This window comes from Coregonus clupeaformis, chromosome 18 (assembly GCF_020615455.1).
Source record: "Coregonus clupeaformis isolate EN_2021a chromosome 18, ASM2061545v1, whole genome shotgun sequence".
In the NCBI taxonomy this organism is placed as follows: Eukaryota; Metazoa; Chordata; class Actinopteri; order Salmoniformes; family Salmonidae; genus Coregonus; species Coregonus clupeaformis.
Genome location: NC_059209.1, coordinates 27,586,008 through 27,658,096, shown reverse-complemented (window position 1 = coordinate 27,658,096; position 72,089 = coordinate 27,586,008). Strand labels below are relative to the sequence as shown.

The 72,089-nt window shown below is 43.3% G+C and overlaps 1 protein-coding gene across 1 annotated transcript; it reads right to left on the bottom strand.

The window, feature by feature from the left end:
• Nucleotides 1-33,233: 33,233 nt before the first annotated feature.
• npffr1l2 (neuropeptide FF receptor 1 like 2) lies at nucleotides 33,234-67,536 on the bottom strand. The gene is made up of 4 exons (XM_041904117.1): nucleotides 67,472-67,536; nucleotides 66,965-67,382; nucleotides 34,539-34,638; nucleotides 33,234-34,248 (listed from the first exon to the last, which is right to left on the bottom strand). The coding sequence occupies exons 2-4, from the start codon at nucleotides 67,341-67,343 to the stop codon at nucleotides 33,234-33,236; spliced, it is 1,494 nt and encodes a 497-aa protein (XP_041760051.1). The 5' UTR covers nucleotides 67,344-67,382; nucleotides 67,472-67,536.
• Between the last annotated feature and the right edge of the window lie 4,553 nt (nucleotides 67,537-72,089).

Sequence of the window (72,089 nt, the reverse complement as noted above, 5' to 3'; positions counted from 1 at the left end):
TGTCATTTCTTCAGTGTTGTCACTTGAAAAGATATACTCAAATATTTACAAAAATGTGAGGGGTGTACTCACTTTTGTGAGATACTGTATCCACATAATTTTCCTTCCTCATGACGCCATCTATTTTGTGAAGTGCACAAGTCCCTCCTGCAGCAAAGCACTATCTTGGCTGATTTCTTTTGATTTTCCAAATTCATCGAGATATTACTCTGTTGATGTGTATGGAGTGCAAAATTACTAGTTAGCTTGTATTTTCCGAACAATAACATCAGTGTTCCTGTAACAGAATGTGTATTCTGTAATGTAGGTTATAGCCAAGAGAGGAAAAAGTGGTGATGTTCATGAGGACCCCAATAACAATTTCAATGAAAGCTATAAGACTGCTAAATAGTTAAATAGTTAACCAATAGCTACCCGGAATATCTGTGTTGACCCTTTTAGAACTCTATTGACTCATCACATACGCTGCTGTTACTGTTTATTATCTATCCCGTTGCCTAGTTATTTTATCCCTACCTACAGTTGAAGTCGGAAGTTTACACACACCTTAGCCAAATACATTTAAACTCAGTTTTTCACAATTCCTGACATTTAATCCTAGTAAAAAGTCCCTATCTTAGGTCAGTTAGGATCACCACTTTATTTTAAGAATGTGAAATTTCAGAATAATAGTAGAGAGAATTATTTATTTCAGCTTTTATTTATTTGATCACATTCCCAGTGGGTCAGAAGTTTACATACACTCAATTAGTATTTGTTAGCATTGCCTTTAAATTGTTTTAACTTGGGTCAAACGTTTCGCGTAGTCTTCCACAATCTTCCCACAATTAGTTGGGTGGATTTTGGCCCATTCCTCCTGACAGAGCTGGTGTAACTGAGTCAGGTTTGTAGGCCTCCTTGCTCGCACACGCTTTTTCAGTTCTGCCCACAAATGTTCTATAAGATTGAGGTCAGAGTGATGGCCACTCCAATACCTTGACTTTGTTGTCCTTAAGCCATTTTGCCACAACTTTGGAAGTATGCTTGGGGTCATTGTCCATTTGGAAGACCCATTTGCGACCAAGCTTTAACTTCCTGACTGATGTCTTGAGATGTTGCTTCAATATATCCACATAATTCTCCTTCCTCATGATGCCATCTATTTTGTGAAGTGCACCAGTCCCTCCTGCAGCAAAGCACCCCCACAGCATGATGCTGCCACCCCTGTGTTTCACGGTTGGGATGGTGTTCTTCGGCTTGCAAGCCTTCCACCTTTTTCCTCCAAACATAACGATGGTCATTATGGCCAAACAGTTTTTGTTTCATCAGACCAGAGGACATTTCTCCAAAAAGTACGATCTTTGTCCCCATGTGCAGTTGCAAACCGTAGTCTGGCATTTTTATGGCAGTTTTGGAGCAGTGGCTTCTTCCTTGCTGAGCGGCCTTTCAGGTTATGTCGATATAGGACTCGTTTTACTGTGGATATAGATACTTTTGTACCTGTGTCCACCAGCATCTTCACAAGGTCCTTTGCTGTTGTTCTGGGTTTGATTTGCACTTTTCGCACCAAAGTACTTTCATCTCTAGGAGACAGAACGCGTCTCCTTCCTGAGCAGTATGATGGCTGCGTGGTTCCATGGTGTTTATACTTGCGTACTATTGTTTGTACAGATGAACGTGGTACCTTCAGGTGTTTGGAAATTGCTCCCAAGGATGAACCTGACTTGTGTAGGTCTACAATTTTCTTTCTAAGGTCTTGTCTGATTTCTTTTGATTTTCCCATGATGTCAAGCAAAGAGGCACTGAGTTTGAAGGAAGGCCTTGAAATACATCCACAGGTACACCTCTAATTGACAAATGATGTCCGTTAGCCTATCAGAAGTTTCTAAAGCCATGACATCATTTTCTAGAATTTTCCCAAGCTGTTTAAAGGCACAGTCAACTTGGTGTATGTAAATTCTGACCCACTGGAATTGTGATACAGTGAATTATAAGTGAAATAATCTGTCATGCACAAAGTAGATGTCCTAACTGACTTGCCAAAACTATAGTTTGTTAACAAGAAATGTGTGGAGTGGTTGAAAAACGAGTTTTAATGACTCCAACCTAAGTGTATGTAAACTTCCGACTTCAACTGTATATGTACATACAGTATTGTCACGCCCTGACCTAGAGAACTCTTGTTGGTTGGGTCAGGGTGTGAGTTCAGGTTGAGATCTATGTTATTAGATTCTATGTTTAGGTATGTGTATTTCTATGTTTGGCCGGGTGTGATTCCCAATCAGAGGCAGCTGTCGCTCGTTGTCTCTGATTGGGGATCATACTTATGTAGCCATGTTGCCTACCTTAGTTGTGGGATCTTGTTTATGACTCGTGTTTGTGGTCATGTTAGGCTTGTTGTGAGTATAGCCCATAGGACTTCACGTTACGTTGCTTTTGTTGTTTTGTTAAGTGTTTATCTTCGTTAATAAATATGTACGCATACCACGCTGTACCTTGGTCTGAACCGTCTCTCAACGATCGTGACAAGTATCTACCTCAATTACCTCTAACCCCTATCGACTCGGTACTGGTTCCCCATGTATATAGCCAAGTTATCATTACTCATTGTGTATTTATTCCTTATGTTATTAGCTTTCTATTTATTCCTTGTGGTGTTTTTCTATTTTTCTACTATTTCTATTTTCTTTCTGCATTGTTGGGAAGGGCCCGTAAGTAAGCATTTCACTGTTAGTCTACACCTGTTGTTTAACAAAGCATGTGACAAATAAAATGTGTCCCTCCTCAAACATAATTGTAACATTGGGAACCCACAGTAGTCAATGTGTGATAGGTACTGAGCAGTAGACTAAAGTGAACATGTGGCCTTTCTGTACATTATAATCATTTATTTTAATTCCATTGTTTATGTAAACATTATCAGAACAGGCTTCGAATGATAACCAGAAGAAAACAAGGACCCATACTGTGATATATATTTTTTAACAATTTCATCCACATCGTCCCTTCATGTCAATATTACAATATTGACGCTTGCTCAGCCTCTGTCCTTGGTCTGCATCACACAGACCGGGAGTCCTCAGTCCTGTAAGACACATGAAACACAGGTTTATTTGGATCACCATTAGCTTTTTCAGAAGCAGCAGCTTCTCTTCCTGGGGTCCACAAAAAACACAAAACATGACAAGTAACAAATCACTGATACACAAGGACAGTCACACAAATTAAAAATACAACGATATACAAACAATACAACAAAAAAACAATCCAAACAATACAATTACAAAAATAATTTGTGTTTGTGTGTGTGTCACCTCACAGTCCTCGTCATTCTATGAGGTATTGTTTAATCTGTTTTTTTAAAGGTAATTTTGCTGTTTGCTTAAGTAATTGGAGATGGAAGGGAGTTCCATGCGTTCATGGCTCTATATAAAACTGTGCGTTACCGTGAAATCATTTTGGACTTGGGGATGTGAAGAGACCCCTGGTAGCATGTCTTGTGGCGTATGTATGGGTGTCAATCTGCAGACAATCTGGAATTTCCGTCACAGTAATATTTCTCATAAAAACTAGAAGCAGTTAATCTCTCGTCAACCCTCAACTAGGAAAGACTGGCATGCATGTTGTTCTAATCAAATCAAATTGTATTTGTCACATGTGCCGAATACAACACGTGTAGACCTTACCGTGAAATCCTTACTTACAAGCCCTTAACCAACAATGCAGTTAAGAAAAATAAGATTTAAGAAAATATTTACGAAATAAACAAACAACAAAAAAAATAATTCTGAATATTAAATATGTTTTTCTACACACAATACCCCATAATGAAAAAGTTAAAATATGTTTTTAGACATTTTTGCAAATATATTGAAAATGAAATACAGAAATATCTCATTTACAAAAGTATTCACACCCCTGAGTCAATAAATGATAGAATCACCTTTGGTAGAGATTATCCTGAAAAACTCCCCAGTCCTTAACAATTACAAGCATACAAGCATGTGTGTATATACACTACCGGTCAAAGTTTTAGAACACCTACACATTGAAGGGTTTTTCTTTATTTTTACTATTTTCTACATAGTAGAATAACAGTGAAGACATTAAAACTATGAAATAACACATATGGAATCATGTAGTAACCAAAAAAGTGTTAAATAAATCAAAATATATTTTATAATTTAGATTCTTCAAATAGCCACCCTTTGTCTTTATGACAGCTTTGCAAACTCTTGGCATTCTCTCAACCAGCTTCACCTGGAATGCTTTTCCTTGAAGGAGTTCCCACATATGCTGAGCACTTGTTGGCTGCTTTTCCTTCACTCTGCGGTCCGACTCATCCCAAACCATCTCAATTTAGTTGAGGTCAGGGGATTGTGGAGGTCACGTCATCTGATTGTATTATGCAGCACTCCATCACTCTCCTTCTTGGTAAAATAGCCCTTACACAGCCTGGAGGTGTGTTGGGTCATTGTCCTGTTGAAAAACAAATGATAATCCCACTAAGCCCAAACCAGATGGGATGGCGTATCGCTGCAGAATGCTGTGGTAGCCATGCTGGTTAAGTGTGTCTTGAATTCTAAATAAATCACAGGCAGTGTCACCAGCAAAGCACCCCCACACCATAGCACCTCCTCCTCCATGCTTTACGGTGGGAAATACACATGCAGAGATCATCCGTTCATCCACACCGTGTCTCACAAAGACACGGCGGTGGGAACCCAAAATCTCAAATTTGGACTCCAGACCAAAATACACATTTCCACCGGTCTAATATCCATTGCTTGTATTTCTTGGCCCAAGCAAGTCTCTTCTTCTTATTGGTGCCCTTTAGTAGTGGTTTCTTTGCAGCAATTCGACCATGAAGGCCTGATTCACACAGTCTCCTCTGAACAGTTGATGTTGGGATGTGTCTGTGACTTGAACTCTGTGAAGCATTTATTTGGGCTGCAATTTCTGAGGCTAGTAACTCTAATGAACGTATCCTCTGCAGCAGAGGTAACTCTGGGTCTTCCTGTCCTGTGGCGGTCCTCATGAGAGCCAGTTTCATCATAGCACTTGATGGTTTTTGCGACTGCACAAAGTTCTTGAAATTTCCCAGATTGACTGACCTTCATGTCTTAAAGTAATAATGGACTGTCATTTCTCTTTACTTATTTGTGCTGTTCTTGCCATAATATGGACTTGGTATTTTACCAAATAGGGCTATCTTCTGTTTACCACCCATACCTTGTCACAACACAACTGATTGGCTCAAACGCATTAAGAAGGAAATAAATTCCACAAAGGAACTTTTACCAAGGCACACCCGTTAATTGAAATGCATTCCAGGTGACTACCTCATGAAGCTGGTTGAGAGAATGCCAAGAGTGTGCAAAGCTGTCGTCAAGGCAAAGGGTGGCTACTTTGAAGAATCTCAAATATAAAATATATTTTGATTTGTTTAACACTTCTTTGGTTACTACATGGTTCATATGTGTTATTTCATAGTTTTGATATCTTCACTATTATTCTACAATGTAGAAAATAGTAAAAATAAAGAAAAACCTTTGAATGAGTAGGTGTGCCCAAACTTTTGACCGGTACTGTATGTGTTATGGCTTTTCAACCATAGCGTGGATTCAGAGGGATCTATCTATTAGAACTCAAAGGGTTTTCTTTCAATGGAAGCTTCTCTAATGTCAAACATGTAAAGTGTGGTATATCGCAGGGCAGCTCTCTAGGCCCTCTACTCTTTTCTATTTTTACCAATGACCTACCACTGGCATTAAACAAAGCATGTGTGTCAATGTATGCTGATGATTCAACCATATACGCATCAGCAACCACAGCTAATGAAGTCACTGAAACCCTTAACAAAGAGTTGCAGTCTGTTTTGGAATGGGTGGCCAGCAATAAACCGGTCCTGAACATCTCTAAAACTAAGAGCATTGTATTTGGTACAAATAATTCCTTAAGTTCTAGACCTCAGCTGAATCTGGTAATGAATGGTGTGGCTCTGAACAAGTTGAGGAGACTAAATTACTTGCCGTTACCTTAGATTGTAAACTGTCATAGTCAAAACATATCGATTCAATGGTTGTAAGGATGGGGAGAGGTCTGTCCATAATAAAGAGATGCTCTGCTTTTTTGACACCACACTCCAAAAAGCAAGTCCTGCAGGCTCTAGTTTTGTCTTATCTTGATTATTGTCCAGTCGTGTGGTCGAGTGCTGCAAGGAAAGACCTAGTTAAGCTGCAGCTGGCCCATAACAGAGCGGCATATCTTGCTCTTCATCGTAATCAGAGGGCTAATATAAATACTATGCATGCCAGTCTCTCTTGGCTAAGAGTTGAGGAGAGACTGACTGCACCACTTCTTCTTTTTATAAGAAACATTAATGTGTTGAAAATCCCAAATAGTTTGCATAGTCAACTTACACACATCTCTGACACACACACTTACCCCACCAGACATGCCACCAGGGGTCTTTTCACAATCCCCAAATCCAGAACAAATTCAAGAAAGCATACAGTATTATATAGAGCCATTATTGCATGGAACTCCATTCCATCTCATATTGCTCAAGTGAACAGCAAACCTGGTTTCAAAAAAGAGATAAAGTAACACCTCATGGCCCAACACCTCTCCCCTATTTGACCTAGATAGTTTGTGTGTATGTATTGATATGTAGGCTACGTGTGCCTTTTGTAAAAAAAAATATTTATGTAGTTCTGTCCTGTTGTTGTCTATTGATGTTCTGTATTATGTCATGTTTCATGTTTTGTGTGGACCCCAGGAAGAGTTGCTGCTGCTTTTGAAACAGCTAAACGGGATCCTAATAAAATACCAATACCAACTTTGTTCTAAATGTCACGCTCTGGCTCCGGGACTTTGTATGTTGAGCCAGGGTGTGTTCGTTTCGTTGTGTTCTGTTTGGTTGGGTTGTTCTATGTGGTTGTATTTCTTTGTTTGGATGAGTGACTCCCAATCAGAGGTAACGAGTGTCAGCTGTTTGGCTCGTTGTCTCTGATTGGGAGCCATATTTATACTGTCTGTTTTCACCTTGTGTTTGTGTGTTTTTGTTCCTTGTCAGTCATTGTCTGAGGACGTTACGTATCGTTTATTGTTTTGTATTCGTGTGTGCACCTTACTATTAAAGTATGTTCGCTCAACACGCTGCGCCTTGGTCCTCTCTAACCAACGATCGTGACACTAAAGCTGTGTCCGTACCCATTGGATGCAGTGATCACAATATAGTGGCAATATCCAGGAAAGCCACATTTCCAAAAGCTGAGCCTAAAATAGTGTATGAGAATTAATACAAAATATTATTATGTGGATGATGTTTAAAATATTTGTTGGTCTGATGTAATTAATAAGGAACATCCAGATGCTGCACTTGATGAATTTATGAAATTGCTTCTTCCAGTTATTGATAAACATGCACCTGTTAAGAAACTGACTGTTAGAACTGTTCAGGCTCCATGGATTGATGAGGAATTTAAAAACTGTATGGTTGAAAGAGATGGGGCAAAAGGAGTGGCTAATAAGTCTGGCTGCACATCTGACTGGCTGACTTATTTCAAATTACGAAATGATGTGACTAAACTCAACAAAAATAAGAAGAAACTGTATTATGAAGCCAATATCAATGATATAAAGAATGATGGAAAAAAACTTTGGAGTACTTTAAATGAAATTATGGGCAAAAAGACAAATTAAACTCCATCTTAAATTGAATCAGATGGCTTATTCATCACAGAACCATTTGATGTTGCCAATTATTTGAATGATTATGAATGATGAGCTAAATGCCTTCTATACGCGCTTTGAGGAAAGCAACACTAAACCATGGATGGGAGCACCAGCTGTTCTGGACGATTGTGTGATCTCTCTCTCCGTAGCCGATTAAGTAAGACCTTTAAACAGGTTAACATTCACTAGGCCGCGAGGCCAGACGGAATACCAGGATGGGTACTCAGAACATGCGCTGACCAGCTTGCAAGAGTCTTCACTGATATTTTCAACATATCCCCTGACCCGGTCTGTAATACCAACTTGTTTCAAGCAGACCACCATAGTCCCCGTGCAAGGTAACCTGCCTAAATCACATCTATAGCCATGAAATGCTTTGAATAGCTGGTCATGGCTCACATCAGCACCATCATCCCAGACACGCTGGACCCTCTCAAATTTGCATACCGCCCCAACAGATCCACAGATGACACAATCTCTATTGTACTCCACACTGCCTTCACCCACCTGGACAAAAGGAATACCTATGTAAGAATGCTGTTCATTGACTATAGCTCAGCACTCAACACCATAGTTCCATCCAAGCTCATCACCAAGCTCAGGACCCTGGGACTGAACACCTCCCTCTGCAACTGGATTCTGGATTTCCTGACTGGCTGACCACAGGCGGTGAGGGTAGGCAACAACACATCCGCCACGCAACCATCAACACGAGGGCCCCTCAGGGGTTTGTTCTTGGTTCCCTCCTGTACTCCCTGTTCACACACGACTGTGTGGCCGTGCACGACTCCAACACCATCATCAAGTTTGCTGACGACACGGCGGTGGTACGACTGATCACCGGCGACGATGAGGCAGCCTATAGGGAGTAGGTCAGAGACCTGGCCGTGTGGTGCCAGGACAACAACCTCTCCCTCAACAAGACAAAGGAGCTGATTGTGGACTACGTCCACATCAATGAAGCTTCAAGTTCAAGCCGAGAGCTTCAAGTTCTGCGGTGTCCCCATCACTAAGGAATTAACATGGTCCACACACAAAGGACATGACAGCGCCTCTTCTCCCTCAAGAGGCTGAAAAGATTTGGCATGGGCCCTCAGATCCTAAAGAAGTTATACAGCTGCACCACATCTTGAGTGGCTGCATCATCGCTTGGTACGGCAACTGCCAGGCACCCGACCGCAAGGTGCTAGAGAGGATGATGAGTACGGCCCAGTACATCACTGAGGCCGAGCACCGTGCCATCCATCTATAGCAGATGGTGTCAGAGGAAGGCCCAAAACATTGTCAAAGACTCCAGCCACCCAAGCCATAGACTGTTCTCTCTGCTACCGCATGGCAAGTGGTACGAGTGCAACAAGTCTGGAACCAACATGACCCATAACAGCTTCTACCCCAAGCCATAAGACTGCTAAACATGACCGCTAAATAGCTAATGAAATGGCTACAGGACTACCTGCAATGGCCCTTTTTTGCACTAACTCTCTTGCACTGACTCTTATCACACACACTGGACTCTACCCACACACTAGCACATACTTACAATGACACCCCAACACACACATACACTTATTTGCACTAACTCTCCTGCACTGACTCTATGCACACACACTGGACTCTACCCACACACTCACCCATACTTACACTGACACCCCAAAACACACACCACTCGCACACATACTGACGCCACACACACACTCACACTTTCAGACTCACCACGTATGCTGCTTCTTCTACTGTCTATTATCTACAGTGCATTCGGAAAGTATTCAGACCCCTTGACTTTTTCCACATTTTGTTACGTTACAGCGTTATTCTATAATGGATTAAATAAAAACTTTTCCTCATCAATCTACACACAATACCCCATAATGACAAAGCGACAGCAGGTTTTTAGAAATGTTTGAACATTTATAAAAAATGTAAAACAGAAATACCTTATTTACATAAGTATTCAGCCCCTTTGCTATGAGACTTGAAATTGAGCTCAGGTGCATCCTGTTTCCATTGATCATCCTTGAGATGTTTCTACACCTTGATTGGACTCCACCTGTGGTAAATTAAATTGATTGGACATGATTTGGAAAGGCACACATCTGTCTATATAAGGTCCCACAGTTGACAGTGCATGTCAGAGCAAAAACCAAGCCATGAGGTCAAAGGAATTGTCCGTAGAGCTCTGGGACAGGATTGTGTCGAGGCACAGATCTGGGGAAGGGTACCAAAAAATGTTTTCAGCATTGAAGGTCCCCAAGAACACAGTGGCCTCCATCATTCTAAATGGAAGAAGTTTGGAACCACCAAGACTCTTCTTAGAGCTGGCCACCCGGCCAAACTGAAAAATCGGGGTAGAAGGGCCTTGGTCAGGGAAGTGACCAAGAGCCCGATGGTCACATTGAAAGAGCTCCAGAGTTCCTCTGTGGAGATGGGAGAACCTTCCAGAAGGACAGCCATCTCTGCAGCACTCCACCAATTAGGCCTTTGTGGTAGAGTGGCAAGATGGAAGCCACTCCTCAGTAAAAGGCACATGACAGCCCGCTTGGTGTTTGCCAAAAGGCACCTAAAGACTCTCAGACCATGAGAAACAAGATTCTCTGGTCTGATGAAACCAACATTGAACTCTTTGGTCTGAATACCAAGCGTCACGTCTGGAGGAAACCTGGCACCATCCCTACGGTGAAGCATGGTGGTGGCAGCATCATGCTGTGGGGATGTTTTTCAGCGGCAGGGACTGGGAGACTAGTCGGGATAGAGGGAAAGATGAACGGAGCAAAGTACACAGAGATCCTTGATGGAAACCTGCCCCAGAGCGCTCAGGACCTCAGACTGGGGCAAAGGTTCACCTTCCAACAGGACAACGACCCTAAGCACACAGCCAAGACAACGCAGGAGTGGCTTCGGGACAAGTCTCTGAATGTCCTTGAGTGGCCCAGCCAGAGCTCGGACTTGAACCCGATTTAACATCTCTGGAGAGACCTGAAAATAGCTGTGCAGCGACGCTCCCCATCCAACCTGACAGAGCTTGAGAGGATATGCAGAGAAGAATGGGAGAAACTCCCCAAATACAGGTGTGCCAAGCTTGTAGTGTCATACCCAAGAAGACTCAAGGCTGTAATCGCTGCCAAAGGTACTTCAACAAAGTACTGAGTAAAGGGTCTGAATTCTTATGTAAATGTGATATTTCAGTTGTTTATTTTTTGCAAAAATGTCTAAAAACCTGTTTTTGCTTTGTCATGATAGGGTATTGTGTTGATGAGGGGGGAAAACAATGAGGGGTAAAAACAATTTAATCCATTTTAGAATACGTCTGTAACGTACCAAAATGTGGAAAATGTCAAGGGGTCTGAATACTTTCCGAATGCACTACAGTGCCTTGCAAAAGTATTCATCCCCTTTGGTGTTTTTCCTACTTTGTTGCATTACAACCTGTAATTTAAATAGTTTTAATTTGGATTTCATGTAATGGACATACACAAAATAGTCCAAATTGATGAAGTGAAATGAAAAAAATAACTTGTTTCAAGAAATTCTAAAAAATAAATAACAGAAAAGTTGTGCATGCATATGTATTCACCCCCTTTGCTATGAAGTCCCTAAATAAGATCTGGTGCAACCAATTACCTTCAGAAGTCACATAATTACTTAAATAAAGTCCACCTATGTGCAATCTAAGTGTCTAAAATGTAAATATACACCAGTTCTGAAAGGCCCCAGAGTCTGCAACACCACTAAGCAAGGGGCAGAACCAAGCAAGCGGCACCATGAAGACCAATGAGCTCACCCTGAGAACACCATGATGTTTTTCATCGGCAGGGACTGGGAAACTGGTCAGAATTGAAGGAATGATGGATGGCGCTAAATACAGGGATATTCTCGAGGGAACCTGTTTCAGTCTTCCAGAGATTTGAGACGGAGTTTCACCTTCCAGCAAGACAATGACCCTAAGCATACTGCTAAAGCAAAACTCAAGTGGTTTAAGGGGAAACATTTAAATGTCTTGGAATGGCTTAGTCAAAGCCCAGACCTCAATCCAATTGAGAATCTGTGGTATGACTTAAAGATTGCTGTACACCAGCGGAACGCATCCAATTTGAAGGAGCTGGAGCAGTTTTGCCTTGAAGATGTGCCTTATAGAGACATACCCCAAAAGACTTGCAGCTGTAATTGCTGCAAAAGCTGTCTCTACAAAGTATTGACTTTGGGGGGGTGAATAGGTATGCACGCTCAAGTTTTCAGTTTTTTTGTCTTATTTCTTGTTTGTATCACCCAATAACAAAAAAATTTAATCTTCAAAGTGGTAGGCATGTTGTGTAAAGCAAATGATACAAACCCCCCAAAAAATCAATTTTAATTCCAGGTTGTAAGGCAACAAAATAGGAAAAATGCAAAGGGGGGTGAATACATACGCAAGCCACTGTATATCCTGTTGCCTAGTCACTTTATCCCTACCTACAGTGAGGGAAAAAAGTAATTGATCCCCTGCTGATTTTGTACGTTTGCCCACTGACAAAGAAATGATCAGTCTATAATTTTAATGGTAGGTTTATTTGAACACTGAGAGACAGAATAACAACAAAGAAATCCAGAAAAACGCATGTCAAAAATTTTATAAATTGATTTGCATTTTAATGAGGGAAATAAGTATTTTACCCCCTCTCAATCAGAAAGATTTCTGGCTCCCAGGTGTCTTTTATATAGGTAACGAGCTGAGATTAGGAGCACACTCTTAAAGGGAGTGCTCCTAATCTCAGCTTGTTACCTGTATAAAAGACACCTGTCCACAGAAGCAATCAATCAATCATTCCAAAATCTCCACCATGGCCAAGACCAACGGGCTCTCCAAGGATGTCAGGGACAAGATTCTAGACCTACACAAGGCTGGAATGGGCTACAAGACCATCGCCAAGCAGCTTGGTGAGAAGGTGACAACAGTTGGTGCAATTATTCGCAAATGGAAGAAACACAAAAGAACTGTCAATCTCCCTCGGCCTGGGGCTCCATGCAAGATCTCACCTCGTGGAGTTGCAATGATCATGAGAACAGTGAGGAATCAGCCCAGAACTACACGGGAGGATCTTGTCAATGATCTCAAGGCAGCTGGGACCATAGTCACCAAGAAAACAATTGGTAACACACTACGCCGTGAAAAACTGAAATCCTGCAGTGCCCGCAAGGTCCCCCTGCTCAAGAAAGCACATATACATGCCCGCCTGAAGTTTGCCAATGAACATCTGAATGATTCAGAGGAGAACTGGGTGAAAGTGTTGTGGTCAGATGAGACCAAAATGGAGCTCTTTGGCATCAACTCAACTCGCCGTGTTTGGAGGAGGAGGAATGCTGCCTATGACCCCAAGAACACCATCCCCACCGTCAAACATGGAGGTGGAAACATTATGCTTTGGGGCTGTTTTTCTGCTAAGGGGACAGTACAACTTCACCGCATCAAAGGGACGATGGACGGGGCCATGTACCATCAAATCTTGGGTGAGAACCTCCTTCCCTCAGCCAGGGCATATAAAATGGGTCGTGGATGGGTATTCCAGCATGACAATGACCCAAAACACACGGCCAAGGCAACAAAGGAGTGGCTCAAGAAGAAGCACATTAAGGTCCTGGAGTGGCCTAGCCAGTCTCCAGACCTTAATCCCATAGAAAATCTGTGGAGGGAGCTGAAGGTTCGAGTTGCCAAACGTCAGCCTCGAAACCTTAATGACTTGGAGAAGATCTGCAAAGAGGAGTGGGACAAAATCCCTAATGAGATGTGTGTAAACCTGGTGGCCAACTACAAGAAACATCTAACCTCTGTGATTGCCAACAAGGGTTTTGCCACCAAGTACTAAGTCATGTTTTGCATAGGGGTCAAAAACGTATTTCCCTCATTAAAATGCTAATCAATTTATAAAAATTTTGGCATGCGTTTTTCTGGATTTTGTTGTTGTTATTCTGTCTCTCACTGTTCAAATAAACCTACCATTAAAATTATAGACTGATCATTTATTTGTCAGTGGGCAAACGTACAAAATCAGCATGGGATCAAATACTTTTTTCCCTCACTGTATGCCTCTCTATTTATGCATGGGAATAATTGTGAACAGATTTCCTAAATTAGTTGATTTCCTGGTGATTTTACAGTGTTTTATGTCCAACAATTAAAATGCTTAAAAAGTAATTAATTTTTTGGCTCAGAAAATATTGGGGGCCAAATAAAATCACTTGCGGGCTGAATTTGGCCCGTGGGTCACATATTGGGGAACACTGTTGTCCAGAATGTCAAGGTGGCTGGGGATTTGGACCAACACAAAGGATTGTAAACAAATACAGACTGTGGACTTTCTGAAAGGGGAGGTGATGTGGCTGAGGACAAGCTTTGGCAGAGGCGTTGAGAGGGGTGGATTTCAAATTAGGCAAACAGTGCTAACTGATTTCCAGTAAGCAAATTATAATAGCGTGATAAAATTATTAAATCAACATGTAGCCTCTGTGTACCCTACCAAAGTAGCCGAGGATAAGATGTCCCTACCCCCAAAGAGGCTCTCAAAACTATAGACTGATTGGCAGAGTAGAAGCTATGCCGCCATTGTCCAATCAGTCTGGTTTGATTTGTGACAATCATTGTAATTAGGGCATTTGTTCGTGACAGGAGACTCAATCCATCAAGTCCATTGTCTTTGCTGCTGCTCTAATCTGTCCATTGAAAATGACTGAGGGAGGGAACTGGGTTTTCATTCATGTACTCCTATGGAGGACAAGGATAGAGCAAAGGAATGATTCTTTCTTTCATTCTTTCTTTCTACAGTGTTATTTTATTTGTTTAGCTGTATTTGTAGGTGTACTGGGGACGGCAGGTAGCGATTAAGAGTGTTGGGCCAGTAACCAAAAAGTCCCTGGTTTGAATCCCGAGCCAACTAGGTGAAACATCTGTTGGTGTGCCCTTGAGCAAGACATTTAACCCTAGTTGCTCTGGATAAGAGTGTCTGCTAAATGACTAAAATGTAAATGTACTACATTAGCCCAAAGGCCGGCAGATGGCGGTATGAATGCAGCCAGCAATACATTCGTATCCCTCGTGGACCAGTTCGTACCTAAAACATTCTCCATTCAGGCTGCATAGGCTTCGATTTCCTCCATAACTTTATTTAATGCAGAGAAGGCGAGAAAAAAATACTTTCCATATGAAATATCATTGTCCACCACCATGCTAGAACGGCTAAATACTAATCCCGGATGTTGTGTATCGCGTTCAGCGCAAAAATAATGAAGAATTAATGAAGAGTACTCTTATTAGAATTTTTACATAGCAAACAATCAAAGTCAGGCCATGAGAGGTCCTGGAACGAAACAGTCAAAAACAAAGAGGTGGAGAATCCTGTTCCGGCAGGATCCGGCTCAAATTAAGCACTGCTTTTCATCACTCTAAACTCCGACAAAACTCAAGGAACATTATTATTTTCTGTGAAATAATCTCTCCTGTCTTATATTTTACAAGGTTGAAGTACTTCTGACACAATGTTATGATCTTAGTCAAATATGACTGTAGCCTACTGCGCAGCAGAGCACAAGCAAATGGCTCAGCTTCAAAATGTTTGTGATCAATTTAGTGATACCCAAACCCTGCCCGTACCCTAGTAAATGATGAAAAAAAAGGCCCTACCCGGCCCTAACCAGATGTATAATGAATGTCTGGGCCTGTCGGGCTTGGCTGGGTAGTAGAGCTTTATTACTTAGCCAGCTAGAAGGATGATGTAAGAAGCTAACGTTAAACGGAGCCTACCTCAGCTGCTCAGCAGGAGCAAGAAATAGGCTACTAAATTCTCATAATAACTTTGCTTTACAGAGAGTAGGCTACTGAGACAGACAGTGATGTGGTGCACTGGCGCTCGGTGGTAAGGCTGAGGCAGGGAGAGAGGAATCAAGCAGAGAGAGGTTAGTACAGGGGTTCCCAAACGTGGGGTCGGGGCCCATTGTGGGGTCCCTTTAGAAAAGCTGTACTAATCTTATCAAACAAGTTATGAACATCTCCACATGGCCTATCTTCCCCATAGGCCTACATTAAAATGCAATGAAAATGCAAACAATATAGTATCTGTGGTTGTTCGTCTTATCTCAATCGCCCACTGGAGTTTATAGTTTACCCATTACCCACCTTTTTTACCACAACATCACTGATATAAAATACAGTGATTAATACAATTCATGTGAATGTGATAATATGATCATCAGTAATGCCTAGGAATAAAATTTGAACGCTATTCAATTTGAGAAAATATATATCTATGTAAAGAGTTTATGATTTTATGCAATTCATCATTACAACTGACTGAACAGATGCTACAGGTAAGTGTGAATTATTTATCATATTTCCCCCCTTTCAGGGGTATAACATTACAATTGTATAGCTAATAGGCTATGTGTTTGTAGATCGACTGAGCTCAATAAACCAATTACCCACCAATTAAATCAACAATTGCAGTCCATCACCACATACTTGGAAGAATTGTCTTTCTTTGAAAGGTTTTACTGTTAGACTGATGATTCTGATTATTCACATTCACTAATTATAAGAAGCAACATCAAGGTCAAGGGTTCATTTCCCCCAGGGATCACATATCCACCTGTGGATAAAAGTGTCTGCTAAGTGGTATATGTTTAGGCCGGTATCTGGTCGTTAGGCTACAGCTCATGTGGTGTGTAGATGATTCATAGCACAGCTGGTATACTCTCCAAGGACAACTGAACAAGCTCCACATAAACAACTGCACTAGAAACACACACTGTTAAGGTAGGGCCTCCTGTAGCTCAGTTGGTAGAGCATGGTGCTTGCAATGCCAGGGTTGTGGGTTCGATTCCCACGGGGGGCCAGTATAAAAAATGTGTGCACTCACTAAAACTGTAAGTCGCTCTGGATAAGAGCGTCTGCTAAATGACAGAAATGTAAATCAGATTTAGGGCCCTTCCTTTTGGTGCAGAAATGGTTGCACTGTGCTTTTACCAGTATATCCAGCATTTTCCCACTCTTGGGTTACTGCATGTAGAAAATCCAAGGAAATGTTCTGGAGTTGACACAAGCTGTCTACAATCAACAAATCAATGTCTGGTTGTGTGCACGTATGCTTGGCGGGGGGGATCGCCTGAGCCATGGGAGGCATAGCTCTGCAAATCTCGATCGCACAAAATCTGTTATTAAGCAGGAATACTATTTGTAGATCATTCATTCTACAGCTCACTTTTCTGTATGGATGCGGTAGAGCTCAATCAAACTCGACCAAAACAATGGAAATGCCATGGCAACGCCACTCACACGTCACCCGTGGGGAAATATTAATAATCTCCTCATTGCCCTGCATCAACATTACTACCACAGTATATTGGAGTTGAAATTAAATAATGAATATGAGCTGGAAGTGCAGAGTTTCAGCTATAATTTGAGGGTATTTACGTCCAAATCGGGTGAACGGTGTAGGAATTACAGAACTTTTTATATGTGGTCCCCCCCTTTTTAAGGGACCAAAAGTAATTGAACAATTGGCTGCTGAGCTGTTCCATGGCCAGCTGTGTGTTTTTCCCTCATTAGTTCATTTACAAGTAAGCAGTTAAAAGGTCTAGAGTTAATTTCAAGTGTGGCATTTGCATTTGGAATCTGTTGCTGTTAACCCTCAATGTGAAGTCCAAAGAGCTGTCACTGCCAGTGAAGAAAGCCATCATTAGTCTGAAAAATCTAAACAAACAGATCAGAGAGAGAGCAAAAACATTAGGTGTGGCCAAATCAACTATTTGGTACATTATGAAAAAGAAAGAATGCACTGGTGAGCTCAGGAACACCAAAAGGCCCGGAAGACCACGGAAAACAACTGTGGTGAATGACAGAAGAATTCTTTCCCTGGTTAAGAAAAACCCCTTCACAACAGTTGGCCAGATCAAGAACACCCTCCAGGAGGTAGGCGTATCTGTGTCAAAGTCAACAATCAAGAGAAGACTTCACCAGAGTAAATACACAAGATGTAAACCATTGGTAAGCCTCAAAAACAGGAAGACCAGATTAGAGTTTGCCAAAAAACATCTTAAAAAGCCTGTACAGTTCTGGAACAACATCCTATGGACAGATGAGACAAAGATCAACTTGTACCAGAATGATGGGAAGAGAAGAGTATGGAGAAGGGAAGGAACTGCTCATGATCTGAAGCATACCACCTCATCTATGAAGCATGGTGGAGGTAGTGTTATGGCGTGGGCATGTATGGCTGCCAATGGAACGGGTTCCCTTGTATTTATTGATGATATGACTGCTGACAAAAGCAGCAGGACGAATTCTGAAGTGTTTAGGGCTATATTATCTACTCAGATTCAGCCAAATGCTTAAAAACTCATTGGACGACGCTTCACAGTGCAGATGGACAATGAACCGAAGCATACTGCGAAAGCAACCCAATACTTTTTTAAGGCAAAGAAGTGGAATGTTCTGCAATGGTCAAGTCAATCACCTGACCTGAATCCAATTGAGCATGCATTTCACTTGCTGAAGGCAAAACTGAAGGTAAAACACCCCAAGAACAAGCAGGAACTGAAGACAGCTGCAGTAAAGGCCTGGCAGAGCATCACCAGGGAAGAAAACCAGCATCTGGTGATGTCTATGGGTTCCAGACCAGTCATTACATTTTACATTTACATTTTAGTCATTTAGCAGACGCTCTTATCCAGAGCGACTTACAGGAGCAATTAGGGTTAAGTGCCTTGCTCAGGGGCACATTTACGTCATTTAGCAGACGCTCTTATCCAGAGCGACTCACCAATTGGTGCGTTCACCCTATAGCCAGTGGGATAACCACTTTACAATTTTTTTTTGGGGGGTAGAAGGATTACTTTATCCTATCCCAGGTATTCCTTAAAGAGGTGGGGTTTCAAATGTCTCCGGAAGGTGGTGAGTGACTCCGCTGTCCTGGCGTCGTGAGGGAGCTTGTTCCACCATTGGGGTGCCAGAGCAGCGAACAGTTTTGACTGGGCTGAGCGGGAACTATGCTTCCGCAGAGGAAGGGGAGCCAGCAGGCCAGAGGTGGATGAACGCAATGCCCTCGTTTGGGTGTAGGGACTGATCAGAGCCTGAAGGTACAGAGGTGCCGTTCCCCTCACTGCTCCATAGGCAAGCACCATGGTCTTGTAGCGGATGCGAGCTTCAACTGGAAGCCAGTGGAGTGTGCGGAGGAGGGGGGTGACGTGAGAGAACTTGGGAAGGTTGAACACCAGACGGGCTGCGGCATTCTGGATGAGTTGTAGGGGTTTAATGGCACAGGCAGGGAGCCCAGCCAACAGCGAGTTGCAGTAGTCCAGACGGGAGATGACAAGTGCCTGGATTAGGACCTGTGCCGCTTCCTGTGTAAGGCAGGGTCGTACTCTCCGAATGTTGTAGAGCATGAACCTGCAGGAGCGGGTCACCGCCTTGATGTTGGCGGAGAACGACAGGGTGTTGTCCAGGGTCACGCCTAGGCTCTTCGCACTCTGGGAGGAGGACACAGCGGAGTTGTCAACCGTGATGGCGAGATCATGGAACGGGCAGTCCTTCCCGGGAGGAAGAGCAGCTCCGTCTTGCCAGGGTTCAGCTTGAGGTGGTGATCCGTCATCCATACTGATATGTCTGCCAGACATGCAGAGATGCGATTCGCCACCTGGTTATCAGAAGGGGGAAAGGAGAAGATTAGTTGTGTATCGTCAGCCTAGCAATGATAGGAGAGGCCATGTGAGGATATGACAGAGCCAAGTGACTTGGTGTATAGGGAGAAAAGGAGAGGGCCTAGAACTGAGCCCTGGGGGACACCAGTGGTGAGAGCACGTGGTGCGGAGACAGCTTCTCGCCACGCCACTTGGTAGGAGCGACCGGTCAGGTAGGACGCAATCCAGGAGTGAGCCGCGCCGGAGATGCCCAGCTCGGAGAGGGTGGAGAGGAGGATCTGATGGTTCACAGTATCAAAGGCAGCAGACAGGTCTAGAAGGACAAGAGCAGAGGAGAGAGAGTTAGCTTTAGCAGTGCGGAGAGCCTCCGTGACACAGAGAAGAGCAGTCTCAGTTGAATGACCAGTCCTGAAACCTGACTGGTTTGGATCAAGAAGGTCATTCTGAGAGAGATAGCAAGAGAGTTGGCTAAAGACGGCACGCTCAATAGTTTTGGAAAGAAAAGAAAGAAGGGATACTGGTCTGTAGTTGTTGACATCAGTGGGATCGAGTGTTGGTTTCTTGAGAAGGGGAGCAACTCTCGCTCTCTTGAAGACGGAAGGGACATGGCCAGCGGTCAAGGATGAGTTGATCAGCGAGGTGAGGTAGGGGAGAAGGTCACCGGAGATGGTCTGGAGAAGAGAGGAGGGGATGGGGTCAAGCGGGCAGGTTGTTGGGCGGCCTGCAGTCACAAGTCGCAGGATTTTATCTGGAGAGAGAGGGGAGAAAGAAGTCAAAGCATAGGGTAGGGCAGTGTGAGTAGGACCAGCAGTGTCATTAGACTTAACAAACGAGGATCGAATGTCGTCAACCTTCTTTTCAAAGTGGTTGACGAAGTCATCCACAGAGAGAGAGGGGGGGCGGGGGGGAGGATTCAGGAGGGAGGAAAATGTGGCAAAGAGCTTCCTAGGGTTAGAGGCAGATGCTTGGAATTTAGAGTGGTAGAAAGTGGCCTTAGCAGCAGAAACAGATGAAGAAAATGTAGAGAGGAGGGAGTGAAAAGATGCCAGGTCGGCAGGGAGTTTAGTTTTCTTCCATTTCCGCTCCGCTGCCCGGAGCTCTGTTCTGTGAGCTCGCAATGAGTCATCAAGCCACGGAGCTGGAGGGGGAGGACCGAGCCGGCCGGGAGGATAGGGGACACAGAGAGTCAAAGGATGCAGAAAGGGGAGGAGAGGAGGGTTGAGGAGGCAGAATCAGGAGATTGGAGGGAGAAGGATTGAGCAGAGGGAAGAGATGATAGGATGGAAGAGGAGAGAGTAGTGGGAGAGAGAGAGCAAAGGTTGCGGCGGCGCATTACCATCTGTGTAGGGGCAGAGTGAGTAGTGTGGGAGGAGAGCGAGAGAGAAAAGGAAACAAAGTAGTGGTCGGAGACATGGAGGGGAGTTGCAGTGAGATTAGTAGAAGAGCAGCATCTAGTAAAGATGAGGTCAAGCGTATTGCCTGCCTTGTGAGTAGGGGGGACGGTGAGAGGGTGAGGTCAAAAGAGGAGAGAAGTGGAAAGAAGGAGGCAGAGAGAAATGAGTCAAATGTGGACATAGGGAGGTTGAAATCCCCCAAAACTGTGAGGGGTGAGCCATCCTCAGGAAAGGAACTTATCAAGGCGTCAAGCTCATTGATGAACTCTCCAAGGGAACCTGGAGGGCGATAGATGACAAGGATATTAAGCTTAAATGGGCTAGTGACTGTGACAGCATGGAATTCAAATGAGGAGATAGACAGATGGGTTAGGGGAAAAATTGAGAATGTCCACTTGGGAGAGATGAGGATTCCTGTGCCACCACCCCCTCTGACCAGATGCTCTCGGGGTATGCGAGAACACATGGTCAGACGAGGAGAGAGCAGTAGGAGTAGCAGTGTTTTCAGTGGTAATCCATGTTTCCGTCAGCGCCAGGAAGTCGAGGGACTGGAGATTAGCATAGGCTGGGATGAAGTCAGCTTTGTTGGCAGCAGAACGGCAGTTCCAGAGGCTGCCTGAGACCTGGAACTCCAGGTGTGGGGTGCGTGCAGGGACCACCAGGTTAGAGAGGCAGCAGCCACGCGGTGTGGGGCGTTTGTGTAGCCTGTGCAGAGAGGAGAGAACATTGACTGCAAAGGATTTGCAACCAAGTATTAAAACTCACAATTTAATTTATGATATGTTAGTTTGTCCAATTACTTTTGAGCCCCTAAAACTGGGGGGCTATGTATAAAAATGGTTGTAATTCCTACACGGTTCATACAATAATTTTGACAAAACCTTAAATTAAAGATGAAAGTCTACACTTAAAGGACATCTTGATTGTTTCCTTTCAAATCCATTGTGGTGGCATACAGAGCCAAAATTACGCAAATTGTGTCACTGTCCAAATACTTATGGACCTGACTGTATATGTGTATTACACAATTTTTTGGGTAAAACCGGAGTATGATGCTTGTATGGATGTCAACCCCAATACATGTTCATGTCATCGTCACCAATCAACTGCATTACTAAAACGGCTTCAAGTACCACCACCGATTTTATATGGCTAGCTATGCTACCAGCTTATACGGACGGGAGATAGCACTTAGCAGAAATGTTTTCTAACCTGCGAAAATGACGAAATATATCTAAATTGGATATTAGTAACCACATTGTGATTGTGGGCCTGTTGGAACACAAAACACATGACGGATTTGACAAATATCCACTTTGTAAGATCAGATTTTTTGAATGTCCACCAATGATGGCATCCTTCTTCTTCCCCATTCTGTCTGTGTTCCATTGATCTCTTTACCACATGTATGTAGAACAAACATGTCTCTCTGGCTGCTTTTACACAGGCAGCCCAATTCTGATCTTTTTTTCACTAATTGGTCTTTTGACCAATCAGATTAGCTCTGAAAAATAGTTGATGTGAAAAGATCTGATGTGATTGGTCAAAAGACAATTAGTGGAAAAAAGAACAGAGTAAACGCAGCCAGAGGCGTAGAATAAATAAGAAATCACATCGGCTCTATTCATGGCCTACACACGTGACAATTAATTCACACGTGGTGTGAGAAGGTGCTATATAGGCCCTGTAATGGCGTCTTGAGTTGGGATTATCAAAATGCTGAGTAGAAAATAACTGGAACAAAAGGCATGGCCCTGGTCACATAGGTCTACCATGCTGTTCCTTCTAACTGGATCAAAAGGCATGGCCCTGGTCACATAGGTCTACCATGCTGTTCCTTGTAAAGTGTTTTAAACAGAAATCAGCCAGCAAGCCCTCAGCGGATGGCATGTCCCTACAGGTAGCTGACTGTGTAAACCTGTGATGCATTTTAACAGGTAGTTCTGCAGCCTTTAGCAAATTCTGTATATTCTTCTGCCTGCCTGGGATTGATTCAAACTGCACTTCATCACTGTGTTCCACCTTTATCTCTCTCCCTGGCATTCACTCCTAGTCTGAGTACCTTTTTGGGACAATGAAATCGTGAAATGTGAGCACGTCTAAGTTGTTAAGATTTTAAAAATCAAGTATGTATACCTAGCATAAGATTGTGACACTGCTAACATCAATACAAGGTTCTGGGGTTAAATTTTCACAGGGATCACACACAGTGCATTCGCAAAGTATTCAAACCCTTATTCTAACATTTATTTAATAGTTTTCTTTCCTCATCAATCTACACACAATACCCAATAATGACAAAGCAAAAACTGGTTTTTAGACAATCTTGCAAAAAACTGAAATATCACATTTACGTAAGTATTCAGACCCTTTACTCTGTTACTTTGTTGAAGCACCTTTGGCAGCGATTACAGCCTTGAGTCTTCTTGGGTATGAAGCTACAAGCTTTCGTAACGAGGTTAGCTTTTTCGGCTGGGACCACAAGTTTGTGTCCCGTATTCCTGCAAAAAGAAACACAATAGTTATCAGTTAGCCATCATGCTAACAGAGCAAGATAATGCTAGCAGTGCTAAAGTCAAAACACCAGTGTTATTTGTGACTACATCTGGGCTCAAATGCACTAGGTGCGAGATGATATCTACGCAAGAGGAGGAAGATAAGGTGAAACTGAAAAATTAACATAAATTCTTTGTCCGTTCCAAATGTATCATCATCAAGCAGCTTAGGGAAGAGATTCTCCGGCTGCTAGCTCAGCTGCGGGAAAAACAAGATGTACTTTCCAAGTACTTTGATGCAGCCCAGGCACACTTCTACAGCCAAGGGGTCGATGAGTCGGGCGGTACTGACCTGCTCCAATCCACTGAACAGATGGTAGGCTCAACTCCGGGGCCAGTGGGAGACTGGACACTGGCAAGGCGAAGGCGGTCAGGTGGGAGGCAGTCTGGTCGGCCTCCATATATCCTAGAAGATCAGATCCAGCTATTAAACAGCTTTGCCCCACTGGAGGTGGACATACCGGCCCCGGGAGTCAGCTCTGATCCTGGGAGTACACCAACAGCCAGCAGCTGTCCAGGGGCACCTGCCACAGCTCAGCTGGTCGCTGACCAAAGGAAACAAGGTTTTGGGCCCTCCTCCATCTCCGAGAGGATTCCGACACCATCCGGTGAGTCAGTCTGGCATGAGTCGAAGCACACCTCCTCTCCCCTGCCCAAGGCAGGCCGTTCTGTTCCCCTTCTTCCTTCACCATCGGATTCCATAACGACCACCATCTTTGTGGGCAGCTGGATGATGAGAGATTTTGGCCTGCCTGCGGCCTGTGGGCCGACCAAGGTCCACTGTCACCAAGTGGCCGTGTCCAAGACATCAACTCCCCCCTGCCCACAGTTCTAAACAACTACTCTAATATTGGCACCATTGTCACTCACGTTAGGAAGAAGCCCACTGTGGGCATCCCACTCAGTACCATTAACTCAAATGTAAATGTCACTGACATGTCTACCTCGGATGAGCCTCTCAGAATAGCACTAAAAACAAACAAGCAACCCAGAAAAGCACAAAAAATAGCCCGTATTAGCATATGTAGCCTGAGAAACAAGGTTCATGAAAAACATCAGAAAGCATTCATATTCTGGCCATCTCTGAAACACACTTATATTTACGTCATTTAGCAGACGCTCTTATCCAGAGCGACTTACAGTTAGTGAGTGCATACATTATTTTTTATACTGGCCCCCATGGGAATCGAACCCACAACCCTGGCGTTGCAAACGCCATGCTCTACCAACTGAGCTACATGCCTGCCGGCCATTCCCTCCCCTACCCTGGGCCAATTGTGCGCCGCCCCGTGGGTCTCCCGGATTCAAACCAGGCTCTCTAGTAGCACAGCTAGCACTGCGATGCAGAGCCTTAGACCACTGCGCCACACTTAGATCATTCATTTGATGATGTATTAGTAGCTATACATGGTTATAGAATATATAGGAAAGATAGAAATGCAAATGTAAGAGGTGTTGCCATGTATGTCTGGAGTCATATTCCTGTTAGGCTGAGAGAGGATCTCATGTCAGATGATGTGGAAGTAAAATGGCTACAGGTTCATCTGCCTCACCTTAAGCCTATTCTCGTAGGAAGTTGCTATAGACCACCAAATGCTAAAAGTCAGTATTTGGACTAAGTATGTGAAATGTTGGATAATGTTTGTGATATCAACAGAGAGGTATATATTCAGGCTGCCCACTCAAAAATAAGCTCCAAGCTGTAACCAGCGCCTGTAATCTAGTTAAAGTTATCAGTCAACCTACGAAGGTATTTACAAACAGAACAGGAACTAAATCATCCACGTGTATTTATCACATCTTTACTAATGTTGCAGAAATCTGCTCTAAAGCAGTATCCACACCCATCAGATGTAGTGATCATAATATAATAGCCATATCTAGAAAAACCAAATTTCCAAAGACTAGAACTAAAATTGTGTATAAACAATCATACAAGAGGTTTTGCAATGATTCCTATGTCGAAGATGTCAAATATTTGTTGGTCTGATGTGTGTAATGAGGAACATCCGGACGCTGCACTTAAAGCATTTATAAAACTGCTTCTTCTGGTTACTGATAGGCATGCGCCCATCAAGAAACTGACTGTTAGATCTGCCAAATCCCCATGGATAAATTATGAATTGAAAACCTGTATGGCTGAGAGGGATGAGGCAAAGGGAATAGCAAATAAGTCTGACATCCAAGCAGACTGGCAAACATACAGGAAATTGAGAAATCACATAGCTAAACTAAACAAAAAGAAGAAGAAACTATACTATGGAACAAAGATAAATAAATAATTATAGTAAAAAGCTCTGGAATAGTTTAAATAAACTTCTACGCAAGAAATCAAACTCGGCTCCATCTTTCATTGAGACTTTTGTTATTGCAAACCACTTTAATAACATTTTTGTTGACAAGATTAGCCAACTTTGGCATGACATGCAAACAACACATGCTGAGCCTTCATTTTCATGCATAATGAACCAAATATTGAAAGACAAGCACTGTAGTTTTCAGTTCCACAAAGTGAGTGTGGAAGAGGTGAAAAAATTGTTGATATCTATAAATAAGGACAAACCACCTGGTACCGACAACCTGGATGGTAAATTGCTGAGGTTTGTAGCGGAATACATTGTGACTCCTGTTTGCCACATCTTCAATTTAAAAGCCTAGAAGACGGCATGTGCCCTCAGACATGGAGGGAGGCAAAGTTCATCCTTTTACCCAAGAATAGGCCGACCAATCAGCCTGTTACAAGTGCTAAGCAAACTTTTTGAAAAAATTGTGTTTGATCAAATACAAAGTTATTTTACAGAACACGAATTAACAAGACTTTCAGCATGTTTATAGGGAAGGACACTCAACATGCTCGGCACTGACACAAATGACTAATGATTGGCAGAAAAAGATTGATAGTAAGAAGATTGTGGAAGCTGTTTTGTTAGACTTCAGTGCAGCTTTTGATGTCATTGATCATAACCTACTGCTGAAAAAACTTAGGTGTTATGGATTTGCATCCTCTGCCTTATTATGGATTGAGAGAAACCTATCTAATAGAACAGAGGGTTTTCGTTAATGGAAGCCTCTCTCATGCAAATTCAGTTGAGTGTGGTGTACCGCAGGGCAGCTGGCTAGGGCCATTATTGTTTTCTGTTTTTACAAATGACCTTCCACTGACCTTGAATAAAGCCTGTGTGTCTATGTACGCTGACGACTCAACAGTATACACGTCGGCTGCAATGGTAAAATAAATAACTGAAACACTTAACATAGAGCTCCAGTCAGTTTTAGAATGGGTAACTAGCAATAGGCTAGTGATAAATATCAAAAAAACTAAAAGCATCATTTTTGGGACAAATCACTCGCTCAATGCTAAACCTCATTCAGATCTATTATTGAATAATGTGGCTGTTTAGAGGAGACTAAACTGCTGAGTGTAACCCTAGATAGCAAGCTTTCATGGTCAAAACATATAGACTCAATGGTTGCTAAAATGGGAAGAGGTCTGTCCATGATAGGGCGTTGCTCTGGCTTCTTGACATCTCAGTCAACCAGACAGGTCCTACAGGCCCTAGTTTTGCCGCACCTGGACTACTGCCCAGCTGTGTAGTCATGTGTGACAAAGGAGGACATAGGTAAATTGCAGTTGGTCCAGAACAAAGCAGCACGTATCACACTTAGATGTACATGGAGGGAAAGTGTCAGTAACATGCATGGCTCAAAGTTGAGGAGAGACTGACTGCATCACTATTGGTCTTTGTGCAATGTATTGATGTGTTGAAGGTACCGAACTGTCTGTTCAACCAGTTGGCACACAGTTCGCACACTCATCGGTACAACACAAGACATGCAACCAGAGGTCTCTTCACAGTCCCCAGGTCCAAAACAGAGGCTGGGAAACGCACAGTATTAAATAGAGCCATGACTACATAGAACTCTCTGCCACCCCAGTACCTCAAGCTAGCAATAATACCAGTTTAAAAAAAACAGATAAAAGAACACCTTACTGTGGTCCTCTGTAGCTCAGCTGGTAGAGCACGGCGCTTGTAACGCCAAGGTAGTGGGTTCGATCCCCGGGACCACCCATACACAAAAATGTATGCACGCTGACTGTAAGTCGCTTAGGATAAAAGCGTCTGCTAAATGGCATATTATTATTATTACAAAGGGGACTGTGTAGAAACACAGCCATTTTATATATGTTGTATTGTAATTTGCACTGTACTATGTATTAGACCTAGATATTGTGTGTATGTGCTGATATGTAGGCTATGTGTGACATTTTACATTTATGTATTTCAGTCCTTGACTAATAATGTTCTGTACTATGTATTATGTCATGTTTCATGTGGACCCCAGGAAGAGTGGCTGATGCTTTTACAGCAGCTAATGGGGATCCTAATAAATACCAAATATTTGGCAGAGCAACTTGTACAGAAAAAGGCAAATGCAGAGAAAGAAAATAGGTTTGCAAAAACTGCAATAGCAGTTTGTCATGCATAGGCACTCACATGAAGAAGTTGACAGAAGTATGCTGACATACAGTACAGAATGTCTTATACTAGTAAACAACTGTTACACAACACTTTAGCAAATGTGCCTTGAAAGAAAGATTAACACAGATTCAGCCATTTAATTTACCCGGTATGCCTTGTGGTGCATTATGACAACACTGTTGCAATATAAATCAAACAACTTGAGTACATTCTTGAAAAATATAACTTATGTCTCATGAGCGTAGTCCAACTGTCGTACCCCATCAGAACCCAAAATATTAACTTGTTTTACTCCAATGTTTGTAAACAAAGTAAATGTAAACAAACACTATATAACCTCAAAACATGGTTAAACTATAATGTTTATTTCATGGATGGTCAGTCCTTGCATCCTTAGCTCGGTCTATGAATTTGAGAGTGGTTACATTTCTCCAGCCCCATCCCTCAGATTTTTACCAAAACAGGGCGTGCAGAACTCTTATTGTTTCTACTGCTTATTGCCGCTTTAAAGCTAGTACTCTGGTGAAACTTCCACATCCGTTTTTGGATACTACAACAACAAAGAAGTTACTGCAAACAACAAACAGTTTTTTCCCCCCTCTGACGTCATTGCTTGCGGGATAAATAGCAGAATTTTACCATGCTGCCAGACGCTCCTCTCCTCAGTTTCGTCAACAAAAACAATAACAGGCGCTGTTGTGAACAGTTGCACTATTTTCCCAAATGCGGTTTTGATCTTTAAGAGAAGGATGATTAGAAAACTTCTAACATCTTTTTAAGTGCAGAACCTTACACTTCATTTTCAAAATGCGTTTATTAAGTAATGTTCCTCCACCCACTTTATAGACTATTTTCAATGCAAGGCACCATTTAAAACACACGGTGGAGTATCAATTTACATGTAGCATAGCAACCAATTATCACAATTATCATGTTCATGTTTCAAGACAGATTCAATTAATTGCACTGATTACTTTCAATTTGATTTGATTTAAATCTTTAATATGAGTCATTTTGACTAATCTGTCATTGCAACATGAACTCAGGTTAAACATTGTTTGTTATGATAAAACAATTACTCTCAGAACATCAATAATATCAGGATACATAAACATAAAATTACAAAGACCACTCCCACTACAAATAGATAACACAAACACATACAGTAATCTGACAATCATATGATGCAAGCAATGGGTTGATTAAATTGATCCTGCATTAGTATTTACAAAGTGGCTCTTATCCCATCGTTAAATAAAATACACAAAATGCCATTTGGGTATTGTAAAAAACTTTCTACTATGACCTGGTAGGCATCCCTCACAGGAGAGGCTTCCAGTTGTCAGAATTATGCCTGTGTTAGCAGGCAGTAAGTAGCCTTCTGTCTGTATCAACATATTTAATTCAGGAGGTAAACTGAAAATCCAATATTCCTCAAGGTTTTCCAGTGAGATGAGATCTCCAAAGTGCAAAGGGCACGAGGACTTAAGGTTGACATTAGGATTGGGCCAGAGCTTATCTGTTGCCATGCCACTGCCTAAACAAAGCTACCCTGTCTTCTGTTTCCTTCTGTTTCTATCTCAGGAGGATCATGGTAAAGACAGGCCTGAGACCTCAGCCTTGCTACTACCTGTCTGGCCAGCACCTAATCCAGTTCGGACATCCTTTGTTGTTCTGACAACAAGCTTTTTTCAGTTTCAGTCCAATGTTTATTAAAACGTATCGGTTATTTCTACTCTGGTTCTGCTGGCACTGTTTTTATTTTTACCCCCACACATTGCCACAGAGGAAATGCCATTTTACCAAACTGACAAATTTGAAATAGACACCAACCCTGCTTCATTTCAACAAACAACAGCTGCATGCATTTCCAGTCTGTAAATGGGAGAAGCTGAAAAGCCTTTGACGCCATGCTTTCTCCTTAAGCCCCATCCCCTCCTCTCCACAAAGCTCACACCACAAAATAAACCACATAATACAATATACTGTACACAACACAAATGTGGAGGCTTGCAGTACACAAAAGCAGTATAACGCCATAGCAACCATACGGTGTAAACACTAACAGAAACGGTATTCAGCAGATCTTTTTGCAAGCAAGCCACTTTGATATTTAAACAGATGAGGGTGCTATCTTTTGTTAGATTGTATTTGTCTTATCAGCTTATGGTTCGTTATGTTGTGTTCTATAAAATATTAGCTAGATTGAGTTATGTAAGGATTTGCCAGATGATTAGCAGTAAACTATATTATTAGTAATTGAATAGGATCTCTATGGGTAAAACTGACTGAAGTACAGTAACCATAACGACATTGTTTAACAATGACATATGGAATAGAAAAATAGCAATTTATACAAACTTTACTGTGTCCCGTGTAGCTCAGTTGGTAGAGCATGGCGTTTGCAACGGCAGGGTTGTGGGTTCGATTCCCACGGGGGGCCAGTATGAAAATGTATGCACTAACTGTAAGTCGCTCTGGATAAGAGCTTCTGCTAAATGACTAAATGTAAAAATGTGTCTGACCTGAGCATGCTTTTCAGTTTAATTAGTGCTCTCTCTTTTCAGCACCTGAGTGAGTCCTACCCAATGATGTATGGTGGGGTCCGAAATTATTGACACCCTTGATAAAGATGAGCAAAAATGACAGTATAAAATAAACAATTCAAATACTGGGCTATATTGTATGCTTGAAAATTTTTGAAAATTATATTATTTTACACTAATTAAATTGCTCAGAGAAAGAGATTTTGTTTAATAACAAGTAATACTTTTTCTCAAAAAGGTAGGGGACAAAATTATTGGCACCCCCGTTTTCAATACCTCACCTTGCGAGGATAACGGCACTGAGCCAATTTCTAAAATATTTTATGAGTTGGAGAACACATTGGGAGGGATCTTAGACCATTCCTCCATACAGAATCCTTCCAGATCCTTGATATCCTTTGTCTGCGCTTATGGACTGCCCTCTTCAATTCAAACCACAGGTTTTCAATGGGTTTCATGTCCGGAGACTGAGAGGGCCATTGCAAAATGTTGATTTTGTGTCCAATTTACCATTTCTTTGTGGATTTTGATGTTTTATATTAAAAATGTTTATGTTAAGTTCAAAGTATGCATTAAGGTGTCTGTAATAAAATGTTCTTGGCAAAACTAATGTATACATGAATAAATTAATCTTTATAGCTTCCAAAATCTTCATTTACAATGGTGGAGGAATACAAAAATGGCTGCGTAGTGGCTTCTAGTGTTTATACTAATGACGTATATAAACTCTAGATTGCTGATGCTATGTATTGGCCAATGAGAGGCTTTGAAGTCATCGGTCGACCATATTGGTACTCCTTAAAAGAAGCAGTCCTCCATAGGAATAAATGGAATTCTACAGTATTTCAATTAAATGTTTCAAGCACACAATTACATGTACAGTATTGAAGTATTTTTGACGTAGTCGGGACGTAAAATTAGTACTGTCAAACATTTTTTTTACATATTTTTGTATTTTTTATTTGTATGTTTAGCTCACATAATATAATGTAAATGTGATATGACGTGGGTAAATTTCCGCAACAACTAAGAGCGTTGAAGCGCAAGGCTCAACTTTTCCTCGTTTTTGTTGCCCTGGCTACCATGCTGTGAACAGCATGAAGCTAACCCGTGCACATACGCAGATACTGTGTGTGTTGCGTCTAGCTCATCTCAATATCTCCGGTGCTGCTCGTCGCAACATAATTTCGCTGAGTCTACCTGTAAAAGTATGAATTAATAACTAATGTAGACTTTAAAAAATGGCTTCCAAAATATTTTTTACAATGGTGGGGGAGTACTGAAATGGAGGTGCAGTGGCTTCCAAAACGACACCCCCTGTCAGTAATCTAGTGTATATATAAATAATTGGTTTGTACCATGGGTTCTTAAACTTTTTTAGCTTGAGACAAAAATGAGAAATTTAGCATCCTCCCGTGACCCAAATCGTCCTCCAACGACCCAAATTAAGAATAAATAATGTGTGATTAGAGATGTATTCTCACAACTCGCGACCCATAGATTAACAAACCCTGGTTTATACACATACATTTGGTCCTACTCTATGGAAGGCCTATTCATGTTTCCCTAGTTAGAAAAACTGTCTGACTAGCCCGTAGCAATATTTGTGAGTTTGTTTTGTTTGACTCTCAGCCTCTTTTGGCGTTTTCGTCGGTCCTATAGAGTAAGGGCATTCTCAGAAACCTTTAATAAAACCTTACATAAAAATACATCTTTCTCACTCCTTATTGAACTGATATGTTTGTTCAGTAACAAGTACAAATGTATTGATCAATAAATAGTTTAATTTGGTCCCCGTTTTCACTTGGGACAGGGACTAGATTTCAGTCCAATACTGCTTCTCCAAAACAGTTATTTTCCACCTGTATACTTTTTAATATTTGTTTAAAACGTATTAACTGATTGTGTTATTGTCGTTACTCTTATTTTGACTTTTTTTTATATTTCACTGCACTGTTGAGGAGGTAGCTCGCAAGTAAGTATTTAATTGCACCGTTTAACCTGTGTATATGATGAATAACCTTTGATTTGATTACATTTGATTTATCATGCTCTGCAGTATCAGATAAAGCACTTCCCCTGTGTACTGAAAATAAAAAAAATTCAAGATGGAGTTGAACCAAACTGCCTTTTTCTGAGGCATTATGTTCTTTGATACATTTTGAATGTTGGTAGCTTGCTTATATAAATTAAATAAACAAATTGGTCATTTAGCAGACGCTCTTATCCAGAGCGATTTACAGGAGCAATTAGGGTTAAGTGCCTTGCTCAAGGGCACATCGACAGATTTTTCACCTAGTCGGCTCGGGGATTAGAACCAGCGACCTTTCGGTTACTGGTACAACGCTCTTAACCACTAAGCTACCTGCCACCCCTATATCTATTGGTTTCTCGTCTATATTGTTGACAGTGTTCAGATTGAGACTACTTTAGGGCTAAAACGTTGACATTAAACAGTCTCAACTATATCCCCTCTCCCTGTTTTGCTGACAGTGTTCAAAGAAATCCTCGCTGAGCAAAACAGAATTCATATTCCACTAATTCATATTCAAAGCAAAAACAGAATAAGGGCCTCACCATCATTGCTTTGATTTGCTTTGTTCTCTTTCTTTTGAAGTCTATCTTTGGTGATTGGAGAGAACTTCGTGGCTCTTAGATTATAGTTTGTCAGACATTTTCAAACCCCTATACGATCTAATCGAACGTTGAGATGAGTCCCCTTCCCTCGTAATTTGAGTCCACACATGCCATGCCATCTGAAAGAAAAGAAAATAAGACGGTGCCTATCTTTTCTATGCATTAACATTGTAAATGTAATGTAAATCTAAACATCAAATATCATTAGGGATGCTGAAAGCACCTACACGGTTTCCATCCCCACTAATGATCCCAGGCCTGACACGCTCCCATTGGGCTGGTCTGCTCTTCAACATGTAGACCCTTTTTGTTCATTCCATTGCCGTTCCCTATTCCTCCACCCGCCCCAGTCCCCCCGACCTCAACATGGACCGTGTTGCTTCCCACCTTAGAATTCTTCTTCAACTCCAGCTCAAGGCGCACAGAGTGCGTCACATTATCGTCGGTATACACTTTGTTTCTAGCCCCAAACGGGAGAGGATTGGGGTTACTTGTTGGCTCCCTCTGGCCGCCTCCCCCCTCTCCACCATTACCCCCAGCTCTGCCTTCCCGGTTTCCCCTCCCTGCTACCTCAATCCTATTCCCTGGGCGGCAGCAGGAGTTGGTCTGGTAGACTGCCTGGAAGCCCCTCTTGAAGTTCTCATTGAAGTATCCATAGATGATGGGGTTGACAGAGGAGTTGGAGAAGGCCAGCCAGTGGGCGAAGGGGAAGATGTATCCGGTCAGGAGCTCCAGCTGCTCCTCGTCCAGCCCTGCGTAGTCCGTTAGCAGCATCAGGGTCCACAGGGGCAGCCAGGACAGCATGAACAGCAGGGCCACCACAATCAGCATCTTGATCACCTTGATCTTCTTCTGGGAGATCAGCTGCCTGCCCCCCTCAAGCCTGGCTGGAGGAGGAGGATGTGTTGCATCCTGAGGCTCTCTTCTTGACACCACGGATGTGTAGAGCTTCACCCCGATGCGTCCGTACATGACAGTGATGAGAGCCAGGGGCACCAAGTAGATGTGGGTGAACAGCACTGTGGTGTAGACCTTCCGCATCTTCGGGTCGGCAAAGTTCTCGTAGCAGGAGTACAGGGGGTAAGTCATGTTGTAGTCCTGGTTATACACCATGTAGTGATCGGCCACCTCCTCCACGGTCAGGGCAGCTGCTGAGGGACACATGATTACCACAGCCAGGACCCAGATCATTGCTATGGTCGCCTTGGCAACTATTAGGGTGAGTTTGGGCTGAAAAGGGTACACAATGCAGCGGAACCTGTGGAGAGAGGAAAAGGAAGAATGCTTACTGTTTTTATCAACAGCTCTGCAAATCTTTCTCTATCCTTCCTGTCTCTTCTATCTATCCATCCATCCAATCAACAAGTTTAAACAAGTTTAAATAATGAAGCAAATAAACTGGAAAAGAGTTAGAGGAAGAGGCGTTGGCAAACCTCAAACAAAACAAGTGGTAATTTAATGATCAAATCTACAATTCACCATTCACCACCACCACCTGTCCTTCACACCACACGCCCCAGCCTCACTGTAGAGCTCCAGCATACCAACCTGTCGACTGCGATGGCCACCAGGGTGAAGACTGAGGCAGCTACAGACATCCCCTGCACCAGACCACTCATTTTACACACAGTGTTGGTAAATGGCCAGCCTGTCGACAAAATAAATTACAATTACCAACAACAACGAGAAAGCATCCATATAGAGTTCAATTTACCTGGTAAAATAATTGTAAATAAAAAATATAGACTTTCCCAGAAGCAATTTGTATAATCTTAGTGTGTACAGTACTAGGCCATGTACAGCACAGTGGTGAAGATACGTGTGTGTTGTGTGGTTAGATTTTGCACAAATGGGAGTATAGATTTGACCCTTCTTTATAGAAGATATGTGTTCAGTGAAATGAATGATCTTAATAAATGATCTGGCTTATAACCTGGCCTAAACGTCAATAGAGTATAGTATTAACATACTCCCGTGTGGTGCCAGGATAACAACCTCTTCCTCAACGTGATCAAGACAAAGGAGATGATTGTGGACTACAGGAAAAAAAATAGGACTGAGCACGCCCCCATTCTCATCGACGGGGCTGTAGTGGAACAGGTTGAGAGCTTCAAGTTCCTTGGTGTCCACATCACCAAAAAACTATCATGGTCCAAACACACCAAGACAGTCATGAAGAGGGCACGACAAAGCCTATTCCCCCTCAGGAGACTGAAAACATTTGGCATGGGTCCTCAGATCCTCAAAAAGTTCTACAGTTGCACCATCGAGAGCATCCTGACTGGTTGCATCACCGCATGGTATGGCAACTGCTCGGCCTCCGACCGCAATGCACTACAGAGTGTAGTGCGTACGGCCCAGTACATCACTGGGGCCAAGCTTCCTGCCATCCAGGACCTCTATACCAGGCGGTGTCAGAGGAAGGACCTCAAAATTGTCAAAGACTCCAGCAACCCTAGTCATAGACTGTTCTCTCTGCTACCGCACGGCAAGCGGTACCGGAGCGCCAAGTCTAGGTCCAAAATACTTCTCAACAGCTTCTACCCCCAAGCCATAAGACTCCTGAACAGCTAATCATGGCTACCCAGACAATTTGCACTGCCCCCCCCACCCCAAACCCGTCCCCCTTTTTTACTCTGCTGCTACTCTGTTTATTATTTATGCATAGTCACTTTAACTCTACCCACATGTACATATTACCTCAATTACCTCGACTAGCCGGTGCCCCCGCACATTGACTCTGCACCGGTACCCCCCTGTATATAGCCTCCCTACGGTTATTTTATTTTACTGCTGCTCTTTAGTTATTTGCTTGTATTTTTTTTGCTTAACACTTTTTTTATTTGTTTTACTTTGCATTGTTGGTTAAGGGCTTGTAAGTAAGCATTTCACTGTAATGTCTACACCTGTTGTATTCGGCGCATGTGGCAAATAAAATTTGATTTGATTTGAATTGGCATCCAGTATGTATTGCTGCAGGTCAGGGAAACATTGTAACTGCAGAAACTGCTTCAAAGGCCCAGTGCAGTCAAAATTCTGTTTTTACTGTGCTTTGTATCTTATTGTACAACAGCTAATAAAACTAACACTGTTTTTATCAGTGTTATTTCCTCATAGTTGATGTTTGAAAATATAATTCACACAGGCCCTTCTAATCAGCAGGCTTTGCATGGGTGGAGTTTTGGCTTCCCTGGTGACATCACCAGGCGGTATAGTCCAGCGGCTAAGCGTAAAATCTTAAGGGAATTGTGGCTTTTGTGATAGAGGCATCAAATTTTACACAGCTAGGAGAAGTCCTTAGAAGTATTTTAAGCTATAGTGCCATTGCAGATTTTTTTATATTACCCCAGCTCCCTGGGGCCATATTGGACAGGAGTCACATGGTCATATCGCCATAAATAGTACAGTGCCTTCAGAAAGTATTAATGCCCATTGACTTATTCCACATTTTGTTGTTACAGCCTGAATAAAAAAAATAACATTTTTTTCCTCACCCATCTATACACAATACCCCATAATGGTGAAGTGAAAACATGTTTAGACATTTTTGCAAATGTATTGAAAATGAAATACAGAAATCTCCCATTTACAGGGCATTCGGTAAGTATTCAGACCCCTTGACTTTTTCCATATTTTGTTACGTTATTTTTTCCCCCTCATCAATCTACACACAATAAAAAATAGAAATACCTTATTTACATAAGTATTCAGACAACTTGATTGGACTCCACCTGTGGTAAATTCAATTGATTGGATATGATTTGGAAAGGCACATACCTGTCTATATAAAGGTCCCTCAGTTGACAGTGCATGTCAGAGAAAAAACCAAGCCATGAGGTCAAAGGAATTGTCCGTAGAGCTCCGAGACAGGATTGTGTCGAGGCACAGATCTGGGGAAGGGTACCAACCATCTCTGCAGCACTCCACCAATCAGGCCTTTATGATAGAGTGGCCAGACATAAGCCACTCCTCAGTAAAAGACACGACAGCCCGCTTGGAGTTTGCCAAAAGGCACCTGGAGACTCTCAGACCATGAGAAACAAGATTCTCAGGTCTGATGAAACCAAGATTGAACTCTTTGGCCTGAATGCCAAGCGTCACATCTGGAGGAAACCTGGCACCATCCCTACGGTGAAGCATGGTGGTGGCAGCATCATGCTGTGGGGATGTTTTCCAGCGGCAGGGACTGGGAGACTAGTCAGGATCGAGGGAAAGATGAACGGAGCAAAGTACAGAGAGATACTTGGTGAAAACCTGCTCCAGGGCGCTCAGGACCTCAGACTGGGGCGAAGGTTCACCTTCCAACAGGACAACGACCCTAAGCACACAGCCAAAACAACGCAGGAGTGGCTTTGGGAAAAGTCTCTGAATGTCCTTGAGTGGCCCAGCCAGAGCCCAGACTTGAACCCGATCGAACATCTCTGGTTTGACCTGAAAATAGCTGTGCAGCGACGCTCCCCCTCCAACCTGACAGAGCTTGAGAGGATTTGCAGAGAAGAATAGGAGAAACTCCCCAAATACAGGTGTGCCAAGCTTGTAGCGTCATACCTCTAGGATTTAGCCTGTGCTTAGTGCCATTCCGTTTCTTTTTTATCCTGAACAACTCCCCCGTCCTTAACAATTACAAGCTTACCCATAACATGATGCAGCCACCACTATGCTTGAAAAAACTGAGAGTGGTATTCAGTAATGTGGTGTATAGGACTTGGCCTAAACATAACGCTTTGTATTCAGGACATAAAGTTAATTGCTTTGCCACATTTTTTGTAGTATTACTTTAGTGCTTTGTTGCAAACAGGATGCATGTTTTGGAATATTTGTATTCTGTACAGGCTTCCTTCTTTTCACTCTGTCAATTAGGTTAGTATTGCGGAGTAACTACAATGTTGTTGATCCATCCTCAGTTATCTCATATCACAGCCATTAAACTTTGTAGCTAATTTAAAGTCACTATTGGCCTCATGGTGAAATCCCTGAGTGGTTTCCTTCCTCTCCTGCAACTGAGTTAGGAAGGACGCCTCTATCTTTGTCGTGACTGGGTGTATTGATACACCATACAAAGTGTAATTCATAATTCACCATGCTCAAAGGGATAGTCAATGTCAATTGTTTTTTTACCCATCTACCAATAGGTACCCTTCTTTGCGAGGCATTGGAAAAACTCTGTGGTTGAATCTGTGTTTGAAATTCACTGCTCGACAGAAGGACCTTACAGATAATTGTGAGTGGGGTACAGAGATGAGGTAGTCATTCAAAAATCATGTTGAACATTATTATTGCACACAGAGTGAGTCCATGCAACTTATTATTTGACTTGTTAAGCAAAATGTTTACTCCTGAACTTATTTAGACTTGCCATAACAAAGGGGTTGAATATTTATTGATTAAAGTCATTTCAGCTTTTCAATTTCTATTCATTTGTAAAAATTTCAAAAACATAATTCCACTTTGACATTATGGGTTATTGTGTGTAGGCCATTGACATTTTTTTTGTGTGCAATTTAATCCATTTTAAATTCAGGCTGTAACACAACACATTTTGGAAAAAGTCAAGGGGTGTGAATACTTTCTGAAGGCACTGTAGGTAAATAAAGCCCAGTGATTGCTTAAAATTTACCTAAAATCCAAAATTTCCCAAGTGATTCCATACATTGAAACTAGTTCAATGGAGTTTACGCTCTCCCTCTCTTTCTCCCTGCAGCAGGTCTTGCTCTTCTCTGTTGTGAGGAAATGGGTGTTTCAGAAATCTGTGAATCATGGACAAATACAATGTTTTATTGAAAGCGTATTTCTATCAAAAGTACTATCGGTTTTGTCATGCATACTCACGCTCCCTCTCTCCAGCGCTCGATGTCACCGGTCTACTAACCACCGGCCCTGGCAACCATTATTACACACACCTGGACTTCATCATCACCTTGATTACCTTCCCTTTATTTAGCCCTCAGTAGCCTCAGTCATCAGGCAGTATTGGTTTGTTTTCATGTTCAGTACGCATCCCCTGTTTTGTTCAATTGCCTTGCATCATAGTTATTAAACTCTCCTTCTGCACCTGCTTCCTGACTCCCTGCGTATACGTGACAGGTTGAGTCAGGAAATGTGTACTTTTCCACCTCAAACATTTGCGATTATTTTATAGCATTATTTGTGACCGACTGACAAGAGCAGAGACGGGTAACAACTGCACATGTGCGCTCGTTGGGGAATCCCTGCTAAGTAAAAGGACACTACCTCCCCTTACTTTTTGGTGGGAGAAGGAACTGGTTAATGTGAAAAAATAAGAAACCCACACACTGCTCTTGCTAGTATCACTGCTCTTTATTAAGCTTTACGTATTGGCCTCAAGGCCTTCGCCAGAGCCGATACGTAAAGCTAAATAAAGAGCAGTGATACTAGCAAGAGCAGTGTGCAGGTTTCTTCTTTTTTCTCATGTTATTCAACTCTTACCATACACCTGCAACAAAGATAGCTCAGATGTGCAAGTGGCTTTTGAATTTAGAAGGAACTGGTTTGAAAGTTTAGAGAGTTACCACAGGTAAAGTTAGTTCTGAAAAGTGGAAATCTGAAGAGATGGCAGCTGGTGTTCGGTCTCTGGCTGCAGTTTATATATGAAATCTAGGGAAGAAGGCACAAAATGTCACAGTTTTCCGGTAAAAGATGTAGAAAACGGTTAGTAGCAATGATAAACAATAAATATGATGTAAATACTCCTGCAGCCAATATTACGTTGCTACGTGTGTGTAGTAAGTACTTAAGCGCCGATGACTATGAAAAAGATGTGCAATCGAAAATTATGGGGACAGATCCCCGAAGAATACTCAGATACAGCTGTTCCTTCTGTATTACCATGGACTGGATCTGGTGCAGGGCCAAAATACAGAGGCGTGTTTGAGAAGAGAAAGCTGCAAAGTGATCGTGTGGAGGTTCAGTTGTGGCAAAATATATTGGCACCCTTACACTTTTCTTAAATAATTCCCTATTTATTCTAAAATAAGTTGAAATTGAAAATAAATGTATAAACCTTGGTATTAGATTTCCAACATTGCAGACCCAACTTAATTTAAAATAAAGACAAAGGGCATGGACAAAATGATTGGCAACCCGGAGCTAGTACCTGGTTGCACAGCTTTTAGCCAAGATAACTGCCGACAAATGCTTCAATGAGGTTGCTGCATCTTTCTACTGGCAATTTGGCCCATTCTTCAGCAGAAAACTGCTCTAATTCTTTCATGTTTGAGGGGTGCCCTCTACAAACTGCTGTTTAGATCTCGCCATAGGTTATGGTTGTGATTCAGATCTGGACTCGTCACTGGCCACTCCAGAACAGTCCAGCGTTCGTTCTTGAACCATTTCAGGGTGCTTTGTGTGTTTGGGGTCGTTGTCCTGCTGGAAGGTCCACAACCTTCAAAAGAGACAAATTTTTGACACTGGGTTGCACTCCAAAACACCTTGATAATCTGCTGATGGATGTCATGATGTCTTGCATATTTTCAAGGCCCACAGACCAGAGGCATCAAAGCAACCCTACAGCATTATCAAACCTCCCCCATGTTTGATTGTAGGGAGGGTGTTCTTTTCTTTGAATGCTTCATTTGGTCGTTGGTAGGGAATATTGTGGAAGGGAATGACGTGTCCTTTTTACGTAGCAGGCATTCCCCAACGAGCACACATGCGCAGTTGTTACCCGTCTCTGCTTGTGTCAGTCGGCCATATAAAATAATTATATAAAATAATCGCAAATGTTTTAGGTGAAAAAGTACAAATTTCCTGACTCAAAACCGATAGTACTTTTGATAAAAAAAGTAGCTAATTCAGCCGTACACTTTCAATAAAACAACGTATTTGTCCACAATTTGTGGATTTCAGCAGAGCGAATCACGTGACCCGTTTTTTTTGCAGGGAGAGACAAGAGGGAAAGAGCAAACTCCAACTAGTTTCAATGTATGAAATCACTTGGGACATTCTGGATTTTAGGTAAACTTCTCCTTAAAAGGTAGTGAGGAAAACACAAGAAAATGGCTCAAATATGCCATATATAGGTAACTGCCAGAATAAAGGAAACACTTGAGTAACTAAGGGATACAGAGTATATTGAAAACAAGTACTTCCACACAGGTGTGATTATTGAGCTAAGCAATTAACATCCCATAATGCTTAGGGTCATGTATAAAAACGCCCAGTTGCCCATTATTTTGGCTAAGAGATCTCATTGACTTTGAAAGAGGGGTCTCAAAGGACCGTAGGGGGTTTAAAGTGTGTGTGCGTGTGTGTGTGCGTGCGATCAGATATCAACCTAATTGAACAGGCCTCCTGTAGTTCAGTTGGTAGAGCATGACGCTTGCAACGCCAGGGTTGTTGGTTCGATTCCCACAGGGGGCCAGTATAAAAAATGTATGCACTCACTAACTGTAAGTCGCTCTGGGTAAGAGGATATTGGAAATTTAATCAAAGCCTATTGGATGATAATTTATTTTTAACTAGGACAAAGGAATTTATAACTGACTTTTTCCGACATAACATAGGTACAGCAAATCCCCTTATTGTATGGGACACCTTTAAATGTGCCTTTCAGTACTCATCTCGAAAACAAAAGCAATTTAGGTCAAAAGAGTTTATACTAACAAAGGAAATAGAAAGTCTAACAGAACAGATAGATGGCAATAAAAACTGTAACATAGAGGCTCAGAATAAATTAGAGGAAAAACAAAAAGAAATGGAGTAACTTATTCAAGAAAGATCAAGTGTAATATATTATACAAATAAAGCAAACTGGATGGAATATGGGGAAAAATGCACCAAATTATTTTGTCATCTTCAACATAGGAATGCTACCAAAAAGAATTTTATGAAACTGGTTACAATTGACGGAGTTACCCATGATTCACCAAATGATATTTTGAAGGAGGAAACAAAGTACTTTAAGCATATGTTTTCGTTTCAGTCGCCTCCATCTCCTCTAACTGAAGCTAATTGTAGAGATTTTTTTTCTACTGTTAATGTAAAATTAACAGCCATACAGAAAGACTCATGTGAAGGTGAAATTACAGAGGAGGAACTTCTGGATGCAATTAAAGACTTTAAGTCCGGGAAAACTCCAGGGTTGGATGGCATCCCAGTCGAGGTATACCAAACCTTTTTTGATATACTAAGATGACCGTTATTAGCATGTTTTAACCACTCCTATGTAAATGGTAGATTATCTGACACTCAAGAAGAAGATCTCATTATTACTGAAACAGGATACAAGTGGAAAATATTAAGATCCAGTCCATTAAAAAAATTGGAGGCCCCTTACACTTCAGGTTTGTGATGCAAAAATTCTAGCAAAATGTATAGCGCATAGAATTAAAAAGGTATTGTCGGATATTATTCATTCTAATCAGACAGGTTTTTTACATGGAAGATACATTGGAGATAATATAAGGCAAGTATTGGAAACAATAGAACACTATGGAAAATCTGGGAAACCAGGCCTGCTATTAATAGAAGACTTCGAATAGGCATTTGATAAAGTACGACTGGGTTTTTTATATAAATGCCTGGAGCATTTCAATTTTGGAGAATCTCTTATAAAATGGGTCAAAATCATGTATAGTAACCCTAGGTGTAAAATAATAAATAATGGCTATTTCTCAGAAAGTTTTATACTGTCAAGAGGAGTGAAACAAGGTTGTCCACTATCGGCATATCTATTTATTATGGCCATCGAGATGTTAGCTATTAAAATCAGATCCAACAATAATATCAGGGGATTAGAAATCCAGGGCTTAAAAACAAAGGAGTCATTGTATGCTGATGATTCATGTTGTCATGGGCCTCTCACTCCACCGGGTTACCACCTTAATTTTCTTCCACTCTGCTCACCACTCTCTCTACTCAGCCTAACTAGCTCCACCTGTCCCTGCTCTGCTCTGCTCTAATTACTCTGCCAGCTGCGCTGCATTACCCACTACCTCTCCCAGTATTTAAGGCCCTGTCTTTCAGCTCTCCGGTGTCAGATCGTCTGCAAAGCTCACACCCGGAACCTGTTTGCTCGCGCTTCTGGCTCACCCTGGTTTTGTGACCCCGGACCTGCCTGTTTTTGGATACTCTTCTGCCTCAGGAGATCCAGACCTGCTTCTGCCATTACGACTCCTGACTACTCTTCAATCCCGGTAACTCTGACCAGCCTTCTGCCTTGCTACTACGTATTTTGGATTTCCCTTGAACTGTACTGCTGCCTGGTTTCATTCCGCCCTGTTGTGTCTGTGTCTCCCCCCAGGACTTCTGGACCACCCACCACCGGCTTCATAGGACGCATCGCTGCCACTGGGGGGGGCACAGACCCAGCGCATTGGACGGGATCCCTGTTACCCCTGGAGCCTTCATTCACTCCCTACTTCCCTTTTCCCTTAAGTTTAATAAACTTTCTGGTGTGACGCAATTGTGGTCCTCTGGTCGTCTGTCTGAATCGTGACAGTACGATCTGACCATTATGGACTCAGCGCACACTTTCCCCGACATGGAAACCGATGAGCATGAGCAGCAGTTCCAGCAGCAGCAACAACAACTCGCCATGATCATTCAACTCCTCACCAACCTTACCCCAGCCAGTCTGCCCACCAGCCCAGCCCCCGAGTTACCTGCCCCGGTCATTGCAGCCGCTGCTCGAACCCAAGATTGGAAACCCCGAGCGGTTCAACGGCGATTCAACCCAGGTCCGGCCATTCCTGACTAGCTGCCGACTTCAGTTCTCCTTGCAGCCAAGGACCTTCGCCACGGAGGGGGCTAAAGTTGGGTATGCCATCACTCACCTGACGGGCCGAGCTCGACTCTGGGGAACAGCAGAGTTCGAACGTCAAACCCCCGCATGTGCAACCTTCGACCTGTTTGCTGAGGAGATGCTGAAGGTGTTTGACCTGGATTCACCCACCGCAGAGGCGTCTCGTGAACTGTTCAGTATTCGACAAGGCAGACGTACAGTCGCAGACCATTCCATCGACTTCCGAACCCTGGCTAGACGAAGTTCTTGGAACACACCATCGTTGGTGGACGCGTTCTTCCATAGTTTGGCTGACTATATCAAGGACGAGTTGGTCTCCCATGAACTGCCTTCCACTCTTGATGAAGCCATCGCACTGACTGTCAGGATCGACAGAAGGATACAGACCCGTCGTCGTGAGAGGGGGGCGCCAAGGTCCACCTACTACCGGCATTCGGAGAGATCCGACTGGGCTCCTGTCATCTACTGCCACTCACCCAGGTCAGCTTGATCAGTCTGAGCCTATGGAGATTGGGCGAGCCTCCCTCACTCCTGCAGAGCGCCAGCGCCGCTTCACCTCAAACCTCTGCCTCTATTGTGGAGGTGATGGACATCGTGTGGTAACCTGCCCTTTAAAGGGCCGAAGCTCACCGGGCGTAGGGGGAGTCCGGTTGAGTTCAATGACCATCCAGTCCTCCGACCGCAAACCCCTGCTGCAAGTTCACCTCCGCCTCTCTGACTCAACTCACACCCTGGCTGCTCTGGTGGATTCTGGCGCCGAAGCCAACATAATGGACATCAAGCTGGCACGCCAACTGGGACTGGAGAACCTCCGTTTGACACCTCCTATTCCTGCCCGGGCACTGGACGGACACTTACTCGGATCGGTCACTCATGTCACGGCCCCGGTCTCGATGGGTCTGTCCGGGAAACCATCAAGAAACTATCCAGTTTCACCTGCTCCCCTCTCCAGGCCAACCCCTCATCCTGGGTTACCCATGGCTCCGCCGGCACAACCCTCAGCTCGACTGGGTGACCGGGGTGATCAGGGAGTGGGGGAGAGGACTGCCACCGTACCTGCCTGCTTGCTGCCGCACTACCCCCTCGGCCAGTACCTACTAACTCCGCTCCTGACCTCTCCAATGTCCCAGAATGCTACCATGGTCTCAGAGAGGTGTTTAACAAAGCAAGAGCCACATCTCTGCCCCCTCACCGACCGTACGACTGTGCCATCGACCTCCTCCCTGGAACAGCTCCTCCAAGGGGTCGTCTTTATTCGTTGTCTGCTCCTGAAAGAAAGTCCATGGAGGACTACATCAATGGCTCTCTGTCCGCAGGATTAATCCGTTCATCTTCATCTCCTGCTGGTGCTGGCTTCTTCTTTGTGGGGAAGAAGGACGGATCTCTTCGCCCCCTGCATCGACTACAGGGGACTCAACGACATCACAGTGAAAAACCGTTACCCTCTGCCTCTGCTCACCTCTGCTTTTGAGTTGCTCCAGGGAGCCACTGTTTTTACCAAGTTGGATCTCAGAAACGCTTACCACCTAGTGCGGATCCGGGGAGGGAGATGAATGGAAAACCGCATTCAATACACCAACAGGCCACTACGAGTATCTGGTTATGCCTTTTGGCCTCACCAATGCTCCTGCTGTGTTCCAGGCTCTAGTGAATGATGTACTGCGGGACATGTTAAACAAGTTTGTCTTCGTTTACCTGGATGACATCTTAATTTACTCCAGAAACCTGTCTGAACACACCCGCCATGTCCAGCAAGTCCTTCATCGTCTTCTGGAGAATTCCCTCTACGCCAAGGCAGAGAAATGTGAGTTTCACGTCAAGACAGTGGCCTTCCTGGGGTACATAGTGGCAGAGGGAAGTATCCAAATGGATCCTGCCAAAGTATCAGCAGTCACTTCATGGCCAGTTCCGGAGAACAGAAAGAAGCTGCAACAGTTTCTGGGGTTTGCTAACTTCTATAGGAAGTTTATCCGGAACTACAGTACCGTTGCTGCCCTCTCACTGCTCTAACCAGCATCAAGCAACCCTTCACCTGGACCCCAGCAGCCGACAAAGCCTTCAGTACCCTCAAGGTGAGGTTCACCTCCGCTCCCATCCTCCAGATGCCTGATGTGGACCGGCAATTCATTGTGGAGGTGGACGCCTCGGATGTGGGAGTTGGTGCTGTGATTTCTCAGTGGGCTGCGGAGGATAGGAAGCTCCATCCCTGTGCCTTTTTCTCACGTCGGTTGTCCCCCTCTGAGTGCAATTACGACATAGGGAACCGTGAGCTGCTGGCTGTGAAGCTTGCCTTGGAGGAGTGGCGTCACTGGCTGGAGGGGTCCACCATTCCATTTCTCGTTTGGACCGATCATAAGAACTTGGAGTACATCCGCACGGCCAAACGGTTGAACTCCAGGCAGTCCCGCTGGGCCCTGTTCTTCACCAGGTTTAATTTCACTCTGTCATACCGGCCTGGATCACGCAACACCAAGCCAGACGCCCTCTCCCCGTCAATTCCAGAAGGATGACACCCCCTCCAAGGACCCTGTGTCGATTCTGCCAAGTCCCTGCATCGTTGCAGCTCTGACCTGGGCTGTTGAGGAACAGGTGCTGGAGGCTCTCCGTAACCAGCCAGGTCCCAGCACTTGCCCAGCTGACCGCCTTTTTGTCCCCGAAGACCTGAGGTCCCAGGTCATTCAGTGGGGACATGACTCCCGCCTAGCTTGTCACCCTGGCTCCACCCGCACTTACAACCTGCTCGCCCAGAGGTTCTGGTGGCCCTCTCTGAGGAAGGATGTACGGGAATTCGTCCAAGCCTGCCCCATCTGCAACCAACACAAGTCGTCCTGCCAGCCCCCAGCCGGATTGCTGCAGCCCCTGCCTGTGCCCAGACGTCCCTGGTCTCACATCGCCCTTGACTTTGTCACGGGGCTGCCCCCCTTCAAGTGGCATGACCGTCATTCTCACCATCGTTGACCGTTTCAGCAAGATGGCACACTTCATTCCCTCCCCAAGCTCCCAACCGCCAAGGAGACCGCCCAGGTGGTCCTGGAACACGTCTTCCGGATCCACGGACTGCCAAAGGATGTTGTTTCTGACCGTGGTCCACAATTCTCCTCCGCTTTTTGGAAGGAGTTCTGTCACCTGCTGGGAGCCACAGTCAGTCTGACTTCCGGATTCCATCCCCAATCCAATGGGCAGTCAGAGCGGGCTAATCAGGAGCTCGAGAAGGCACTGCGATGCATGACTTCACGCAACCCCCACTCCTGGTCGCAGCAATTGACATGGGTGGAGTACGCACACAATTCTCTGACCTGCTCTGCCATCGGTATGTCCCCTTTCCAATGTGTTTATGGATACCAGCCTCCTCTATTTGCCAGCCAGGAGGAGGAGGTTACTTGCCCATCTGCACTTGCTTTTGCCCGTCGATGTCGCCGCACCTGGTCACAAGCCCGAGCCACACTCCTCAGGTCCGTTGCCAGCTACACTACCGGGGCCAACCGTCGGAGAATTCCTGCTCCCACCTACCATGTTGGTCAAAGGGGTGTGGTTGTCATCGAAGAACCTGCCACTCAGGGTGGAGTCGCAGAAGCTGGCACCTCGGTTCATTGGCCCATTCCCTATCATAAGAGTGATTAGCCCAACTGCTGTCCGGCTCCAACTGCCTAATTCCCTGAGGGTGCACCCCACTTTCCATGTGTCTAAGATTAAGCCCATCCATGAGAGTCCGCTGGTCCCTGCTGCGCCTGGTCCTCCTCCTCCACGGCTCGTCGATGGTGGTCTGGTTTACACCGTCCGCCGCCTGCTTCGGTCCAGACGGAGGGGTAGGGGTCTCCAGTACCTCATTGACTGGGAGGGCTATGGACCTGAGGAAAGGACCTGGGTGCCAGCTAGTCGGATTGTGGATAGGACTCTCATCACCGCTTTCCACCAACGGCATCCTGATCAACCTGCAATCCGTAGGGGCCGCCCCAGAGGGGTCCCTAACCGTCCGGCCCGCTCGGCTTCCTGTCCTGTGCCTGATCCTGTCTCGGGACCTGTCTCCCATCTCCCGACCACGGCCCTCCGGCTTCCTCCGAGGATGAGGACGTTCACTCGGACCGTTCGGAGGAGTTCTAGCCCTCCTCCGGCTCCCCTCCTCCCGCCCGGCGTGGTGTTGCTCTTGGGACTTCTGGGGCCGTCCCTTGGGGGGGGGGTTCTGTCATGGGCCTCTCACTCCACCGGGTTACCACCTTAATTTTCTTCCACTCTGCTCACCACTCTCTCTACTCAGCCTAACTAGCTCCACCTGTCCCTGCTCTGCTCTGCTCTAATTACTCTGCCAGCTGCGCTGCATTACCCACTACCTCTCCCAGTATTTAAGGCCCTGTCTTTCAGCTCTCCGGTGTCAGATCGTCTGCAAAGCTCACACCCGGAACCTGTTTGCTCGCGCTTCTGGCTCACCCTGGTTTTGTGACCCCGGACCTGCCTGTTTTTTGGATACTCTTCTGCCTCAGGAGATCCAGACCTGCTTCTGCCATTACGACTCCTGACTACTCTTCAATCCCGGTAACTCTGACCAGCCTTCTGCCTTGCTACTACGTATTTTGGATTTCCCTTGAACTGTACTGCTGCCTGGTTTCATTCCGCCCTGTTGTGTCTGTGTCTCCCCCAGGACTTCTGGACCACCCACCACCGGCTTCATAGGACGCATCGCTGCCACTGGGGGGGGCACAGACCCAGCGCATTGGACGGGATCCCTGTTACCCCTGGAGCCTTCATTCACTCCCTACTTCCCTTTTCCCTTAAGTTTAATAAACTTTCTGGTGTGACGCAATTGTGGTCCTCTGGTCGTCTGTCTGAATCGTGACACATGTTTTCTTTTAAATCCACAACTAGAATCACTCCACAGCCTCATAGAGGATTACAACCAAATTATGGATCACAAAAAATATATTTTTTTACATTACCATGTAGTTTACCATTTAAATTGTCTGATGGTGATGTGGATATACAGTGGGGGGAAAAAGTATTTAGTCAGCCACCAATTGTGCAAGTTCTCCCACGTAAAAAGATGAGACGCCTGTAATTTTCATCATAGGTACACGTCAACTATGACAGACAAATTGAGAAAAAAAATCCAGAAAATCACATTGTAGGATTTTTAATGAATTTATTTGCAAATTATGGTGGAAAATAAGTATTTGATCACCTACAAACAAGCAAGATTTCTGGCTCTCACAGACCTGTAACTTCTTCTTTAAGAGGCTCCTCTGTCCTCCACTCGTTACCTGTATTAATGGCACCTGTTTGAACTTGTTATCAGTATAAAAGACACCTGTCCACAACCTCAAACAGTCACACTCCAAACTCCACTATGGCCAAGACCAAAGAGCTGTCAAAGGACACCAGAAACAAAATTGTAGACCTGCACCAGGCTGGGAAGACTGAATCTGCAATAGGTAAGCAGCTTGGTTTGAAGAAATCAACTGTGGGAGCAATTATTAGGAAATGGAAGACATACAAGACCACTGATAATCTCCCTCGATCTGGGGCTCCACGCAAGATCTCACCCCGTGGGGTCAAAATGATCACAAGAACGGTGAGCAAAAATCCCAGAACCGCACGGGGAGACCTAGTGAATGACCTGCAGAGAGCTGGGACCAAAGTAACAAAGCCTACCATCAGTAACACACTACGCCGCCAGGGACTCAAATCCTGCAGTGCCAGACGTGTCCCCCTGCTTAAGCCAGTACATGTCCAGGCCCGTCTGAAGTTTGCTAGAGTGCATTTGGATGATCCAGAAGAGGATTGGGAGAATGTCATATGGTCAGATGAAACCAAAATATAACTTTTTTGGTAAAAACTCAACTCGTCATGTTTGGAGGACAAAGAATGCTGAGTTGCATCCAAAGAACACCATACCTACTGTGAAGCATGGGGGTGGAAACATCATGCTTTGGGGCTGTTTTTCTGCAAAGGGACCAGGACGACTGATCCGTGTAAAGGAAAGAATGAATGGGGCCATGTATTGTGAGATTTTGAGTGAAAACCTCCTTCCATCAGCAAGGGCATTGAAGATGAAACGTGGCTGGGTCTTTCAGCATGACAATGATCTCAAACACACCGCCCGGGCAACGAAGGAGTGGCTTCGTAAGAAGCATTGCAAGGTCCTGGAGTGGCCTAGCCAGTCTCCAGATCTCAACCCCTTAGAAAATCTTTGGAGGGAGTTGAAAGTCTGTGTTGCCCAGCGACAGCCCCAAAACATCACTGCTCTAGAGGAGATCTGCATGGAGGAATGGGCCAAAATACCAGCAACAGTGTGTGAAAACCTTGTGAAGACTTACAGAAAACGTTTGACCTGTGTCATTGCCAACAAAGGGTATATAACAAAGGTATTGAGAAACTTTTGTTATTGACCAAATACTTATTTTCCACCATAATTTGCAAATAAATTCATTAAAAATCCTACAATGTGATTTTCTGGATTTTCTTCTTCTCATTTTGTCTGTCATAGTTGACGTGTACCTATGATGAAAATTACAGTCCTCTCTCATCTTTTTAAGTGGGAGAACTTGCACAATTGGTGGCTGACTAAATACTTTTTTCCCCCACTGTGTATATATATATATATATATATATATATATTTTTGTTTTTAAACATGTAGCGTCTGCTAGATGACTAAAATGGGAGATTTTGGAGTGTCTGAGACAGTGTTTTCCATGACCATCAACAAAACACAAAATTATGGAATTTCTAGTGGAAGAATGGGGTCGCTTCCCTCATATAGAATCTATGCCAAGGCACATTCAAGCTGTTCTGGCTCGTGGTGGCCCAACGCCCTATTAAGACGCTTTAGGTTGGAGCTTCCTTTATTTTGGCAGTTACCAGGATATGTAAATTATTTTCTTTCTTTTTTTTGTGGGGAAAAAGTGCCCAGAAATATACCCACAATTCTGATTATCGAATCTACACTGAACAAAAATATAAACGCAACATGTAACAATTTAAGATTTTACTAAGTTACAGTTCATACAGTGAGGGAAAAAAGTATTTGATCCCCTGCTGATTTTGTACGTTTGCCCACTGACAAAGAAATGATTAGTCTATAATTTTAATGGAAGGTTTATTTGAACACTGAGAGACAGAATAACAACAAAGAAATCCAGAAAAACGCATGTCAAAAATGTTATAAATTGATTTGCATTTTAATGAGGGAAATAAGTATTTGACCCCCTCTCAATCAGAAAGATTTCTGGCTCCCAGGTGTCTTTTATACATGTAATGAGCTGAGATTAGGAGCACACTCTTAAAGGGAGTGCTTCTAATCTCAGTTTGTTACCTGTATAAAAGACACCTGTCCACAGAAGCAATCAATCAATCAGATTCCAAACTCTCCACCATGGCCAAGACCAAAGAGCTCTCCAAGGATGTCAGGGACAAGATTGTAGACCTACACAAGACTGAAATGGGCTACAAGACCATCGCCAAGCAGCTTGGTGAGAAGGTGACAACAGTTGGTGCGATTATTCGCAAATGGAAGAAACACAAAATAACTGTCAATCTCCCTCGGCCTGGGGCTTCATGCAAGATCTCACCTCGTGGAGTTGCAATGATCATGAGAACGGATGAGGAATCAGCCCAGAACTACACGGGAGGATCTTGTCAATGATCTCAAGGCAGCTGGGACCATAGTCACCAAGAAAACAATTGGTAACACACTACGCCATGAAGGACTGAAATCCTGCAGCACCCGCAAGGTCCGCCTGCTCAAGAAAGCACATATACAGGCCCGTCTGAAGTTTGCCAATGAACATCTGAATGATTCAGAGGAGAACTCTGTGAAAGTGTTGTGGTCAGATGAGACCAAAATCGAGCTCTTCGGCATCAACTCAACTTGCCGTGTTTGGAGGAGGAGGAATGCTGCCTATGACCCCAAAAACACCATCCCCACCGTCAAACATGGAGGTGGAAACATTATGCTTTGGGTGGGGTTTTCTGCTAAGGGGACAGGACAACTTCACCGCATCAAAGGGACGATGGACGGCGCCATGTACCGTCAAATCTTGGGTGAGAACCTCCTTCCCTCAGCCAGGGCATTGAAAATGGGTCATGGATGGTTAGTCCAGCATGACAATGATCCAAAACACACGGCCAAGGCAAAAAAAGGAGTGGCTCAAGAAGAAGCACATTAAGGTCCTGGAGTGGCCTATACAGTCTCCAGACCTTAATCCCATAGAAAATCTGTGGAGGGAGCTGAAGGTTCGAGTTGCCAAACATCAGCCTCAAAACCTTAATGACTTGGAGAAGATCTGCAAAGAGGAGTGGGACAAAATCCATCCTGAGATGTGTGCAAACCTGGAAACGTCTGACCTCTGTGATTGCCAACAAGGGTTTTGCCACCAAGTACTAAGTCATGTTTTGCAGAGGGGTCAAATACTTATTTCCCTCATTAAAATGCAAATCAATTAATACAATTTTTGACATGCGTTTTTCTGGATTTTTGTTGTTGTTATTCTGTCTCTCACTGTTCAAATAAACCTACCATTAAAATTATAGACTGATCATGTCTTTGTCAGTGGGCAAATGTACAAAATCAGCAGGAGATCAAATACTTTTTTCCCTCACTGTATAAGGAAAATCGGTAAATTAAAATAGTCTATGGATTTCACGCCTGGGAATAGAGATATGCATCTGTTGGTCACAGATACACTACATGGCCAAAAGGTATGTGGACACATGCTCATTGAACATCTCATTCCAAAATCATGGGCATTAATATGGAGTTGGTCCCCCCTTTGCAGCTTTAACAGCCTCCACTCTTCTGGGAAGGCTTTCCACTATATGTTGGAAAATTGCTATGGGGACTTGCTTCCATTCAGCCACAAGAGCATTAGTGAGGTTGGGTACTGATGTTGGGCGATTAGGCCTGGCTCGCAGTAGGCATTCCAATTCATCCCAAAGGTGTTCGATGGGGTTGAGGTCAAGGCTCTGTGCAGGCCAGTCAAGTTCTTCCACACCGATCTCGACAAACCATTTCTGTATGGACCTCACTTTGTGCACGGGGGCATTGTCATGCTGAAACAGGAATGGTCCTTCCCCAAACTGTTGCCACAACGTTGGAAGCACAGAATCGTCTAGAATGTCATTGTATGCTGTAGTGTTAGATTTCCTTTAACTGGAACTGAGGGGCCTAGGCCAAACCATGAAAAACAGCCCCAGACCACTATTCCTCCTCCACTAAACTTTACAGTTGGCACTATGCATTGGGGCAGGTAGCGTTATCCTGGCATCCGCCAAACCCAGATTTGTCAGTCGGGCTGCCAGATGGTGAAGCGTGATTCATCACTCCAGAAAACGCGTTTCCACGGCTCCAGAGTCCAATGGCGGTGAGCTTTACACCACTCCAGCCGACGCTTGGCATTGTGCATGGTGATCTTAGGCTTGTGTGTGGCTTCTCGGCCGTGAAGCTCCCGACGAACAGTCCTTGTGCTGACGTTGCTTCCAGAGGCAGTTTGGAACTCGGTAGTGAGTGTTGCAACCAAGGATAGACACATTTTACGTGCTACACGCTTCAGCACTCGGCGGTCTCGTTCTGTGACCTACCACTTTGCGGCTGAGCCGTTGTTGCTCCTAGACATTTCCACTTCACAATAACAACACTTACAGTTGACCGGGGCAGCTCTAGCAGGGCAGAAATTTGACGAACTGACTTGTTGGACAAGTGCAACCCTTTGACGTTGCCACTTTGAAAGTCACTGAGCTCTTCAGTACTGGCCATTCTACTGCCAATGTTTGTCCATGGAGATTGCATGGCTGTGTGCTCGATTTTATACACCTGTCAGCAACAGGTGTGGCTAAACTAGCCGAATCCACTCATTTGAATGGGTATCCACATACTTTTGGCCATTCACAGTAGTGTATCATTGTAATCAGCAGACTTCAGGGAACATCTCGCTTTTTAGAGTGTTTACTGTACATGTAAATTATTGTAACTAGGCATGTGGACATTACAAAAAAACTGTAATTTGGGGCACTATAAAAATGATAAAACTCAAGAAATCCGCAATAAATGTAGACATTTTTGCCAAGGATGTTTTAATTGCGCAATTTTACATCTAACTAAGGTGTTTGGTGCAGTATTTCTCAAGTTCAGAAATGTGCGACATGTCTTATGCAAACAAAGTCTCATTGTCTATGCTATTGGATAGAGAGCAATCACTGCAGCTGTTCACCCCATGTTAGTGGACATTGTCAAATCAAAACACAACCTTAATTTACCTGTTGTGACGCACGGAAGTTCCAAACTCTTTTTTTGACAAGACTGACTTTATGACCAAAATGATCTTATTTACACTTTGTAGTCAATTTTCAAACTAGAATAGGGATTTGTTTCAAAGGGATTCGTTGCTTTTTAATGGCAGTCGCTCTTTAAAGTATACATATACAGTGTCTTCGGGAAGTATTCAGACCCCTTGACGTTTCACATTGTTACGTTAAAGCCTTATTCTAAAATTGATTAAATTGTCCCCCCCACCCCCCCTCAATCTACGCACAATACACCATAATGACAAAGCAAAAACTGGTTTTTAGACATTTTTGCAAAATAAAATAAAAACCGGAAATATCACATTTACATAAGTATTCAGACCCTTTACTCTGTACTTTGTTGAAGCACCTTTGGCAGCGATTACAGCATTGAGACTTCTTGGGTATGACGCTACAAGCTTGGCACACCTGTATTTGGGGAGTTTCTCCCATTCTTCTCTGTAGATCCTCTCAAGCTCTGTCAGGTTGGATGGGGAGCGTTGCTGCACATCTATTTTCAGGTCTCTCCAGAGATGTTTGATCGGGTTCAAGTCCGGGCTCTGGCTGGGCCACTCAAGGACATTCAGGCCACTCAAGGACATTCACTCCTGCGTTGTCTTGGCTGTGTGCTTAGGGTCGATGTGTCCTGTTGGAAGGTGAACCTTCGCCCCAGTCGGAGGTCCTGAGTGCTATGGAGCAGGTTTTCATCAAGGATCTCTCTGTACTTTACTGCGTTAATCTTTGCCTTGATCCTGACTAGTCTCCCAGTCCCTGCCGCTGAAAAACATCCCCACAGCATGATGCTGCCACCACCATGCTTCACCGTAGGGATCGTGCCAGGTTTCCTCCAGACGTGACGCTTGGCATTCAGGTCAAAGAGTTCAATTTTGGTTTCATCAGACCAGAGAATCTTGTTTCTCATGGTCTGAGAGTCTTTAGGTGCCTTTTGGCAAACTCCAATCGGAATGTCATGTGCCTTTTACTGAGGAGTGGCTTCCATTCGGCCACTTTACCTTAAAGGCCATGATTGATGGAGTGCTGCAGAGATGGTTGTCCTTCTGGAAGGTTCTCCCATCTCCGAAGAGGAACTCTGGAGCTCTGTCAGAGTGACTATTGGGTTCTTGGTCACCTCCCTAGAGCTGGGCGGCCAGCTCTAGGAAGAGTCTTGGTGGTTCCAAACTTCTTCCATTTAAGAATGATGGAGGCCACTATGTTCTTGGGGACCTTCAATACTGCAGAAGTTTGTTGGTACCCTTCCCTAGATCTGTGCCTCGACACAATCCTGTCTCGGAGATCTACGGACAAATCCTTCGACCTCGTTTTTGCGCTGACCTGCACTGTGAACTGTGGGACCTTATATAGACAGGTGTGTGCCTTTCCAAATCATGTCCAATCAATTGAATTTACCACAGGTGTACTCCAATCAAGTTGTAGAAACATCAAGGATGATCAATGGAAACAGGATGCACCTGAGCTCAATTTCGAGTCTCATAGCAAAGGGTCTGAATACTTTATTTTATTTTCTGTATAACTTTGCACACATTTCTAAAATCTCAGTTTTTGCTTTGTCATTATGGGGTATTGTGTGTAGATTGCTGAGGATTTGTATTTATTTAATCCATTTCAGAATAAGGCTGTTACGTAACAAAATTTTGAAAAAGTCAAGGTGTCTGAATACTTTCCGAAGGCACTGTATATTACATATGAGTCATTTTATTGTGTTCTCCACATCACCCCAAACATTTTAAGCAATCATTGGTCTTTATTTACATATAATTTATAGAGATATGGCCATGTGACTCTTGTCCAATATGGCCCCATGGCGCTGGTTGGCAGCCATATTGGAAATGGTCGCCAGGGGGGTAATGGACAAAATCTGCGATGGCACTATAGCCAAAAATAATTATTTAGACATGCCCTAGCTGTGTGTAATATTTGGTGCCTCTTATCACAAAATTGTCCCCTCCAATTAGGTCCCTCACTCAGACCACTCCCAGACAGTCCAAGCAAAATTCCTGAGTGGCTTAGTTACAATTTTGACTTAAATCTACTTGAAAATCTATGGCAAGACTTGAAAATGTCTGTCTAGCAATGACCAACAACCAACTTGACAGAGCTTGAAGAATATTAATCCAGGTGTGCAAAGCTCTTAGAGACTTACCCAGAAAACTCACAGCTGTAATTGCTGCCAAAGGTGATTCTAACATTTATTGACTCAGGGGTGTGAATACTTATCTTAATTAGATATTTCTGTATTTCATTTTCAGTAAATTTGCTAAAATTTCTAAAAACATGTTTTCACTGTCATAGTGTGTGTAGATGGGCAAGAAAATGTTTTCAAAATCAGGTTTTGAATTCAGACTGTAACAACAAAATATGGAATAAGTCAAGGGGTGTGAATACTTTCTGAAGGCACTGTACTTAAATTGTGACCCAGAAATGATTTAATACTGAGATAAAAACGTCTGGATTGGGCCTTCAACAGTATTTTATTTATTATTATTCTGTTCTTTCCTTTTCAAATGGTAATACGTCATTGCAAAACTTTATTTTACATTAATTTAATACAGTTCATTAAGTGAAGCGTATGCTAAGCTTTGTGCAAAATGTTCTCACAAACTCAAGACCAGGCTGTTGTTTCATGTGCACCAAAAAGTTGATGGTACAATCTGTACATTTGCATAGACACATAATCATCACTCAACCCACAGATGGTGATAGAAATACTGGGTAAACTTATTTTCTGTTTGCTTTGAAGGATTTGATGAACAAGACATAAGCAGGTAATGAAAACAAATTCAAATGTGTCTGCATAATGGGGAATCATAACACAAGTATCATTTTCTATGTCAAATCTAATTTTATTGGTCACATACACATATTTAGCAGATGTTATTGCGGGTGTAGCGAAATGCTTGTGTTCCTAGCTACAACAGTGCAGTAGTATCTAACAATTCACACAAATCTAAAAGTAATTCCATTATTTTAAGAAATATATAAATATTAGGACGAGCAATGTCAGAGTGGCATTGACTAGAATACAGTATATACATATGAAATGAGTAAAACAGTATGTAAACATTATTAAAGTGACCAGTGCCTCTAAGGTGCAGGGTTGAGTAACCGGGTGGTAGCCGGCTAGTGACAGTGGCTAAGTTCAGGGCAGGTACTGGGTGGAGGCTGGCTAGTGATGGCTATTTAACAGTCTGATGGCCTTGAGCTAGAAGCTGTCTCTCGGGCCCAGCTTTGATGCACCTGTACTGACCTCGCCTTCTGGATGATAGCGGGGTGAACAGGCTGTGGCTCGGGTGGTTGATGTCCTTGATTATCTTTTTGGCCTTCCTGTAACATCGGGTGCTGTAGGTGTCCTGTAGGGCAGGCAGTGTGCCCCCGGTTGCAGGCAGTTCAGTTGCCGTACCAGATGGTGATACAGGCCGACAGGATGCTCTCAATGGTGCATCTGTAAAAGTTTGTGAGGGTCTTAGGGGCAAAGCCACATTTCTTCAGCCTCCTGAGGTTGAAGAGGCGCTGTTGCGCCTTCGTCACCACACTGTCTGTGTGGGTGGACCATTTCAGATTTTGTACATTTACATTGACATTTTAGTCATTTAGCAGACGCTCTTATCCAGAGCGACTTACAGTTAGTGCATACATTATTTTTTTCATACCCCCTGTGGGAATCGAACCCACAACCCTGGCGTTGCAAACGCCATGCTCTATCAACTGAGCTACATCCCTGCCGGCCATTCCCTCCCCTACCCTGGACGATGCTGGGCCAATTGCGCGCCGCCCCATGGGTCTCCCGGTCGCGGCCGGCTACGACAGAGCCTGGATTCAAACCAGGAGCTCTAGTGGCACAGCTAGCACTGTGATGCAGTGCCTTAGACCATTGCGCCACTCGGGAGACCACTTGTACGCAGAGGAACTTGAAGCTTTTAACCTTCTGTGGATGGGGGCATGCTCCCTCTGCTGTCTCCTGAAGTCCAAGATCAGCTCCTTCATTTTGTTGACGTTGAGGGAGAGGTTATTTTCCTGGCACCACTCCGCCTGGGCCGTCACCTCCTCCCTGTAGACTGTCTAGTCATTGTTGGTAATCAGGCCTGCTACTGTTGTGTTGTCTGCAAACTTGATGATTGAGTTGGAAGCGTGCGTGGCCACGCAGTCATAGGTGAACAGGGAGTACAGGAGGGGGCTGAGCATGCACCCTTGTGGGGCCCCTGTGTTGTGGATCAGCGTAGTGCAGGTGTTGTTTCCTACCATCACCACCTGGGGGCAGCCCGTCAGGATGTCCAGGACCCAGTTGCACAGGGCGGGGTTTAGACCCAGGGCCCCGAGCTTAATGATGAGCTTGGAGGGTACTATGGTGTTGAATGCTGAGCTATAGTCAATGAACAGCATTCTTACATAGGTATTCCTCTTGTCCAGATGGGATAGGGCAGTGTGCAGTGCGATAGCATCGTCTGTGGATCTATTGGGGCGGTATGCAAATTTAAGTGGGTGTATGGTGTCAGGTAAGGTGGAGGTGACATGATCCTTAACTAGCCTCTCAAAGCACTTCATGATGACAGACGTGAGTGCTACGGGGCGATAGTCATTCAGTTCAGTTACCTTTGCTTTCTTGGGTACAGGAACAATGGTGGACATCTTGAAGCAAGTGGGGACATCAGACTGAGATAGGGAGAGATTGAATATGTCCGTAAACACTCCAGCCAGCTGATCTGCGCATGCTCTGAGGACGCGGCTAGGGATGCCGTCTGGGCCGGCAGCCTTGCGAGGGTTAACGCGCTTAAATGTCTTACTCACGTCGGCCACTGAGAACGAGAGCCCACAGTCATCGGGAGCGGGCCGCGTTGGCGGCACTGTGTTATCCTTAAAGCAGGAGAAGGTGTTTAGCTTGTCCGGGAGCAAGATGTCCCAGGCTGTATGTGGGCTGTAATGTCCTATTATGAAGTTATTCAACTATAGATGAGCCATTCTTTACATGTGACTATTACAGTAATACAATTAGTCTATAAATTACTTTTACATTAGTAGAAAGGTACATAACGACAGTCTTTTCAACATTGACTATGGACATGATGAAATATGCATTAAAGGAGCAATCTGCAGTTTTAACAATAACAAAGTAGGCACCCCACTGTTGTTTTGGTAAACAGCTGAGCTGAGGGATGGGGCTGGAGAAATGTAACCACTAAAATGTATCTAAGTTATGTTTGAACAAAGCTTTTCATCACTCCAAGCTCAGCAGGGTATAGGCACAATTTATATCCCGTTGTCTAGAAAATGTATATTACCAAGATATAACAAGCAATGATTTGCTGTCCATTAAATTGCTTTCTGCAAAACCTTTGTTAGTTCAATGGCAATTTAATTTCACCCAAATGCAATAGGTGGACATAATGAATGATGAGGACAGTAGATTGTGTACAAGAGGATATTAAAGAACAATTAAAGTGGCAATCAGCACTTGCTGGGTTGTTCCATGAAATGGGTGAATTTTGGACATGCAAACTTATAAGAAATTAACTTTAAAATATTTATTCTTTCAACATTCAATTGCATGGAGGATATGTTTAGCCTACGGAAAAAAACCTTTTCCCACATCAGGCATTAAAATCCTATGAACTAAGAGCATTTTTTCTGCACTTGTACCACACTGTGTCAATATAATATAAAAATAATGATATGCCATTTAGCAGACAACCTTGTTACAGACACTTATTAAAAGCATGTTTGAGATAAAGCCAACATTTTCTCATTGATCAAGTATCCCTTTTACAAATAAACTCACATATAATATAAAACTGATAATGTAACCTTGGGCCTCTTAACATGGTTGACGATAATAGGGTTGAGGATTTAGGTGAAGATCGGCCATTACTGATCATGTGGTGAAGAGCATGGGACCATGTTCCACACATAATGAAAGTTAAATCAAATTCAAGTTTTCCTATCATTAATTGAGCGACCAGGGTTGACGTGCTGAGCTCGACCACCTCAGTCAAAGATGATAAAACAATTATAAATAGACCAAAAAGTGAGCGAAGATTTACTTACTTTTCCACCATGCTGTTCAGAGGACCCAAATGATATCACCTGCTGTGAATAATTTATCTTGGTGGAATAGTCCATTATTTTAAAGGGGTAAATTGTTTGCATAACAGGGTTGGCCTTAAAATGAGGGACAGACATAAATGCATCACTAATCACATGAATACAAATAATAATCTTCAGAAATGACTGTCAATGCAGCAAAATGGCTAGGCCTTTAGAATGATGGTGAAACTTGGATACATTTTGGGATTAAGTGGGTTTCAATCTTCCTAGAAGTGACACAGGGATGACGGAGGGACATGTTAAAATACTGCATTTTGGCACTAGGAAAATGCACCCATTTTTGGACTTGAATGATATGTACCCATTGATTCTTGAAGAATATAACCTATAAATGCCTCATGAGCTTAGTTCAACTGTCGTACCACATCAGGACCCAAACTAAAAGCTTGTTTTCATTTAAAGTAAATGAAAACAAACACTAACCTCAAAACATGGTTAAAACTATAATTTTTATATCATGGATGGTCAGTCCTTGCATCCATAGCTCTGTCTATGAATTTGAGTGGTTACATTCATCCAGACCCATCCCTCAGCTTTTTACCAAAACAAGGGCGGGGATATGCTTTGTTATTGTTTCTACTGCTTGTTGCTGATTCGAGTATTCCTCCTACACTAACCCTTTCTTTGTCCCCATTATATTCACAGTCAAGTCTGCTTTAGCCTCATATGTCTGATGAAGGTACAGTATATGACTGAAATGTCACACTATGTATTGTAGTGTTTTCTGTGCCAGGTTCTTTTTAAGGTGGGGTGTACACATACAGCCACACAACACAAGTCCAAGTAAAGGGTTAAACCTGTTTATTATTATCAGGATTTGGCAGCGTTCTTGATATATAAAACCCAAAACAAACTAAGTTAACACTACGCCACCAGTGGAAGGTCCTCCAAGCTTTGTCTTTGGGGGTTCAATCCTTGTTGTAATCATACTTTCCTTTCTTCTTTAAAACCTTCTCCACCGTACACTCTGTCTCTCCAATAACCTACTCCTTCCGGGTCAAAAAAAGACAAAGCAAGAAACCCAGGGCGCGGTTAAATAGAGAAACTGATTGGTTTCACCTGTCTGCAGTTTGGCTCTGATTACAACTGGAGACAGTTGTGGCTGTTCTGCTGCAGTCTAGAAGTTTCCACTGAGCTGTCCGTGGTCCTGCTTCTGGGGAATACTTCACATTGCTGTCCGTGGTCCTGGCAGCCAAACAACAAAGAAACCTCGCAGGCACATAATGTCCATCCACAACACAACCCTTGAAACCACTACATACCTTCCCCCTCAGCATTGACCCTGTGGTCAGAGCGGTCATAGAAAACATGGCATGCATACGAGACATGGCATCAACATTACCATGTTTAGATCCCGAACGGTGGACGATCCGATAGTGGAAAGGCTGGAGGCTGAGGAACCAACGGGGGATTTGGGCGTTAGTGTCCTTATTCTGCTTCATCCAGGGAAGGGTCGTGTGATCTGTCATCAATACAAACTTCAGAACATAATATTTCAAGGACTCCAGAGCCCATCTAATTGCCAAACATTCTTTTTCCACTGTTGCATATTTGGTTTCACAGGGAATCAATTTACGGCTAATGTACAGCACCAGATGTTCCTCTCCATTAACTTTCCTGCGAGAGTACAGCTCCAATTCCAGTGCCCGATGCATCGGTCTGTACAATCAGGGGCTTCGAGAAATCCGGCGAATACAACACCGGGGCAGTGCATAAGGCAGTTTTCAGTTTTTGACACGCCTCTTTGGCCGCAGGGTTCTACTGTACCATGGCAGGTTGGGCATTCCGGGTCAGGTCACACAGAGGTCCTGAAATGATTGCATAATCCTGGATGAAAATAACCGGTTATTGTAATAACCGGTTATTCCCAGGAAAGCACGTACCTGTTTCTTATTTACTGGTCGAGGCCAATTCTGGATTGCATCGACCTTCTTCTCTTGTGGTTTGATCAACCCTCGCCCTATGGAATAGCCCAGATACTATGCTTCACTTACCCCCAGCGTGCATTTCTTTGGGTTGGCCGTGAGTCCTGCTTGCCGAAGGGCGTTGATGACCACTATTAAATCGGGTTAGGTGCTCCTCCCAAGTGTGGCTGTGGATTATCACATCGTACAGATATGCTGCAGCATAGGATTGATGAGGGCGCCATCAATGCGGTCCATCAGCCTTTGGAACGTGGCGGGGGCTCCATGAATTCCAAAGGGCAGTCGCATATATTGGAACAGGCTGTCTGGAGTAGAGAATGCAGTCTTCTCCCGAGCTGCAGGGGTCAGAGGAACCTGCCAATACCCCATGGTTAGATCAAGTGTACTAATAAATCGTGCATCTCCTAGTCTTTCTATCATCTCATCTATTCTCGGCATGGGATAAGCACCAAATTCCGAAATGGCATTCAACTTACGGAAGTCATTACAAAACCGTACTGTACCATCTGGTTTTGACACCAGGACTATCGGGCTGGACCACGCACTGTGATTCTTCAATGACTTCCAGCTCCAACATCTTCTGCACTTCTTTTATTGCCGCTCTCTTCGCTTCTGGCGCCCGGTAAGGTTTTTGATGGACCCGTATCCCCGGAAGGCGTGTCCTGGTAAGGAAGAAAACACATCTTTATTATTCATCACCAACTCACGTAACTCCTGGGTCTGGGAAGGCGAAACATCTCCAAGGACAATCTCTTCCAGCAGGTTCTCTGAAGAAGAGGAACTGGTCGAAAATACTGAAGTCTGTATGCTCAAACATCAAAAACAGCAGGGTTCTATTAAATCTCTCGACTAGGCCGTCGGTCTGGGGGTGATATACAGTAGTGCGCAGTTGTTTGATTTGAAGCAATTTACATAAATCTTTCATCACCTTGGACATGAACACAGTGCCTTCGTACGTCAGGATTTCTCGGGGTAAACCTACCCGGGAAAAGTGAGTACATTAGCAGGATTTATAGGTATACCATCTATTACCTAGACTTTCTGTCGTGTCTTCCAGCTGAGCAGTACCAAACTTTCCCCTATATTGTGTTGTGTTAACTCAGGAGGAAAAAATCTCATTGGCATAAGAATTTCCAGGCCCCTCGCCCTGCTCTTCCGGTTCCTCCTCTTCCCCCGTTTCGTGACCGTTTATCCCCATTGGGTTTCCTGTCTCTTCGTCGGTTTCTTCCCCTTCCTCTCCCAGGAGAATGCAAGTGTTGGCTACAGGAGTCGGACAGGTAAGTACCAATTTGTTAATTTTCCTTTCATAGGACAGGTAGTTCTTTGGTAGCGGTTTCATTTTATTTTCACTGGAAAATGTAAATGGTACCTGGCATGCCATATTACTGGCACAGCCATCTCCTTTGTCCTGTAGTCCTTTCCACAATTCTTGAAAATATGGACAGTCGCGTCCCAGTAGCACGGGAAATGGTAGATTTTCAATCAACCCTAGGTTACCTCTGAACCGCCCTCTGGTGGCGTTAATCTCTACATCTGCAGTTGGATAAGTTTTGGTGTCCCTGTGTACAAAGGTGATGTCCATGGTTGGAGCTGCAGTCCTCTGTGGCTGGGTTAGTAGTGACGGCATGATGAGGGAGACCATGCTCCCGGAGTATAGAAGAGCATCTACTTCTTTCCCTTGTACTCGTACTCGACTGCGGTGCAGTGGGTGGTGGTGGGCTTGGACATGGGCAGAAATAACATGGCAGTGGTGTAGATTGGAAATGTCGACCTGCATGGGTTCCTCCTTCTTGGGACAGTTCCATGCGATGTGTCCTATTTCGCCACAGCAGTAGCACTCCCGGGTGTCGGTATCAACCCCTCTATTCCTTGTATTTGCTTCAGGTTGGAAATGATGTGGCATCAACTATGCATGGACATTTTAATATGAAGATTAATTAATCATATTTTCTAATTAACCTTCTAGCAATGTCATGTTAATTATATGGACAGGCAGGGTTTGAATTGGCCTTCACATTGGTCTTGGGGGCGATGAAAAGATAGTGGAGTGGACAAAGTTTAAAATGTTCAATGCTTTTGGGGATCCATTGGTCCCGCCAAAATCCAAACCCAGTCTATGAACGATAAGATATCAATAGTTATGTAAATTGAGTTCTGAAGTAGCAGAGTAAAAAAATGAAATTGTTCTGCTTTTGGAAGATACTGTATGAAGAAAATGGCTGGTGGTAAAAGTAAAAACTCATGAAAGACATTCAGAAGGAAGGATCTATGATTCCCTCACTCTGTTAATGTCTCCTTTGATCATTTAATATTGCCTGCAGATATACAGTTGAAGTCGGAAGTTTACGTACACCTTAGCCAAATACATTTAAACTCAGTTTTTCACAATTCCTGACATTTAATCCTGGTAAAAAATCCCTGTCTTAGGTCAGTTAGGATCACCACTTTATTTTAAGAATGTGAAATGTCAGAATAATAGTAGAGAGAATGATTTATTTCAGCTTTTCTTTCTTTCATCACATTCCCAGTGGGTCAGAAGTTTACATACACTCAATTAGTATTTGGTAGCATTGCCTTTACATTTTTTTACTTGGGTCAAACGTATCGAGTAGCCTTCCACAAGCTTCCCACAATAAGTTGGGTGAATTTTGGCCCATTCCTCCTGACAGAGCTGGTGTAACTGAGTCAGGTTTGTAGGCCTCCTTGCTCGCACACACTTTTTCAGTTCTGCCCACAAATGTTCTATAGGATTGAGGTCAGGGTTTTGTGTTGGCCACTCCAATACCTTGACTGTTGTCCTTAAGCCATTTTGCCACACCTTTGGAAGTGTGCTTGGGGTCATTGTCCATTTGGAAGGACCATTTGCGACCAAGCATTAACTTCCTGACTGATGTCTTGAGATGTTGCTTCAATATATCCATATATCCACATAATTTTCCTTCCTCATGATGCCATCTATTTTGTGAATTGCACCAGTCCCTCCTGCAGCAAAGCACCCCCACAGCAAGATGCTGCCACCCCTGTGCTTAACGGTTGGGATGGTGTTCTTCGGCTTGCAAGGCACCCCCTTTTTCCTCCAAACATAACGATGGTCATTATGGCCAAACAGTTCAATTTTTGTTTCATCAGACCAGAGGACGTTTCTCCAAAAAGTACAATATTCTTCCCCATGTGCAGTTGCACACCGTAGTCTGACTTTATGGCGGTTTTGGAGTAGTGGCTTCTTCCTTGCTGAGCGGCCTTTCTGGTTATGTCGATATACAACTCTTTTTACTGTGGATATAGATACTTTTGTGCCTGTTTCCTCCAGCATCTTCACAAGGTCATTTGCTGTTGTTCTGGGATTGATTTGCACTTTTCGCACCAAAGTACGTTCATCTCTAGGAGACAGAACGCGTCTCCTTCCTGAGTGGTATGGCGGCTGTGTGGTCCCATGGTGTTTATACTTGCGTACTATTGTTTGTACAGATGAACATGGGAACAATTTCCAAATGCCTGAAGGTACCAACGATGAACCAGACTTGTGGAGGTCTACAGTTTTTTTTCTGTGGTCTTGGCTGATTTATTTTGATTTTCCCAAGATGTCAAGCAAAGAGGCACTGAGTTTGAAGGTAGGCCTTGAAATACATCCACAGGTACACCTCCAATTGACTCAAATGATGTCAATTAGCCTATCCGAAGCTTCTAAAGCCATGACATCATTTTCTGTAATTTTCCAAGCTGTTTAAAGGCACAGTCAACTTAGTGTATGTAAACTTCTGACCCACTGGAATTGTGATACAGTGAATTATAAGTGAAATAATCTGTCTCTAAACAATCGTTGGAAAAAATTACATGCACAAAGTAGATGTCCTAACAGACTTGCCAAAACTATAGTTTGTTAAGAAGAAATTTGTGGAGTGGTTGAAAAACAAGTTTTAATGACTCCAACCTAAGTGTATGTAAACTTCCGACTTCAACTGTACTTAGTTTATATTCATTATAATTGTTTGCTGATGTTCTTTCTTTTTGATGAGTCATTGTGAGGGAAACATTTACATTGGGTTTCCTGTTCCCTCTAGCTCCCTGCAGCTGGTCTGGGTGTATCGTCAAGGACATGGTGTGACTCGAGTTTAGAGATAGTTTTATTAACAGAACAGACCTGTATTGTCTCCCCTAATCTTTGCTTCTGTTCCACTTGGTCACATGGTCAAGAGAAAGAGCCTCTGAGAGTGACCACAGTTTTTCAGTTCATCCTGTCTTTTACTATCTTCCAAGGGCACAGCTGTGTGCCATGACTAAACATTTTTAGGTCCACTATATAAGACGTCAGCATTTCCTGTTTGTTGGGCTCTCATGACCAGCTCCATTATAGCAATAATTAATCGATATCAAATAAAGATTGATTGTTTGAAGAAATTACAAAGTTTCTATCACTTCATTAGAATTTCCACGACATTCAATTCACAAATTACTTTAACATCTAAATACAAGACCTGAGTGGAAATGGATCTGACTCAATCTTTAGAAATGCAATATTGAGTTTGAGTCTGTGATATTGATGTGTCAAGGTTATTATACAGTTCAGGGAATGTTTCTAGAGTGGAATTAATTCACATAGATCAACACATTCACCTTAATATGTAGTTAAATGTACATTTTAGTCATTTAGCAGACGCTCTTATCCAGAGCGACTTACAGTTAGTGAGTGCATACAGTTTCATACTGGTCCCCTGTGGGAATCAAACCCACAACCCTGGCGTTGCAAGCGCCATGCTCTACCAACTGAGCTACACGGGACTAAATGAATGGGATGTAATGGAGTTGATGATGCTGAGTTGCGTTAACCTGTTCAGTTGCATTCACCAGCTCAGACAGAGTTGCATTCACCAGCTTAGTTAAACTAAGTTGTGTTACCTACCTGTGATGAGGTTGTCCACAAGCGTTGTGGGGATGCAGAAGATGCCCACCAGCAGATCGCTGACCGCCAGGTTGAGGATGAAGAGGTTGGTGACGGTTCTCATGCGGCGGTTCCCCAGCACGATCAGACACACCAGTACATTACCCACCATGCACAGCAGGAAGATGAACAGGTAGGCCAGGATGAAGCTAGCAGCCACAGGGAGGGAGTGTTGGTAGTAAGGGAAGTAGGTGATGTTGTTGGTTGTGGTGTAGTTGGAGTCGTTAATAGCTCCGTGGTGGAGGAGGTGGTGTTTGGAGGAGGTCAGGGCTGTCATGGTGTCTGAGGAGCCCTCCAGTTCAGTCAGACCCTCCTCTTCACCGCTGTTCCACACCGCCATCACTTCTTCAGGGTGGGTTGGTCTGACAACACACCACACCTTGTGACACAAACAAACAAAATCATACAATCAAGAACTATTGAGAAATTATAGTGTATTCATACAGTGTGTGACAGTGCTGGGCGTACCCCGTGCACATCAAGAGGTTAAAATAATAACTGGACTGATAAAAATGGTCAAAATTCAATAAATATTTAGTAGGCTATAAAACAGATGGTTTTAAAGAGGTTAAAACAGATCATGCTAAAAGCTTATTAAAACAACAAAAACATTTGCTGCAGTGTATATATCATGTCTACCTCTCCCTCCCACTGTTCAAATAGACCACCTTTCAAGACACAAACCAATTAAGATCAGGTGTGGCCAACACACCTGAACACACTCAAATTAACAACACAAACTACTGACTTGAGGATGAAGTTCATGGTAAATGTATAAATATATGGAATGGTTTGAATAATGAAACAGTTTTGGGCCCAATTAACACACAAGTAACAGAATCGCACATTTAAAAGGTATAAAGGAAGACGCATCGAATGCAATAAAATGTCATCTTCACACAGTGTATCTGCAGTACTTAAAGGGTTTCTGTAATTTGTATAGGAATTTTTCATAGCATACTTATACTGAACCAAAATATAAACGCAATATAAAGTGTTGGTCCCATGTTTCATGAGCTGAAATAAAAGATCCCCGAAATTTTCCATACGCACAAAAACCTTATTTCTCTCAAATGTTGTGCTCACATTTGTTTACATTCCTGTTAGTGAGCATATCTCCTTTGCCAAGATAATTCATCCACCTGACAGGTGTGGCATATCAAGAAGCTGATTAAACAGCATGATCATTACACAGGTGAACCTTGTGCTGAGGAGTATGTCTGTCTGTTTCCCTTTTGTGGAAAAACTCATTCTGATTGGCTGGGCCTAGCTCCCCAGTGGGTGGGCCTTACTACCAAGTGGGTGGGCCTATGCCCTCCCAGGCCCACCCAGGGCTGCGCCCCTGCCCAGTCATGTGAAATCCATAAAATAGGGCCTAATGAATTTATTTAAATTGACTGATTTCCTTCTATGAACTGTAACTCAGTAAAATCTATATTTTTATATTTTTGTTCAGTATACTTTGGCCAATACATCACTTCATACTTGGTAGTGCACAAGTTTGGTTATTGGGACAAAGATAATGTAATCTACCCTTGATCTGGGCTTGAGGACATTGCTTTCAGAATGAATAACAAGGATCTCATATCACAAATGTTTCATTGTAAGTAATGTACGCTTACCTCAGACACGCACTGAGATGAAGCACACTGTGTCACACCCTGATCTCTTTCACCTGTCTTTGTGATTGTCTTCACCCCCCTCCAGGTGTCGCCCATCTTCCCCATTATCCACAGTGTATTTATACCTGTGTTCTCTGTTTGTCTGTTGTCAGTTTGTTTTGTTTTGTCAAGCCTACCAGTGGTTTTCCCTGTGCACCTGTCTTTAGTTTTCCCGGTTTTGACCATTCTGCCTGCCCTGAGCCTGCCTGCCGTTCTGTACCTTTTGGACTCTGATATGGATTACTGACCTCTGCCTGCCCTTGACCTGTCGTTTGCCTGCCCCCTGTTTTTGTAATTAACTTTTGTTACTTCGACACTGTCTGCATCTGGGTCTTCTCCTGAAACGTGATACAATTATGTGCACATAAAACTCAAATCCACATCTACAAACAACTAGAGCAGGGCTCTCCAACCCTGTTCCTGCAGAGCTACCGTCCTGTAGGTTTTCACTCCAACCCTAATCTAGCATACCTGATTCTAATAATTAGCTGGTTGATAAGCTGAACCAAGTTAGTTACAACTAGGGTTGGCGTGAAAACCTACAGGAGGGTAGCTCTCCAGGAACAGGGTTGGAGACCCCTGAACTAGTGACAACTATTTTTACAGAATGTTTATAATATAAAACAAGTACTATAATTTAGAACAAATCCATATTGTACAATTGGTAGTAATTGGCTCAGTTGGACTGGGCATCTCGACCTGTCCTTAAAGGCGTGGGATATTGGTAATGATTCATATTTTATATACAATACATGCAATACATTTTCCACCAACAGGTTTGTGTGCCAATGCACCACACAACCAATAAACAAAGCATACAGACTTCGGGTGTTTCAATGTCATGGTTTGCGTTTTCAACACCAAAAGAAATATACTATGACTATGTCAATCTCGACAAACAGAAAATACATCCCTCCCTATCTTGTAGGCCTACCCAGTATTGAAGGCTTGGCTTGACAATCTTCAAATATCATTACACTTTTTGGTGTTTTGTAACAGATGTCTCTTTCCATTCATCAAATGGCCGCTGCACAGTTTGGATTGATTGATTTTTTGATTTTATTTGTCAGTTTAAAATAATTACCTTCAGAAAGTATTCATACATCTTGACGTATTCCACATTTTGTTGTGTTACAGCCTGAATTAAAAATTGATTAAATTGATTTTTTTTTCTCACCCATCTACACACAATACATACCCCATAGTGACTAAGTAAAATCATGTTTTTAGTAATTTATTGAAAATGAAATAGAGAAATATCTCATTTACATAAGCATTCACACCCTTGGGTCAATACTTTGTAAAAGCACCTTTGGCAGCGATTACAGCTGTGAGTCTTTCTGGGTAAGTCTCTAAGAGCTTTCCACACCTGGATTGTGCAACAGTTGCCCATTATTCTTTCAAAAATTCCTCAAGCTCAGTCAAATTGATTGTTGATCATTGCAAGACAACCACTTCCACGTCTTTCCCTAGATTTTCAAGTAGATTTAAGTCATAACTGTAATTCAGCCACTCAGGAACATTCACTGTCTTCTTGGTAAGCAACTCCAGCGTATTTTTCACCTTGTGTTTTAGGTTACTGTCCTGCTGAAAGGTGAATTCATCTCCCAGTGTCTGGTGGAAAGCAGACTGAACCAGGTTTTTTCTTCAGGATTTTGCCTGTGCATAGCTCCATTTCGTTTCATTTTTTTCCTGAAAAACTCCCCAGTCCTTAACAATTACAAGCATACCCATTACATGATGCAGCCACAACTATGCTTGAAAATATGAAGTGGTACTCAGTGATGTGTTGTATTTGTATTTGCCCAAAACATAACACTTTGTATTCAGGACAAAAAGTTAATTTCTTAGCGAATTTTTTTTGCAGCATTACCTTGTTGCAAACAGGATGCATGTTTTGGAATATTTGTATTCTGTACAGGCTTCCTTCTTTTCACTCTGTCAATTAGGTTAGTATTGTGGAGTAACTACAATGTAGCTTGTTTTGGCTGGTCTGTAGCTTATTCTTTAGATGTTTGGGGCTGCTGGTGAACCATGATGTGCAGGCATAATCAAAGTGACACTGGACTAGTGCACTTGCCAGAGTCTTTAGGGTGTCTATAGCTAGGTTTTCTTCCAATTGGTGACACATTTTCATGCAAATGTTCTAAAATCTGCATAAAAACAATATGCATCAGAGTTTTGTTTCCATCAAATTGACTTGTTGCAGATACAAGTCTGTGCCTAAATACATAGTGTATATGAAAATAATTTTTGCGGTTAAATTCCCATATACTGAATAAAAACATAATAAAATACTAGTTAAATGGGTTTGTGATGGAACATTTTATATTTGTGCTTTTCTAATAACCAATTTCTGTGTTCTATATTTGCGCTTTTCTAATAACCAATTTCCGTGTTCATGCAAGTGACTGATTGAAGGAATCCTCACTATCAGTGTCTGCAATTTGGCAGTACGCCCAGAACCTTGTTTTGAGAACGAAAGGATATCTCAGTTTCAAGGTTTCAGCTTGGAGAGAAGAAGCCTCGTGAGGTATTGGTCAGTCACATGCATGAACCAAACGTTAATGATGAATTATTTATGAATGATGATTAAGCTAAATCATGCCTATGTAACATATCTGTAAGCAGTATATAAGAGATCTAATGGGACTGCCCCGAGAGAGCTCCTGACAGACGTGTACTATGGTGCATCAAGTTTGATGGAACCTCTCCAGTTACATTTACATTTACGTCATTTAGCAGACGCTCTTATCCAGAGCGACTTACAAATAGGTGCATTCACCTTATAGCCAGTGGGATAACCACTTTACAATGTTTTCTTTTTTTTCCTTTTTTTTGGGGGGGGGTAGAAGGATTACTTTATCCTATCCCAGGTATTTCTTAAAGAGGTGGGGTTTCAAATGTCTCCGGAAGGTGGTGAGTGACTCCGCTGTCCTGGCGTCGTGAGGGAGCTTGTTCCACCATTGGGGTGCCAGAGCAGCGAACAGTTTTGACTGGGCTGAGCGGGAACTATGCTTCCGCAGAGGTAGGGAAGCCAGCAGGCCAGAGGTGGATGAACGCAGTGCCCTCGTTTGGGTGTAGGGACTGATCAGAGCCTGAAGGTACGGAGGTGCCGTTCCCCTCACAGCTCCGTAGGCAAGCACCATGGTCTTGTAGCAGATGCGAGCTTCAACGTTAACTGTTAATAAACAATGATTCATTTAAGATTGACTTCGAGTGTCCCTGTGTAGAATTTCCACAATAGGTTTCCATCGCATTTTAAACTCTAGGCATACTGATGGTTTTGTCACAAAAATGTTGCGTAGGTATGGTGAATGTGCCTACTCTGGTATTGGCACATGCGCTCTAGACAACAGTTTGCAGATACGGTGCGGGTATAGCCTACAGTGAGGGAAAAACGTATTTGATCCCCTGCTGATTTT

Bases quoted from the DNA above. Each gene is read 5' to 3' on its own strand.
- npffr1l2 (XM_041904117.1), bottom strand. From the start codon at position 67,343: ATGGCGGTGTGGAACAGCGGTGAAGAGGAGGGTCTGACTGAACTGGAG. The intron at 34,639-66,964 runs GTAGGTAACACA...TTTTGTCGACAG, and splicing joins TGTGGACAACCTCATCACAG to GCTGGCCATTTACCAACACT. The intron at 34,249-34,538 runs GTTGGTATGCTG...CTCTCTCCACAG, and splicing joins GTGGCCATCGCAGTCGACAG to GTTCCGCTGCATTGTGTACC.